Source organism: Schistocerca gregaria, chromosome 8 (genome assembly GCF_023897955.1).
Source record: "Schistocerca gregaria isolate iqSchGreg1 chromosome 8, iqSchGreg1.2, whole genome shotgun sequence".
Lineage (NCBI taxonomy): Eukaryota > Metazoa > Arthropoda > Insecta > Orthoptera > Acrididae > Schistocerca > Schistocerca gregaria.
Genome location: NC_064927.1, coordinates 48,844,471 through 48,916,559, shown reverse-complemented (window position 1 = coordinate 48,916,559; position 72,089 = coordinate 48,844,471). Strand labels below are relative to the sequence as shown.

The 72,089-nt window shown below is 51.8% G+C and overlaps 5 non-coding genes across 5 annotated transcripts; all 5 read right to left on the bottom strand.

The window, feature by feature from the left end:
- Positions 1–56,383: 56,383 nt before the first annotated feature.
- On the bottom strand, positions 56,384–56,456 carry Trnaa-ugc (transfer RNA alanine (anticodon UGC)). Its single transcript has one exon. It is a non-coding gene; the product is annotated as a tRNA-Ala (tRNA).
- Positions 56,457–57,958: 1,502 nt separating this feature from the next.
- On the bottom strand, positions 57,959–58,031 carry Trnaa-ugc (transfer RNA alanine (anticodon UGC)). The gene has a single exon. It is a non-coding gene; the product is annotated as a tRNA-Ala (tRNA).
- Positions 58,032–58,962: 931 nt separating this feature from the next.
- Positions 58,963–59,035, bottom strand: Trnaa-ugc (transfer RNA alanine (anticodon UGC)). The gene has a single exon. It is a non-coding gene; the product is annotated as a tRNA-Ala (tRNA).
- Positions 59,036–59,967: 932 nt separating this feature from the next.
- Positions 59,968–60,040, bottom strand: Trnaa-ugc (transfer RNA alanine (anticodon UGC)). Its single transcript has one exon. It is a non-coding gene; the product is annotated as a tRNA-Ala (tRNA).
- A 1,502-nt stretch (positions 60,041–61,542) lies between these two features.
- Trnaa-ugc (transfer RNA alanine (anticodon UGC)) lies at positions 61,543–61,615 on the bottom strand. The gene has a single exon. It is a non-coding gene; the product is annotated as a tRNA-Ala (tRNA).
- Between the last annotated feature and the right edge of the window lie 10,474 nt (positions 61,616–72,089).

Here is a 72,089-nt window from a genome sequence, read left to right as displayed (position 1 = left end):
AGCCTTATTTATACTTCGACGTCGCGCCAAAGCGAATGAGCACATTTCGCCTACGGCTTAGGCCGCCCACCTAGTGTCGCTGCTCGGTGTCTGCAGGCATCGAGGGGCTGCAATCTTCCTATGTTCGCACCTATGTCACCTGTCCTTGCTTGTCAGAGGCAGACTATCGCAAAACATACAACTCACTCCATGAGTTGATTGCTACGGCATCTGTTATCAGCAGTCACAACTAGCAACACCAGCAGCAGCCGACCGCACGCTAAGAATGGGAATGTGCAGTGGGATTTACGTGAACTCGGCGCAAGGCAGGTCTTTCCGACGTAGGCTTGAGAATCGTGTGGGAACACCTGTACTGTTTCTATATTAAGTGCAGGAGTGGGAGGAGGGTGCTTCCTGCGCACGAATAACAGCACGCTTGCCAATTGTGGATGCTAATCGTTCGCTTGTATCTGCCTAGACACATCTGCTGGCTGTGAATTATTCGACATGCATGCCGAGGTGCCCACGTAGGTGTATTAAAATTTCTGGAGGCGCTGGGTATCGATCCCAGTACCTCTTGCATGCTAAGCGAGCTCTCTACCATACGAGCTACGCTTCCCCCATGACGAATGGTGCTACATACAGCCATATCAACGCCACAGACCCTTGCACTCCCATTATTCCGCAGACAAACACTACTCTCTATGTATCAGTGAGGGTGTCTTTCAGGTTTCGTGCATTTTGTATCGAATCGTAGTTGGCCACAATGAAAGTGGCACGCATAACGACGAAATTAGAGTTCGGACACTTCACTGAGTAAGACGAACGTGTTGTCCGCTCTCTACACTTCAATGAGGTTAAGCCGTGATACCTAAGACAGATCTGCACTCGATGACACCTCGATAACAGCCGGTCCTCACACATACATCTTGCTCTCCTTACGTCAGTACACATCATATCAGTCTGTGACGCTGCCTTTGCAACATCTTGCGTGCCTTTAGGTTCGCCGCGACCATCACTTACCATGCACTGACCACAAAACATGGAGGTGCCGGAGCTTGAACCAGGGACCTCTCACATGCAAAGTGAACGCTCTACCAACTGAATTACGCTCCCATGCAAGACTAAGCGGCGCTATTCTCCATTCTTTGCGACTATGATGTGCACGGACACGATGGTTGGTTGGTTTGTAGCGGTGAAGGGACCAGAGTACAATGGCGTTGACACGTTCATATACACAAGAATTCCAAGTACTTCCGATGCTCTGGTATTACGAATGCAAATTCCGTCTGTTTTTACCGTCTTAAATTGAAAGGGCGGTCACAAATTGCTCCGTTTTCACTCCTTGTCGACAATCACACAGCACCTGAGATAACAAGCACATCTCGAGCCCCATTGTGCACTCCATTGTTCATGCTAACTCAGTGCCTCGCGCTTTACTACTGTGTACCACTCTTGTCGTCCAACTGCAAAACACTGGGCCACAACAAATTTCCGCGTCTCCATTGCACTGCGCACACTACGAGACGCTCCCCACACTTGGCACTCACGCATGCAGCCGACTTTCCGACTTAACACGACGCTCACGCAACGCTCACGCTAGTGACAGCCTTATTTATACTTCGACGTCGCGCCAAAGCGAATTAGCACATTTCGCCTACGGCTTAGGCCGCCCACCTAGTGTCGCTGCTCGGTGTCTGCAGGCAGCGAGGGCCTGCAAGCTTCCTATGTTCGCACCTATGTCACCTGTGCTTGCTTGTCAGAGACAGACTATCGCAAAACATACAACTCACTCCATGAGTTGATTGCTACGGCATCTGTTATCAGCAGTCACAACTAGCAACACCAGTAGCAGCCGACCGCACGCTAAGAATGGGACTGTGCAGTGGGATTTACGTGAACTCGGCGCAAGGCAGGTTTTCCGACGTAGGCTTGAGAATCGTATGGGAACACCTGTACTGTTTCTACATTAAGTGCAGGAGTGGGAGGAGGGGGCTTCCTGCGCACGAATAACAGCACGCTTGCCAATTGTGGATGCTAATCGTTCGCTTGTATCTGCCTAGACACATCTGCTGGCTGTGAATTATTTGACATGCATACCGAGGTGCGCACGTAGGTGTGTTAAAATTTCTGGAGGCGCTGGGTATCGATCCCAGTACCTCTTGCACCAGAGTAAAATGGCGCGGGCACGTTCATATACACAAGAGTTCCAAGTAATTCCGACGCTCTGGTGTTACGAATGCAAATTCCGTCTGTTTTTAACGTCTTAAATTGAAAGGGCAGTAACAAATTGCTCCGTTTTCACTCCTTGTTGACAATCACACAGCACCTGAGGTAACAAGCACATCTCGACCCCCATTGTGCACTCCATTGTTCATGCTAACTCAGTGCCTCGCGCTTTACTACTGTGTACCACTCTTGTCGTCCAACTGCAAAACACTGGGCCACAACAAGTTTCCGCGTCTCCATTGCACTGCTCACACTACGAGACGCTCCCCAAACTTGGCACTCACGCATGCAGCCGACTTTCCGACGTAACACGACGCTCACGCAACGCTCACGCTAGTGACAGCCTTATTTATACTTCGACGTCGCGCCAAAGCGAATGAGCACATTTCGCCTACAGCTTAGGCCGCCCACCTAGTGTCGCTGCTCGGTGTCTGCAGGCAGCGAGGTGCTGCAAGCTTCCTGTGTCCGCACCAATGTCACCTGTGCTTGCTTGTCAGAGACAGACTATCGAAAAACATACAACTCACTCCATGAGTCGATTGCTACGGCATCTGTTATAAGCAGTCACAACTAGCAACACCAGTAGCAGCTGACCGCACGCTAAGAATGGGAATGTGAAGTAGGATTTACGTGAACTCGGCGCAAGGCAGGTCTTTCCTACATAGGCTTGAGAATCGTATGGGAACACCTGTACTGTTTCTACATTAAATGCAGGAGTAAGAGGAGGGTGCTTCATGCGCACGAATAACAGCACGCTTGCCAATTGTGGATGCTAATGGTTCGCTTGTATCTGCCTAGACACATCTGCTGGCTGTGAATTATTCCACATGCATGCCGAAGTGCGCATGTAGGTACGTTGAAAATTCAGGAGGCGCTGGGTATCAATCCCAGTACCTCTTGCACCAGAGTAAAATGGCGCGGACACGTTCATATACACAAGAGTTCCAAGTACTTCCGATGCTCTGGTATTACGAATGCAAATTCCGTCTGTTTTTAACGTCTTAAATTAAAAGGGCAGTAACAAATTGCTCCGTTTTCACTCCTTGTTGACAATCACACAGCACCTGAGGTAACAAGCACATCTCGAGCCCCATTGTGCACTCCATTGTTCATGCTAACACAGTGCCTCGCGCTTTACTACTGAGTACCACTCTTGTCGTCCAACTACAGAACACTGGGCCACAACAAGTTTCCGAGTCTCCATTGCACTGCGCACACTACGAAACGCTCCCCAAACTTGGCACTCACCCATGCAGCCGATTTTTCCGACTTAAGACGACGGTCACGCAACGCTCACGCTAGTGACAGCCTTATTTATACTTCGACGTCGCGCCAAAGCGAATGAGCACATTTCGCCTACGGCTTAGGCCGCCCACCTAGTGTCGCTGCTCGGTGTCTGCAGGCAGCGAGGAGCTGCAAGCTTCCTGTGTCCGCACCAATGTCACCTGTGCTTGCTTGTCAGAGACAGACTATCGCAAAACATACAACTCACTCCATGAGTTGATTGCTACGGCATCTGTTATCAGCAGTCACAACTAGCAACACCAGTAGCAGCCGACCGCACGCTAAGATTGGGAATGTGCAGTGGGTTTTACGTGAACGCGTCGCAAGGCAGGTCTTTCCGACGTAGGCTTGAGAATCGTATGGGAACACCTGTACTGTTTCTACATTAAGTGCAGGAGTGGGAGGAGGGTGCTTCCTGCGCACGAATAACAGCACGCTTGCCAATTGAGGATGCTAATCGTTCGCTTGTATCTGCCTAGACACATCTGCTGGCTGTGAATTATTCGACATGCATGCCGAGGTGCGCACGTAGGTGTGTTAAAATTTCTGGAGGCGCTGGCTATCGATCCCAGTACCTCTTGCATGCTAAGCGAGCTCTCTACCATCTGAGCTACGCTTCCCCCATAACGAATGGTGCTACATACAGCCATATCAACGCCACAGACCCTTGCACTCCCATTATTCCGCAGACAAACACTACTCTCTATGTATCAGTGAAGGTGTCTTTCAGGTTTCGTGCATTTTGTATCGAATCGTAGTTGGCCACAATGAAAGTGGCACGCATAACGACGAAATTAGAGTTCGGACACCGCTCTGAGTAAGACGAACGTGTTGTTCGCTCTCTACACTTCAATGAGGTTAAGCCGTGATACCTAAGACAGATCTGCACTCGATGACACCTCGATAACAGCCGGTCCCCACACATACATCTTGCTCTCCTTACGTCAGTATACATCATATCAGTCTGTGACGCTGCCTTTGCATCATATTGCGTGCCTTTAGGTTCGCCGCGACCAACACTTACCATGCACTGACCACAAAACATGGAGGGGCCGGAGTTTTAAACCAGGGACCTCTCACATGCAAAGCGAACGCTATACCAACTGAGCTACGCTCCCATGCACGACTAAGCTGCGCGATTTTCCATTCTCTGCGACTCTGATGTGCACGGACACGATGGTTGGTTGGTTTGTAGCTGTGAAGGGACCAGAGTACAATGGCGCGGACACGTTCATATACACAAGAGTTCCAAGTAGTTCCGATGCTCTGGTATTACGAATGCAAATTCCGTCTGGTTTTACCGTCTTAAATTGAAAGGGCGGTCACAAATTGCTCGGTTTTCACTCCATGTCGACAATCACACGGCACCTGAGGTAACAAGCACATCTCGAGCCCCATTGTGCACTCCATTGTTCATGCCCACTCAGTGCCTCGCGCTTTACTACTGTGTACCACTCTTGTCGTCCAACTACAAAACACTGGGCCACAACAAGTTTCCGAGTCTCCATTGCACTGCGCACTCTACGAAACGCTCCCCAAACTTGTCACTCACCCATGCAACCGACTTTTCCGACATAACACGACGCTCACGCAACGCTCACGCTATTGACAGCCTTATTTATACTTCGACGTCGCGCCAAAGCGAATGAGCACATTTCGTCTACGGCTTAGGCCGCCCACCTAGTGTCGCTGCTCGGTGACTGCAGGCAGCGGGGGGCTGCAAGCTTCCTGTGTTCGCTCCTATATCACCTGTGCTTGCTTGTCAGAGACAGACTATCGCAAAACATACAACTCACTCCATGAGTTGATTGCTATATCATCTGTTATCAGCAGTCACAACTAGCAACACCAGTAGCAGCCGACCGCACGCTAAGAATTGAAATGTGCAGTGGGATTTACGTGAACTCGGCGCAAGGCAGGTCTTTCCGACGTAGGCTTGAGAATCGTATGGGGACAACCGTACTGTTTCTACATTAAGTGCAGGAGTGGGAGGGGGGTGCTTCCTGCGCACGAATAACAGCACGCTTGCCAATTGTGGATGCTAATCGTTCGCTTGTATCTGCCTAGACACATCTGCTGGCTGTGAATTATTCGACATGCATGCCGAGGTGCGCACGTAGGTGTGTTAAAATTTCTGGAGGCGCTGGCTATCGATCCCAGTACCTCTTGCATGCTAAGCGAGCTCTCTACCATCTGAGCTACGCTTACCCCATGACGAATGGTGCTACATACAGCCATATCAACGCCACAGACCCTTGCACTCCCATTATTCCGCAGACAAACACTACTCTCTATGTATCAGTGAGGGTGTCTTTCAGGTTTTGTGCATTTTGTATCGAATCGTAGTTGGCCACAATGAAAGTGGCACGCATAACGACGAAATTAGAGTTCGGACACCGCTCTGAGTAAGACGAACGTGTTGTCCGCTCTCTACACTTCAATGAGGTTAACCCGTGATACTTAAGACAGATCTGCACTCGATGACACCTCGATAACAGCCGGTCCCCACACATACATCTTGCTCTCCTTACGTCAGTATACGTCATATCAGTCTGGTACGCTGCCTTTGCAACATCTTGCGTGCCTTTAGGTTCGCCGCGACCAACACTTACCATGCACTGACCAGAAATCATGGAGGTGCCGGAGCTTGAACCAGGGACCTCTCACATGCAAAGTGAACGCTCTACCAACTGAGCTACGCTCCCATGCACGACTAAGCTGCGCTATTCTCCATTCTTTGCGGCTATGATGTGCACGGACACGATGGTTGGTTGGTTTGTAGCCGTGAAGGGACCAGAGTACAATGGCGAGGACACGTTCATATACACAAGAGTTCCAAGTAGTTCCGATGCTCTGGTATTACGAATGCAAATTCCGTCTGTTTTTACCGTCTTAAATTGAAAGGGCGGTCACAAATTGCTCCGTTTTCACTCCTTGTCGACAATCACACAGCACCTGAGATAACAAGCACATCTCGAGCCCCATTGTGCACTCCATCGTTCATGCCCACTCAGTGCCTCGCGCTTTACTACTGTGTACCACTCTTGTCGTCCAACTACAAAACACTGGGCCACAACAAGTTTCCGAGTCTCCATTGCACTGCGCACACTACGAAACGCTCCCCAAACTTGGCACTCACCCATGCAGCCGACTTTTCCGACTTAACACGACGCTCACGCAACACTCACACTAGTGACAGCCTTACTTATACTTCGACGTCGCGCCAAAGCGAATGAGCACATTTCGCCTACGGCTTAGGCCGCCCACCTAGTGTCGCTGCTCGGTGTCTGCAGGCAGCGAGGGGCTGCAAGCTTCCTGTGTCCGCACCAATGTCACCTGTGCTTGCTTGTCAGAGACAGACTATCGCAAAACATACAACTCACTCCATGAGTTGATTGCTACGGCATCTGTTATAAGCAGTCACAACTAGCAACACCAGTAGCAGCCGACCGCACGCTAAGAATGGGAATGTGAAGTAGGATTTACGTGAACTCGGCGCAAGGCAGGTCTTTCCTACATAGGCTTGAGAATCGTATGGGAACACCTGTACTGTTTCTACATTAAATGCAGGAGTAAGAGGAGGGTGCTTCCTGCGCACGAATAACAGCACGCTTGCCAATTGTGGATGCTAATGGTTCGCTTGTATCTGAATAGACACATCTGCTGACTGTGAATTATTCCACATGCATGCCGAAGTGCGCATGTAGGTACGTTGAAAATTCAGGAGGCGCTGGGTATCGATCCCAGTACCTCTTGCACCAGAGTAAAATGGCGCGGACACGTTCATATTCACAAGAGTTCCAAGTACTTCCGATGCTCTGGTATTACGAATGCAAATTCCGTCTGTTTTTAACGTCTTAAATTAAAAGGGCAGCAACAAATTGCTTCGTTTTCACTCCTTGTTGACAATCACACAGCACCTGAGGTAACAAGCACATCTCGAGCCCCATTGTGCACTCCATTGTTCATGCTAACACAGTGCCTCGCGCTTTACTACTGTGTACCATTCTTGTCGTCCAACTACAAAACACTGGGCCACAACAAGTTTCCGAGTCTTCATTGCACTGCGCACACTACGAAACGCTCCCCAAACTTAGCACTCACCCATGCAGCCGATTTTACCGACTTAACACGACGGTCACGCAACGCTCACGCTAGTGACAGCCTTATTTATACTTCGACGTCGCGCCAAAGCGAATGAGCACATTTCGCCTACGGCTTAGGCCGCCCACCTAGTGTCGCTGCTCGGTGTCTGCAGGCAGCGAGGGGCTGCAAGCTTCCTGTGTCCGCACCAATGTCACCTGTGCTTGCTTGTCAGAGACAGACTATCGCAAAACATACAACTCACTCCATGAGTTGATTGCTACGGCATCTGTTATCAGCAGTCACAACTAGCAACACCAGTAGCAGCCGACCGCACGCTAAGAATGGGAATGTGCAGTGGGATTTACGTGAGCTCGGTGCAAGGCAGGTCTTTCCGACGTAGGCATGAGAATCGTATGGGAACACCTGTACTGTTTCTACATTAAGTGCAGGAGTGGGAGGAGGGTGCTTCCTGCGCACGAATATCAGCACGCTTGCCAATTGTGGATGCTAATCGTTCGCTTGTATCTGCCTAGACACATCTGCTGGCTGTGAATTATTCGACATGCATGCCGAGTTGCGCACGTAGGTGTGTTTTAATTTCTGGAGGCGCTGGGTATCGATCCCAGTACCTCTTGAATGCTAAGCGAGCTCTCTACCATCTGAGCTACGCTTCCCCCATGACGAATTGTGCTACATACAGCCATATCAACGCCACAGACCCTTGCACTCCCATTATTCCGCAGACAAACACTACTCTCTATGTATCAGTGAGGGTGTCTTACAGGTTTCGTGCATTTTGTATCGAATCGTAGTTGGCCACAATGAAAGTGGCACGCATAACGACGAAATTAGAGTTCGGACACCGCTCTGAGTAAGACGAACGTGTTGTTCGCTCTCTACACTTCAATGAGGTTAAGCCGTGATACCTAAGACAGATCTGCACTCGATGACACCTCGATAACAGCCGGTCCCCACACATACATCTTGCTCTCCTTACGTCAGTATACATCATATCAGTCTGTGACGCTGCCTTTGCATCATATTGCGTGCCTTTAGGTTCGCCGCGACCAACACTTACCATGCACTGACCACAAAACATGGAGGGGCCGGAGTTTTAAACCAGGGACCTCTCACATGCAAAGCGAACGCTCTACCAACTGAGCTACGCTCCCATGCACGACTAAGCTGCGCGATTTTCCATTCTCTGCGACTCTGATGTTCACGGACACGATGGTTGGTTGGTTTGTAGCGGTGAAGGGACCAGAGTACAATGGCGCGGACACGTTCATATACACAAGAGTTCCAAGTAGTTCCGATGCTCTGGTATTACGAATGCAAATTCCGTCTGGTTTTACCGTCTTAAATTGAAAGGGCGGTCACAAATTGCTCCGTTTTCACTCCTTGTCGACAATCACACGGCACCTGAGGTAACAAGCACATCTCGAGCCCCATTGTGCACTCCATTGTTCATGCCCACTCAGTGCCTCGCGCTTTACTACTGTGTACCACTCTTGTCGTCCAACTACAAAACACTGGGCCACAACAAGTTTCCGAGTCTCCATTGCACTGCGCACACTACGAAACGCTCCCCAAACTTGTCACTCACCCATGCAACCGACTTTTCCGACATAACACGACGCTCACGCAACGCTCACGCTATTGACAGCCTTATTTATACTTCGACGTCGCGCCAAAGCGAATGAGCACATTTCGCCTAGGCTTAGGCCGCCCACCTAGTGTCGCTGCTCGGTGTCTGCAGGCAGCGGGGGGCTGCAAGCTTCCTGTGTTCGCTCCTATGTCACCTGTGCTTGCTTGTCAGAGACAGACTATCGCAAAACATACAACTCACTCCATGAGTTGATTGCTATATCATCTGTTATCAGCAGTCACAACTAGCAACACCAGTAGCAGCCGACCGCACGCTAAGAATGGAAATGTGCTGTGGGATTTACGTGAACTCGGCGCAAGGCAGGTCTTTCCGACGTAGGCTTGAGAATCGTATGGGAACACCTGTACTGTTTCTACATTAAGTGCAAGAGTGGGAGGGGGGTGCTTCCTGCGCACGAATAACAGCACGCTTGCCAATTGTGGATGCTAATCGTTCGCTTGTATCTGCCTAGACACATCTGCTGGCTGTGAATTATTCGACATGCATGCCGAGGTGCCCACGTAGGTGTGTTAAAAAATCTGGAGGCGCTGGGTATCGATCCCAGTACCTCTTGCATGGTAAGCGAGCTCTCTACCATCTGAGCTACGCTTACCCCATGACGAATGGTGCTACATACAGCCATATCAATGCCACAGACCCTTGCACTCCCATTATTCCGCAGACAAACACTACTCTCTATGTATCAGTGAGGGTGTCTTTCAGGTTTCGTGCATTTTGTATCGAATCGTAGTTGGCCACAATGAAAGTGGCACGCATAACGATGAAATTAGAGTTCGGACACCGCTCTGAGTAAGACGAACGTGTTGTCCGCTCTCTACACTTCAATGAGGTTAAGCCGTGATACCTAAGACAGATCTGCACTCGATGACACCTCGATAACAGCCGGTCCCCACACATACATCTTGCTCTCCTTACGTCAGTATACATCATATCAGTCTGGTACGCTGCCTTTGCAACATCTTGCGTGCCTTTAGGTTCGCTGCGACCAACACTTACCGTGCACTGACCAGAAATCATGGAGGTGCCGGAGCTTGAACCAGGGACCTCTCACATGCAAAGTGAACGCTCTACCAACTGAGCTACGCTCCCATGCACGACTAAGCTGCGCTATTCTCCATTCTTTGCGGCTATGATGTGCACGGACACGATGGTTGGTTGGTTTGTAGCCGTGAAGCGACCAGAGTACAATGGCGAGGACACGTTCATATACACAAGAGTTCCAAGTAGTTCCGATGCTCTGGTATTACGAATGCAAATTCCGTCTGTTTTTACCGTCTTAAATTGAAATGGCGGTCACAAATGCTCCGTTTTCACTCCTTGTCGACAATCACACAGCACCTGAGATAACAAGCACATCTCGGACACGATGGTTGGTTGGTTTGTAGCCGTGAAGGGACCAGGGTACAATGGCGAGGACACGTTCATATACACAAGAGTTCCAAGTAGTTCCGATGCTCTGGTATTACGAATGCAAATTCCGTCTGTTTTTACCGTCTTAAATTGAAATGGCGGTCACAAATGCTCCGTTTTCACTCCTTGTCGACAATCACACAGCACCTGAGATAACAAGCACATCTCGAGCCCCATTGTGCACTCCATTGTTCATGCCCATTCAGTGCCTCGCGCTTTACTACTGTGTACCACTCTTGTCGTCCAACTACAAAACACTGGGCCACAACAAGTTTCCGAGTCTCCATTGCACTGCGCACACTACGAAACGCTCCCCAAACTTGGCACTCACTCATGCAGCCGACTTTTCCGACTTAACACGACGCTCACGCAACACTCACACTAGTGACAGCCTTATTTATACTTCGACGTCGCGCCAAAGCGAATGAGCACATTTCGCCTACGGCTTAGGCCGCCCACCTAGTGTCGCTGCTCGGTGTCTGCAGGCAGCGGGGGGCTGCAAGCTTCCTGTGTTCGCACCTATGTCACCTGTGCTTGCTTGTCAGAGACAGACTATCGCAAAACATACAACTCACTCCATGAGTTGATTGCTACGGCATCTGCTATCAGCAGTCACAACTAGCAACACCAGTAGCAGCCGACCGCACGCTAAGAATGGAAATGTGCAGTGGGATTTACGTGAACTCGGCGCAAGGCAGGTCTTTCCTACGTAGGCTTGAGAATCGTATGGGAACACCTGTACTGTTTCTACATTAAGTGCAGGAGTGGGAGGTGGGTGCTTCCTGCTCCCGAATAACAGCACGCTTGCCAATTGTGGATGCTATTCGTTCGCTTGTATCTGCCTAGACACATCTGCTGGCTGTGAATTATTCGACATGCATGCCGAGGTGCGCACGTAGGAGTGTTACAATTTCTGGAGGCGCTGGGTATCGATCCCAGTACCTCTTGCATGGTAAGCGAGCTCTCTACCATCTGAGCTACGCTTCCCCCATGAGGGACGGTGCTACATACAGCCATATCAGCGCCACAGACCCTTGCACTCCCATTATTCCGAAGAAAAAACACTACTCTCTATGTATCAGTGAGGGTGTCTTTCAGGTTTCGTGCATTTTGTATCGAATCATAGTTGGCCACAATGAAAGTGGCACGCATAACGACGAAATTAGAGTTCGGACACCACTCTGAGTAAGACGATCGTGTTGTTCGCTCTCTACACTTCAATGAAGTTAAGCCGTGATACCTAAGACAGATCTGCACTCGATGACACCTCGATAACAGCCGGTCCCCACACATACATCTTGCTCTCCTTACATCAGTATACATCATATCAGTCTGTGACGCTGCCTTTGCAACATCTTGCGTGCCTTTAGGTTCGCCGCGACCAACACTTACCATGCACTGACCACAAAACATGGAGGTGCCGGAGCTTGAACCAGGGACCTCTCACATGCAAAGTGAACGCTCTACCAACTGAGCTACGCTCCCATGCCCGACTAAGCTGCGCTGTTCTCCATTCTTTGCGACTATGATGTGCACGGACACGATGGTTGGTTGGTTTGTAGCCGAGAAGGGACCAGAGTACAATGGCGTTGACACGTTCATATACACAAGAGTTCCAAGTAGTTCCGATGCTCTGGTATTACGAATGCAAATTCCGTCTGTTTTTACCGTCTTAAATTGAAAGGGCGGTCACAAATTGCTCCGTTTTCACCCCATGTCGACAATCACACAGCACCTGAGATAACAAGCACATCTCGAGCCCCATTGTGCACTCCATTGTTCATGCCCACTCAGTGCCTCGCGCTTTACTACTGTGTACCACTCTTGTCGTCCAACTACAAAACACTGGGCCACAACAAGTTTCCGAGTCTCCAATGCACTGCGCACACTACGAAACGCTCCCCAAACTTGGCACTCACCCACGCAGCCGACTTTTCCGACTTAACACGACGCTCACGCTAGTGACAGCCTTATTTATACTTCGACGTCGCGCCAAAGCGAGTGAGCACATTTCGCCTACGGCTTAGGCCGCCCACCTATTGTCGCTGCTCGGTGTCTGCAGGCAGCGGGGGGCTGCAAGCTTCCTGTGTTCGCACCTATGTCACCTGTGCTTGCTTGTCAGAGACAGACTATCGCAAAACATACAACTCACTCCATGAGTTGATTGCTACGGCATCTGTTATCAGCAGTCACAACTAGCAACACCAGTAGCAGCCGACCGCACGCTAAGAATGGGAACGTGCAGTGGGATTTACGTGAACTCGGCGCAAGGCAGGTCTTTCCGACGTAGGCTTGAGAATCGTATGGGAACACCTGTACTGTTTCTACATTAAGTGCAGGAGTGGGAGGAGGGTGCTTCCTGCGCACGAATAACAGCACGCTTGCCAATTGTGGATGCTAATCGTTCGCTTGTATCTGCCTAGACACATCTGCTGGCTGTGAATTATTCGACATGCATGCCGAGGTGCGCACGTAGGAGTGTTACAATTTCTGGAGGCGCTGGGTATCGATCCCAGTACCTCTTGCATGGTAAGCGAGCTCTCTACCATCTGAGCTACGCTTCCCCCATGAGGGACGGTGCTACATACAGCCATATCAGCGCCACAGACCCTTGCACTCCCATTATTCCGAAGACAAACACTACTCTCTATGTATCAGTGAGGGTGTCTTTCAGGTTTCGTGCATTTTGTATCGAATCGTAGTTGGCCACAATGAAAGTGGCACGCATAACGACGAAATTAGAGTTCGGACACCGCTCTGAGTAAGACGATCGTGTTGTTCGCTCTCTACACTTCAATGAAGTTAAGCCGTGATACCTAAGACAGATCTGCACTCGATGACACCTCGATAACAGCCGGTCCCCACACATACATCTTGCTCTCCTTACATCAGTATACGTCATATCAGTCTGTGACGCTGCCTTTGCAACATCTTGCGTGCCTTTAGGTTCGCCGCGACCAACACTTACCATGCACTGACCACAAAACATGGAGGTGCCGGAGCTTGAACCAGGGACCTCTCACATGCAAAGTGAACGCTCTACCAACTGAGCTACGCTCCCATGCCCGACTAAGCTGCGCTGTTCTCCATTCTTTGCGACTATGATGTGCACGGACACGATGGTTGGTTGGTTTGTAGCCGAGAAGGGACCAGAGTACAATGGCGTTGACACGTTCATATACACAAGAGTTCCAAGTAGTTCCGATGCTCTGGTATTACGAATGCAAATTCCGTCTGTTTTTACCGTCTTAAATTGAAAGGGCGGTCACAAATTGCTCCGTTTTCACCCCATGTCGACAATCACACAGCACCTGAGATAACAAGCACATCTCGAGCCCCATTGTGCACTCCATTGTTCATGCCCACTCAGTGCCTCGAACTTTACTACTGTGTACCACTCTTGTCGTCCAACTACAAAACACTGGGCCACAACAAGTTTCCGAGTCTCCATTGCACTGCGCACACTACGAAACGCTCCCCAAACTTGCCACTCACCCATGCAGCCGACTTTTCCGACTTAACACGACGCTCACGCTAGTGACAGCCTTATTTATACTTCGACGTCGCGCCAAAGCGAATGAGCACATTTCGCCTACGGCTTAGGCCGCCCACCTAGTGTCGCTGCTCGGTGTCTGCAGGCAGCGAGGGGCTGCAAGCTTCCTGTGTTCGCACCTATGTCACCTGTGCTTGCTTGTCAGAGACAGACTATCGCAAAACATACAACTCACTCCATGAGTTGATTGCTACGGCATCTGTTATCAGCAGTCACAACTAGCAACACCAGTAGCAGCCGACCGCACGCTAAGAATGGGAATGTGCAGTGGGATTTACGTGAACTCGGCGCAAGGCAGGTCTTTCCGACGTAGGCTTGAGAATCGTATGGGAACACCTGTACTGTTTCTACATTAAGTGCAGGAGTGGGAGGAGGGTGCTTCCTGCGCACGAATAACAGCACGCTTGCCAATTGTGGATGCTAATCGTTCGCTTGTATCTGCCTAGACACATCTGCTGGCTGTGAATTATTCGACATGCATGTCGAGGTGCGCACGTAGGTGTGTTACAATTTCTGGAGGCGCTGGGTATCGATGCCAGTACCTCTTGCATGCTAAGCGAGCTCTCTACCATCTGAGCTACGCTTCCCCCACGACGAATGGTGCTACATACAGCCATATTAACTCCACAGACCCTTGCACTCCCATTATTCCGAAGACAAACACTACTCTCTATGTATCAGTGAGGGTGTCTTTCAGGTTTCGTGCATTTTGTATCGAATCATAGTTGGCCACAATGAAAGTGGCACGCATAACGACGAAATTAGAGTTCGGACACCGCTCTGAGTAAGACGAACGTGTTGTCCGCTCTCTACACTTCAATGAGGTTAAGCCGTGATACCTAAGACAGATCTGCACTCGATGACACCTCGATAACAGCCGGTCCCCACACATACATCTTGCTCTCCTTACGTCAGTATACATCATATCAGTCTGTGACGCTGCCTTTGCAACATCTTGCGTGCCTTTAGGTTCGCCGCGACCAACACTTACCGTGCACTGACCACAAATCATGGAGGTGCCGGAGCTTGAACCAGGGACCTCTCACATGCAAAGTGAACGCTCTACCAACTGAGCTACGCTCCCATGCACGACTAAGCTGCGCTATTCTACATTCATTGCGACTATGATGTGCACGGACACGACGGTTGGTTGGTTTGTAGCCGTGAAGGGACCAGAGTACAATGGCGTTGACACGTTCATATACACAAGAGTTCCAAGTAGTTCCGATGCTCTGGTATTACGAATGCAAATTCCGTCTGTTGTTACCGTCTTAAATTGAAAGGGCGGTCACAAATTGCTCCGTTTTCACTCCTTGTCGACAATCACACAGCACCTGAGATAACAAGCACATCTCGAGCACCATTGTGCACTCCATTGTTCATGCCCACTCAGTGCCTCGCGCTTTACTACTGTGTACCACTCTTGTCGTCCAACTACAAAACACTGGGCCACAACAAGTTTCCGAGTCTCCATTGCACTGCGCACACTACGAAACGCTCCCCAAACTTGGCACTCACCCATGCAGCCGACTTTTCGATCCCAGCACCTCTTGCATGCTAAGCGAGCTCTCTACCATCTGAGCTACGCTTCCCCCATGACGAATGGTGCTACATACAGCCATATCAACGCCACAGACCCTTGCACTCCCATTATTCCGCAGACAAACACTACTCTCTATGTATCAGTGAGGGTGTCTTTCAGGTTTCGTGCATTTTGTATCGAATCGTAGTTGGCCACAATGAAAGTGGCACGCATAACGACGAAATTAGAGTTCGGACACCGCTCTGAGTAAGACGAACGTGTTGTCCGCTCTCTACACTTCAAAGAGGTTAAGCCGTGATACCTAAGACAGATATGTACTCGATGACACCTCGATAACAGCCGGTCCCCACACATACATCTTGCTCTCCTTACGTCAGTATACATCATATCAGTCTGTGACGCAGCCTTTGCAACATCTTGCGTGCCTTTAGGTTCGCCGCGACCAACACTTACCATGCACTGACCACAAAACATGGAGGTGCCGGAGCTTGAACCAGGGACCTCTCACATGCAAAGTGAACGCTCTACCAACTGAGCTACGCTCCCATGCACGACTAAGCTGCGCTATTCTACATTCTTTGCGACTATGATGTGCACGGACACGATGGTTGGTTGGTTTGTAGCCGTGAAGGGACCAGAGTACAATGGCGTTGACACGTTCATATACACAAGAGTTTCAAGTACTTCCGATGCTCTGGTATTACGAATGCAAATTCCGTCTGTTTTTACCGTCTTAAATTGAAAGGGCGGTCACAAATTGCTCCGTTTTCACTCCTTGTCGACAATCACACAGCACCTGAGATAACAAGCACATCTCGAGCACCATTGTGCACTCCATTGTTCATGCCCACTCAGTGCCTCGCGCTTTACTACTGTGTACCACTCTTGTCGTCCAACTACAAAACACTGGGCCACAACAAGTTTCCAAGTCTCCATTGCACTGCGCACACTACGAAACGCTCCCCAAACTTGCCACTCACCCATGCAGCCGACTTTTCCGACTTAACACGACGCTCACGCTAGTGACAGCCTTATTTATACTTCGACGTCGCGCCAAAGCGAATGAGCACATTTCGCCTACGGCTTAGGCCGCCCACCTAGTGTCGCTGCTTGGTGTCTGCAGGCAGCGAGGGGCTGCAAGCTTCCTGTGTTCGCACCTATGTCACCTGTGCTCGCTTGTCAGAGACAGACTATCGTTAAACATACAACTCACTCCATGAGTTGATTGCTACGGCATCTGTTATCAGCAGTCACAACTAGCAACACCAGTAGCAGCCGACCGCACGCTAAGAATGGGAATGTGCAGTGGGATTTACGTGAACTCGGCGCAAGGCAGGTCTTTCCGACGTAGGCTTGAGAATCGTATGGGAACACCTGAACTGTTTCTACATTAAGTGCAGGAGTGGGAGGAGGGTGCTTCCTGCGCACGAATAACAGCACGCTTGCCAATTGTGGATGCTAATCGTTGTCTTGTATATGCCTAGACACATCTGCTGGCTGTGAATTACTCCACATAAATGCCGAGGTGCGCACGTAGGTGCGTTAAAATTTCTGGAGGCGCTGGGTATCGATCCCAGTACCTCTTGCATGCTAAGCGAGCTCTCTACCATCTGAGCTACGCTTCCCCCATGACGAATGGTGCTACGTACACCCATATCAACGCCACAGACCCTTGCACTCCCATTATTCCGCAGACAAACACTACTCTCTATGTATCAGTGAGGGTGTCTTTCAGGTTTCGTGCATTTTGTATCGAATCGTAGTTGGCCACAGTGAAAGTGGCACGCATAATGACGAAATTAGAGTTCGGACACCGCTCTGAGTAAGATGAACGTGTTGTCCACTCTCTACACTTCAATGAGGTTAAGCCGTGATACCTAAGACAGATCTGCACTCGATGACACCTCGATAACAGCCGGTCCCCACACATACATCTTGCTCTCCTTACGTCAGTATACATCATATCAGTCTGTGACGCTGCCTTTGCATCATATTGCGTGCCTTTAGGTTCGCCGCGACCAACACTTACCATGCACTGACCACAAAACATGGAGGGGCCGGAGTTTTAAACCAGGGACCTCTCACATGCAAAGCGAACGCTCTACCAACTGAGCTACGCTCCCATGCACGACTAAGCTGCGCGATTTTCCATTCTCTGCGACTCTGATGTTCACGGACACGATGGTTGGTTGGTTTGTAGCGGTGAAGGGACCAGAGTACAATGGCGCGGACACGTTCATATACACAAGAGTTCCAAGTAGTTCCGATGCTCTGGTATTACGAATGCAAATTCCGTCTGGTTTTACCGTCTTAAATTGAAAGGGCGGTCACAAATTGCTCCGTTTTCACTCCTTGTCGACAATCACACGGCACCTGAGGTAACAAGCACATCTCGAGCCCCATTGTGCACTCCATTGTTCATGCCCACTCAGTGCCTCGCGCTTTACTACTGTGTACCACTCTTGTCGTCCAACTACAAAACACTGGGCCACAACAAGTTTCCGAGTCTCCATTGCACTGCGCACACTACGAAACGCTCCCCAAACTTGTCACTCACCCATGCAACCGACTTTTCCGACATAACACGACGCTCACGCAACGCTCACGCTATTGACAGCCTTATTTATACTTCGACGTCGCGCCAAAGCGAATGAGCACATTTCGCCTAGGCTTAGGCCGCCCACCTAGCGTCGCTGCTCGGTGTCTGCAGGCAGCGGGGGGCTGCAAGCTTCCTGTGTTCGCTCCTATGTCACCTGTGCTTGCTTGTCAGAGACAGACTATCGCAAAACATACAACTCACTCCATGAGTTGATTGCTATATCATCTGTTATCAGCAGTCACAACTAGCAACACCAGTAGCAGCCGACCGCACGCTAAGAATGGAAATGTGCTGTGGGATTTACGTGAAATCGGCGCAAGGCAGGTCTTTCCGACGTAGGCTTGAGAATCGTATGGGAACACCTGTACTGTTTCTACATTAAGTGCAAGAGTGGGAGGGGGGTGCTTCCTGCGCACGAATAACAGCACGCTTGCCAATTGTGGATGCTAATCGTTCGCTTGTATCTGCCTAGACACATCTGCTGGCTGTGAATTATTCGACATGCATGCCGAGGTGCCCACGTAGGTGTGTTAAAAAATCTGGAGGCGCTGGGTATCGATCCCAGTACCTCTTGCATGCTAAGCGAGCTCTCTACCATCTGAGCTACGCTTACCCCATGACGAATGGTGCTACATACAGCCATATCAATGCCACAGACCCTTGCACTCCCATTATTCCGCAGACAAACACTACTCTCTATGTATCAGTGAGGGTGTCTTTCAGGTTTCGTGCATTTTGTATCGAATCGTAGTTGGCCACAATGAAAGTGGCACGCATAACGACGAAATTAGAGTTCGGACACCGCTCTGAGTAAGACGAACGTGTTGTCCGCTCTCTACACTTCAATGAGGTTAAGCCGTGATACCTAAGACAGATCTGCACTCGATGACACCTCGATAACAGCCGGTCCCCACACATACATCTTGCTCTCCTTACGTCAGTATACATCATATCAGTCTGGTACGCTGCCTTTGCAACATCTTGCGTGCCTTTAGGTTCGCTGCGACCAACACTTACCGTGCACTGACCAGAAATCATGGAGGTGCCGGAGCTTGAACCAGGGACCTCTCACATGCAAAGTGAACGCTCTACCAACTGAGCTACGCTCCCATGCACGACTAAGCTGCGCTATTCTCCATTCTTTGCGGCTATGATGTGCACGGACACGATGGTTGGTTGGTTTGTAGCCGTGAAGCGACCAGAGTACAATGGCGAGGACACGTTCATATACACAAGAGTTCCAAGTAGTTCCGATGCTCTGGTATTACGAATGCAAATTCCGTCTGTTTTTACCGTCTTAAATTGAAATGGCGGTCACAAATGCTCCGTTTTCACTCCTTGTCGACAATCACACAGCACCTGAGATAACAAGCACATCTCGGACACGATGGTTGGTTGGTTTGTAGCCGTGAAGGGACCAGAGTACAATGGCGAGGACACGTTCATATACACAAGAGTTCCAAGTAGTTCCGATGCTCTGGTATTACGAATGCAAATTCCGTCTGTTTTTACCGTCTTAAATTGAAATGGCGGTCACAAATGCTCCGTTTTCACTCCTTGTCGACAATCACACAGCACCTGAGATAACAAGCACATCTCGAGCCCCATTGTGCACTCCATTGTTCATGCCCATTCAGTGCCTCGCGCTTTACTACTGTGTACCACTCTTGTCGTCCAACTACAAAACACTGGGCCACAACAAGTTTCCGAGTCTCCATTGCACTGCGCACACTACGAAACGCTCCCCAAACTTGGCACTCACTCATGCAGCCGACTTTTCCGACTTAACACGACGCTCACGCAACACTCACACTAGTGACAGCCTTATTTATACTTCGACGTCGCGCCAAAGCGAATGAGCACATTTCGCCTACGGCTTAGGCCGCCCACCTAGTGTCGCTGCTCGGTGTCTGCAGGCAGCGGGGGGCTGCAAGCTTCCTGTGTTCGCACCTATGTCACCTGTGCTTGCTTGTCAGAGACAGACTATCGCAAAACATACAACTCACTCCATGAGTTGATTGCTACGGCATCTGCTATCAGCAGTCACAACTAGCAACACCAGTAGCAGCCGACCGCACGCTAAGAATGGAAATGTGCAGTGGGATTTACGTGAACTCGGCGCAAGGCAGGTCTTTCCTACGTAGGCTTGAGAATCGTATGGGAACACCTGTACTGTTTCTACATTAAGTGCAGGAGTGGGAGGTGGGTGCTTCCTGCTCCCGAATAACAGCACGCTTGCCAATTGTGGATGCTATTCGTTCGCTTGTATCTGCCTAGACACATCTGCTGGCTGTGAATTATTCGACATGCATGCCGAGGTGCGCACGTAGGAGTGTTACAATTTCTGGAGGCGCTGGGTATCGATCCCAGTACCTCTTGCATGGTAAGCGAGCTCTCTACCATCTGAGCTACGCTTCCCCCATGAGGGACGGTGCTACATACAGCCATATCAGCGCCACAGACCCTTGCACTCCCATTATTCCGAAGAAAAAACACTACTCTCTATGTATCAGTGAGGGTGTCTTTCAGGTTTCGTGCATTTTGTATCGAATCATAGTTGGCCACAATGAAAGTGGCACGCATAACGACGAAATTAGTGTTCGGACACCGCTCTGAGTAAGACGATCGTGTTGTTCGCTCTCTACACTTCAATGAAGTTAAGCCGTGATACCTAAGACAGATCTGCACTCGATGACACCTCGATAACAGCCGGTCCCCACACATACATCTTGCTCTCCTTACATCAGTATACATCATATCAGTCTGTGACGCTGCCTTTGCAACATCTTGCGTGCCTTTAGGTTCGCCGCGACCAACACTTACCATGCACTGACCACAAAACATGGAGGTGCCGGAGCTTGAACCAGGGACCTCTCACATGCAAAGTGAACGCTCTACCAACTGAGCTACGCTCCCATGCCCGACTAAGCTGCGCTGTTCTCCATTCTTTGCGACTATGATGTGCACGGACACGATGGTTGGTTGGTTTGTAGCCGAGAAGGGACCAGAGTACAATGGCGTTGACACGTTCATATACACAAGAGTTCCAAGTAGTTCCGATGCTCTGGTATTACGAATGCAAATTCCGTCTGTTTTTACCGTCTTAAATTGAAAGGGCGGTCACAAATTGCTCCGTTTTCACCCCATGTCGACAATCACACAGCACCTGAGATAACAAGCACATCTCGAGCCCCATTGTGCACTCCATTGTTCATGCCCACTCAGTGCCTCGCGCTTTACTACTGTGTACCACTCTTGTCGTCCAACTACAAAACACTGGGCCACAACAAGTTTCCGAGTCTCCAATCCACTGCGCACACTACGAAACGCTCCCCAAACTTGGCACTCACCCACGCAGCCGACTTTTCCGACTTAACACGACGCTCACGCTTTTTTTTTTTTTTTTCCTTTATTGTGATTTTAATACCTGTGACAAACAGGTAGGCCGGCAGCGGACCAAGTATGCCGCTCTTCGGCCTCAGAGTATACACAGAACAGAGATGAGTGAGATATAAAAACAATCAAGACGGCGGGGTACAAACAGTAGACAAAACAGAGTTAAAACGGAGTCGGTCACGTGCGTAGCACAATGGATAAAAGCGGAGAAACACGGTGCACAAACGCAGATGGCAGATGGCCACACGTGAACCAGCGGAGCACAAACGACGAAACACAAACACACTGCAGGAGAGTCGAGGCACAAACACATGCGATGGTCTTCGGCGTAGGACGATGAAAGTAACTGATGGAAGACAGCAGAGTCGTGGCCTGCCAAGGGGAAAAGGTGTGGGGAAGAGGAGAGAGAGGGGGAGGGGAAGATGCCAGTGGAGGAGAGGGATGGAGGAGAAGGGGGAGGGTAGGGGGAGTGGAAGCCCAAGGAGAAAGGGGAGGGGAGGGAGGGAGAGAAGGGAGAGAGGGTGCCCACAGGAAAAGGAGAGGAGAGGGAAGGTAAGGCTCAAAGTTGGTAGGAGGGGTAGATGGAGGGGAGGAGGGCATCATCAGGGAGGGGGAGTTGACGGAAGCCACCGAGGGAGAGGGTGTGGAGAGTGGAAAGATGGAGAGCAGGTGGGATATAGGAATGCAGGCGCGGCAGCGGGTTGGGGTGGGAGAGGATGGGAGAGACAAGAGGGTGTGGAGGATCAAGCTTGCGGGAGGTGTAGAGGATCCGTAACCGTTCGAGGAAAAGGAGGAGGTGCGGGAAGGGAATCAGGTCATAGAGGATCCGCGTGGGGGAAGGGAGACGGATGCGATAGGCGAGGCGGAGCGCATGGCGTTCTAGGATCTGAATGGACTTGTAGAAGGTAGGAGGGGCAGAGATCCAGGCGGGATGAGCATAGCAAAGGATAGGACGGATGAGGGACTTGTAGGTGTAGAGGATGGTGGAAGGGTCCAGACCCCATGTACGGCCAGAAAGGAGCTTAAGGAGGCGGAGGCGGGAGCGTGCCTTGGCTTGGATCGTCCGGAGATGTGGGTTCCAGGAGAGGCGACGGTCGAGGGTGACACCAAGGTACTTGAGAGTAGGTGTGAGGGTGATGGGACGGCCATAAATAGTAAGATAGAAATCAAGGAGACGGAAGGAACGAGTGGTTTTGCCTACAATGATCGCCTGGGTCTTGGAAGGATTGACCTTGAGCAACCACTGGTTACACCAAGTGGTGAACCGGTCAAGATAGGATTGGAGAAGGTGCTGGGAGCGTTGCAGGGTGGGAGCGAGGGCAAGGAAGGCAGTGTCATCGGCGTACTGGAGAAGGTGTAGGGGAGGTGCAGGTGGAGGCATGTCTGCCGTGTAAAGGAGGTAGAGAAGAGGGGAAAGGACGGAACCTTGGGGCACACCGGCGGAGGGGTAGAAGGTGTAGGAATCAGTGTTGTGGATGGTGACATAGGAAGGACGGTGGGAAAGGAAGGAAGCGACCAGACGGACATAGTTGAGAGGAAGAGCAAAGGTTTGGAGCTTGAAAAGGAGACCGGAATGCCACACACGGTCATATGCGCGTTCGAGGTCGAGGGAAAGGAAGATGGCGGAACGACGGGAATTGAGTTGTTCGGAGAGGAGGTGAGTGAGGTGAAGGAGGAGGTCATCGGCTGAGAAGGACGGCCGAAAGCCACATTGGGTAGGGGGGAGGAGGCGGTGTTGGTGAAGGTGCTTGTGTAGGCGGCGGGTAAGAATGGATTCCAGGACCTTGCTGAAGACCGAGGTAAGGCTGATGGGACGGTAGGAGGAGACAGCGGAAGGCGGTTTGTCGGGCTTGAGGAACATCAGGATCCGGGAGGTTTTCCACAGGTCGGGGTAGTAGCCGGTGGACAGGACCACATTGTAGAGCCTGGCCAATGTGGAGAGGAAGGAGGCAGGAGCTTCACGGAGGTGACGGTAAGTAACACGATCGTGACCGGGAGCAGTGTTGCGTTTAGGGCGAAGTGTAGCAATGATATCTTGAGTGGTGATTGGGGTATTTAGTTCTGTGTGTGTGATGTTGTCCAAGTACTGGAAGCCAGGAGCAAGCGGGGGGACAGAGGTATCAGTTCGATCACGGACATCAGGAAAGAGGGAATAATCGAACTGGGGATCGTCAGGGATGGTAAGGATATCGGAGAGGTAGGAGGCGAAATGGTTGGCCTTACTAAGGGCATCAGGGAAGGGGTGGTCATCATGAAGGAGAGGGTAGTAGGGAGAGGGTTTAGATCCGGTAAGGCGGCGGAAGGCTGACCAGTACTTGGACGAGTTGATAGGTAAGGTGGCATTAAGACGGGTGCATGTCTGTCGCCAGTCCCGGCGTTTCTTTGCCGTGAGTAAGTTCCTGATGTGTCGCTGTAGTTGCCGGTGGCGTCGTAGTGTGTCCTGGTCACGTGTGTGAAGGAAGGCACGGTAGAGCCGGCGGGATTCACGCAGGAGAAGGACGGCCTGTGGGGGTAAGGTGGGGCGGTGCGGATGGATGGCAATGGTAGGGACGTGGGCCTCCACGGCCTCAGACAAGGTCTGCTGGAGAAAGGAGGCAGCACGGGTAACGTCATCAGGTTGGTGGTAGGTGAGGGGGTGGCTATCGACCTGGAGAGCAAGGGAGTCCCGGTAGGCATTCCAGTTGGCACGGGAGTAGTCATGGACATATTTCGGGGGAGGGTCATGGCGCGGGTCGGGACGGGGGCGACGACCGTCTGATACAGTGAGGAGGACAGGGAGATGGTCACTGCCAATGGGATCAAGGACGTCCACCGCTATGCGGCCAAGCAGGGTGGGGGAGGCTAGGACGACATCGGGAGTGGTATTGGATTCAGGGCGGGTGTGTTGGGGAATTGGAAGGACGTCGCCTTGGAGGGTGGCAAGGAACCGATGCCACCGCCGTAACTGGGCGGCAGAACGACTATGGATGTTAAGGTCGGCGGCGATCACGTAGGAGGAGAAGGTACGGTCGATGTGGGAAAGGAAGTCGAAAGGAATAGGTGCAGCGGGGCGGACATAGATGGTGGCACAGGTAAGGGTAAGGCCGGGGAAGAAGAGACTAAGGATCAAGTGTTCTGTGGGGTCAGGAAGGAGGGGTTGGAGCCGGACAGGGATCTGGCGGTGGTGGCCAATGGCAACTCCGCCACGCGCTATCTGGAGTGGATTGTCAGACCGGTGAAGGAGGTAGGGCGAGGTGTGGACGGTGTGGTGGGGCTGAAGAAAGGTTTCGTTCAGAAGGAAGGCATCCACACGGTGGGTCGTAAGGGTATGCATAAGGAGGTGCTTGTTGGTGGGAAGGGAGCGGATGTTATTGAACAGGATACGGTGCTGTCGTGCCATAATGGGAATTTAAACGAGGGTGTCGAGACGGGAGAAGGTGAAATGGGCCTGGTTGTGGGAATAGGTGGCGTAGGTGTTGAGGTGGAACACGGAACGGGCAGCGAGGGAAATCTGGTGGAGGGTGTGGGGACGCTGAAAGGGATGGACGTTCTGGAGCACTATTGTGACGAACCTGATGATGTCCTCTGCGGTGGGGGGAGGACGGAGGGAATTGCCAGGAGGGGTGGGGTCATCCAAAGGGCGGAGAGGAACAGTGAGTTCAGGAGCGGATGGAGGAGGTCGAGCCTTGCATTTCTGGGAGTAGGTAGGGTGTTGGAGGTTGCAGGTATTGCAGGAGGGAGGAGACTGAAGGTTGGGGCACTGCCGGAGGAAGTGCGCTTGCTTACAATGCGGGCAGACTGGGGCCTCGCGGCACTCTGATGTTGGGTGTGCGTTATAACGCAGACACCTCTGGCAGCGAATGGATTGTGGTGGGGAGCGGGAGGGGTCAACCTTATACCGGCGGTGGAAGAGGAGGGCACCCTCCTTAAGGAGATGGTCGATGGAGGGAGCGTGTTCGGAGAAAACTCGCATAAGGCGAGTGGGGCCCGCAGAGTTGAAAATGCGGCGAACAGCTCGCACCTCCAGGTACGGGTGGACCTTCAACTCCGCCAGCACCTCTTCCTCCGTGATCGTCGGGCTAAGCCGAGTGATCACGGCGGTGAGGGTCGGCGGGCGACGTGGGGGTTGGGGTTGACGGGGGGAGGAAGGGGAAGGAGCAGGGGCAAGGGAGGCATTAGGTCCAAATCGGGTGAGAGGAATTCGGGAGAGGATGTCGGAGTGTAGGGTAGGGCTTGGGGAGGTGATCAAGACAGAGTCCCTACGGGGGGTAAGAAGGGAGATGGGGGCTGCAGGGAAGTATTGGCGGAGGAGCAAGGTCAGGTTGCGGGCCTCCAGGAGAGAGGGATCAGGACGGGAGAGGAGATACTTGTAGGAGGGGGAGTTAGAAGAGGAAGTAGAGGGGGCTGGAGGGGAGACATCCATGGCATCTAGGGGTGGGGGAGGGGGAAGATGCTGGGACTTCTTGGGTGCAGAGGAGGCGGGGGTGCCACTGGGACGCTTAACAGCGGGGACAGGATGGGAGGAGGCGTGGGGCACTGGAGTGACGGGGAGATGACGGGAAGCGGCAGGTCCCGGTGTCGGTGCTGGTGCTGGTGCTGCTGTTGGTGCTGCTGTTGGTGCTGCTGCTGGTTGTGGCGCTGCTGCAGGTGGTGGTGCTGGCGCCGGCGATGGTGCGGCATGGGTCGTAGCCCGACGAGACACAACCCTGGCAGGGGCCGCATGAGTGGTGTGGGGGAGTGGGGGAAAGGGGTCGTGTGTGGAGGCTTGGGGAGAAGGAGCAGGGGATGGGGCGACAAAGGGAGCTGGGGTGGGAAGGGTGAGGAGGGGCGGGATATAGTAGGACGGGGGCGACTGAGCACACCAAGTAAGAGTAGTGGCAGCGAGGGAGGGCGTCGTATAGACGATGGCGGTGGTAGTGGCGGTGGTGGTGGGGGTGGTCATGATGGCAGTAAGGAAAACTGGAAACACAGAAAAGAAGAATGGGGACAGACAAGGGACAAAGTCAGGAACAGATTACAGATGACAGATGAGAGACGTCGAGGAGCGAAAGGATGAAGGCAAAGACGAAGACGAGAATAGCGACGACAACGAAAGCAGGAGAGGAAGACGAAGCACTGGGTCCTGGCGGCGGCGGCGGCGGCGGCGGCGGCGGGGGCCGGAAGCTGCGGCGGCGGCGGCGGCGGCGGCGGCGGCGGGGGCCGGAAGCTGCGGCGGCGGCGGCGGCGGCGGCGGCTGGGTCCGGCGACGACTGCTACTGCAAAACTGGCGGCACTGGAAACTGCTGCTGCTGCTGCTGCTGCTGCTGGCGGTTCCGGAACTGCGACTGCGACTGCGACTGCGACTGCGACTTCTGCGAAGCCCTAGCACTTCGATACGTAGCAGTACTCTGCAAGGTATCGAAGGGCGGAACTCTTCCGAGGTCCGCCGAAGAATGCTATGTCGCTCACGCTAGTGACAGCCTTATTTATACTTCGACGTCGCGCCAAAGCGAGTGAGCACATTTCGCCTACGGCTTAGGCCGCCCACCTATTGTCGCTGCTCGGTGTCTGCAGGCAGCGGGGGGCTGCAAGCTTCCTGTGTTCGCACCTATGTCACCTGTGCTTGCTTGTCAGAGACAGACTATCGCAAAACATACAACTCACTCCATGAGTTGATTGCTACGGCATCTGTTATCAGCAGTCACAACTAGCAACACCAGTAGCAGCCGACCGCACGCTAAGAATGGGAACGTGCAGTGGGATTTACGTGAACTCGGCGCAAGGCAGGTCTTTCCGACGTAGGCTTGAGAATCGTATGGGAACACCTGTACTGTTTCTACATTAAGTGCAGGAGTGGGAGGAGGGTGCTTCCTGCGCACGAATAACAGCACGCTTGCCAATTGTGGATGCTAATCGTTCGCTTGTATCTGCCTAGACACATCTGCTGGCTGTGAATTATTCGACATGCATGCCGAGGTGCGCACGTAGGAGTGTTACAATTTCTGGAGGCGCTGGGTATCGATCCCAGTACCTCTTGCATGGTAAGCGAGCTCTCTACCATCTGAGCTACGCTTCCCCCATGAGGGACGGTGCTACATACAGCCATATCAGCGCCACAGACCCTTGCACTCCCATTATTCCGAAGACAAACACTACTCTCTATGTATCAGTGAGGGTGTCTTTCAGGTTTCGTGCATTTTGTATCGAATCGTAGTTGGCCACAATGAAAGTGGCACGCATAACGACGAAATTAGAGTTCGGACACCGCTCTGAGTAAGACGATCGTGTTGTTCGCTCTCTACACTTCAATGAAGTTAAGCCGTGATACCTAAGACAGATCTGCACTCGATGACACCTCGATAACAGCCGGTCCCCACACATACATCTTGCTCTCCTTACATCAGTATACATCATATCAGTCTGTGACGCTGCCTTTGCAACATCTTGCGTGCCTTTAGGTTCGCCGCGACCAACACTTACCATGCACTGACCACAAAACATGGAGGTGCCGGAGCTTGAACCAGGGACCTCTCACATGCAAAGTGAACGCTCTACCAACTGAGGTACGCTCCCATGCCCGACTAAGCTGCGCTGTTCTCCATTCTTTGCGACTATGATGTGCACGGACACGATGGTTGGTTGGTTTGTAGCCGAGAAGGGACCAGAGTACAATGGCGTTGACACGTTCATATACACAAGAGTTCCAAGTAGTTCCGATGCTCTGGTATTACGAATGCAAATTCCGTCTGTTTTTACCGTCTTAAATTGAAAGGGCGGTCACAAATTGCTCCGTTTTCACCCCATGTCGACAATCACACAGCACCTGAGATAACAAGCACATCTCGAGCCCCATTGTGCACTCCATTGTTCATGCCCACTCAGTGCCTCGAACTTTACTACTGTGTACCACTCTTGTCGTCCAACTACAAAACACTGGGCCACAACAAGTTTCCGAGTCTCCATTGCACTGCGCACAATACGAAACGCTCCCCAAACTTGCCACTCACCCATGCAGCCGACTTTTCCGACTTAACACGACGCTCACGCTAGTGACAGCCTTATTTATACTTCGACGTCGCGCCAAAGCGAATGAGCACATTTCGCCTACGGCTTAGGCCGCCCACCTAGTGTCGCTGCTCGGTGTCTGCAGGCAGCGAGGGGCTGCAAGCTTCCTGTGTTCGCACCTATGTCACCTGTGCTTGCTTGTCAGAGACAGACTATCGCAAAACATACAACTCACTCCATGAGTTGATTGCTACGGCATCTGTTATCAGCAGTCACAACTAGCAACACCAGTAGCAGCCGACCGCACGCTAAGAATGGGAATGTGCAGTGGGATTTACGTGAACTCGGCGCAAGGCAGGTCTTTCCGACGTAGGCTTGAGAATCGTATGGGAACACCTGTACTGTTTCTACATTAAGTGCAGGAGTGGGAGGAGGGTGCTTCCTGCGCACGAATAACAGCACGCTTGCCAATTGTGGATGCTAATCGTTCGCTTGTATCTGCCTAGACACATCTGCTGGCTGTGAATTATTCGACATGCATGTCGAGGTGCGCACGTAGGTGTGTTACAATTTCTGGAGGCGCTGGGTATCGATGCCAGTACCTCTTGCATGCTAAGCGAGCTCTCTACCATCTGAGCTACGCTTCCCCCACGACGAATGGTGCTACATACAGCCATATTAACTCCACAGACCCTTGCACTCCCATTATTCCGAAGACAAACACTACTCTCTATGTATCAGTGAGGGTGTCTTTCAGGTTTCGTGCATTTTGTATCGAATCGTAGTTGGCCACAATGAAAGTGGCACGCATAACGACGAAATTAGAGTTCGGACACCGCTCTGAGTAAGACGAACGTGTTGTCCGCTCTCTACACTTCAATGAGGTTAAGCCGTGATACCTAAGACAGATCTGCACTCGATGACACCTCGATAACAGCCGGTCCCCACACATACATCTTGCTCTCCTTACGTCAGTATACATCATATCAGTCTGTGACGCTGCCTTTGCAACATCTTGCGTGCCTTTAGGTTCGCCGCGACCAACACTTACCATGCACTGACCACAAATCATGGAGGTGCCGGAGCTTGAACCAGGGACCTCTCACATGCAAAGTGAACGCTCTACCAACTGAGCTACGCTCCCATGCACGACTAAGCTGCGCTATTCTACATTCATTGCGACTATGATGTGCACGGACACGATGGTTTGTTGGTTTGTAGCCGTGAAGGGACCAGAGTACAATGGCGTTGACACGTTCATATACACAAGAGTTCCAAGTAGTTCCGATGCTCTGGTATTACGAATGCAAATTCCGTCTGTTGTTACCGTCTTAAATTGAAAGGGCGGTCACAAATTGCTCCGTTTTCACTCCTTGTCGACAATCACACAGCACCTGAGATAACAAGCACATCTCGAGCACCATTGTGCACTCCATTGTTCATGCCCACTCAGTGCCTCGCGCTTTACTACTGTGTACCACTCTTGTCGTCCAACTACAAAACACTGGGCCACAACAAGTTTCCGAGTCTCCATTGCACTGCGCACACTACGAAACGCTCCCCAAACTTGGCACTCACCCATGCAGCCGACTTTTCGATCCCAGCACCTCTTGCATGCTAAGCGAGCTCTCTACCATCTGAGCTACGCTTCCCCCATGACGAATGGTGCTACATACAGCCATATCAACGCCACAGACCCTTGCACTCCCATTATTCCGCAGACAAACACTACTCTCTATGTATCAGTGAGGGTGTCTTTCAGGTTTCGTGCATTTTGTATCGAATCGTAGTTGGCCACAATGAAAGTGGCACGCATAACTACGAAATTAGAGTTCGGACACCGCTCTGAGTAAGACGAACGTGTTGTCCGCTCTCTACACTTCAAAGAGGTTAAGCCGTGATACCTAAGACAGATATGTACTCGATGACACCTCGATAACAGCCGGTCCCCACACATACATCTTGCTCTCCTTACGTCAGTATACATCATATCAGTCTGTGACGCAGCCTTTGCAACATCTTGCGTGCCTTTAGGTTCGCCGCGACCAACACTTACCATGCACTGACCACAAAACATGGAGGTGCCGGAGCTTGAACCAGGGACCTCTCACATGCAAAGTGAACGCTCTACCAACTGAGCTACGCTCCCATGCACGACTAAGCTGCGCTATTCTACATTCTTTGCGACTATGATGTGCACGGACACGATGGTTGGTTGGTTTGTAGCCGTGAAGGGACCAGAGTACAATGGCGTTGACACGTTCATATACACAAGAGTTTCAAGTACTTCCGATGCTCTGGTATTACGAATGCAAATTCCGTCTGTTTTTACCGTCTTAAATTGAAAGGGCGGTCACAAATTGCTCCGTTTTCACTCCTTGTCGACAATCACACAGCACCTGAGATAACAAGCACATCTCGAGCACCATTGTGCACTCCATTGTTCATGCCCACTCAGTGCCTCGCGCTTTACTACTGTGTACCACTCTTGTCGTCCAACTACAAAACACTGGGCCACAACAAGTTTCCAAGTCTCCATTGCACTGCGCACACTACGAAACGCTCCCCAAACTTGGCACTCACCCATGCAGCCGACTTTTCCGACTTAACACGACGCTCACGCTAGTGACAGCCTTATTTATACTTCGACGTCGCGCCAAAGCGAATGAGCACATTTCGCCTACGGCTTAGGCCGCCCACCTAGTGTCGCTGCTCGGTGTCTGCAGGCAGCGAGGGGCTGCAAGCTTCCTGTGTTCGCACCTATGTCACCTGTGCTCGCTTGTCAGAGACAGACTATCGTTAAACATACAACTCACTCCATGAGTTGATTGCTACGGCATCTGTTATCAGCAGTCACAACTAGCAACACCAGTAGCAGCCGACCGCACGCTAAGAATGGGAACGTGCAGTGGGATTTACGTGAACTCGGCGCAAGGCAGGTCTTTCCGACGTAGGCTTGAGAATCGTATGGGAACACCTGTACTGTTTCTACATTAAGTGCAGGAGTGGGAGGAGGGTGCTTCCTGCGCACGAATAACAGCACGCTTGCCAATTGTGGATGCTAATCGTTCGCTTGTATCTGCCTAGACACATCTGCTGGCTGTGAATTATTCGACATGCATGCCGAGGTGCGCACGTAGGAGTGTTACAATTTCTGGAGGCGCTGGGTATCGATCCCAGTACCTCTTGCATGGTAAGCGAGCTCTCTACCATCTGAGCTACGCTTCCCCCATGAGGGACGGTGCTACATACAGCCATATCAGCGCCACAGACCCTTGCACTCCAATTATTCCGAAGACAAACACTACTCTCTATGTATCAGTGAGGGTGTCTTTCAGGTTTCGTGCATTTTGTATCGAATCGTAGTTGGCCACAATGAAAGTGGCACGCATAACGACGAAATTAGAGTTCGGACACCGCTCTGAGTAAGACGATCGTGTTGTTCGCTCTCTACACTTCAATGAAGTTAAGCCGTGATACCTAAGACAGATCTGCACTCGATGACACCTCGATAACAGCCGGTCCCCACACATACATCTTGCTCTCCTTACGTCAGTATACATCATATCAGTCTGTGACGCTGCCTTTGCAACATCTTGCGTGCCTTTAGGTTCGCCGCGACCAACACTTACCATGCACTGACCACAAAACATGGAGGTGCCGGAGCTTGAACCAGGGACCTCTCACATGCAAAGTGAACGCTCTACCAACTGAGGTACGCTCCCATGCCCGACTAAGCTGCGCTGTTCTCCATTCTTTGCGACTATGATGTGCACGGACACGATGGTTGGTTGGTTTGTAGCCGAGAAGGGACCAGAGTACAATGGCGTTGACACGTTCATATACACAAGAGTTCCAAGTACTTCCGATGCTCTGGTATTACGAATGCAAATTCCGTCTGTTTTTACCGTCTTAAATTGAAAGGGCGGTCACAAATTGCTCCGTTTTCACCCCATGTCGACAATCACACAGCACCTGAGATAACAAGCACATCTCGAGCCCCATTGTGCACTCCATTGTTCATGCCCACTCAGTGCCTCGAACTTTACTACTGTGTACCACTCTTGTCGTCCAACTACAAAACACTGGGCCACAACAAGTTTCCGAGTCTCCATTGCACTGCGCACAATACGAAACGCTCCCCAAACTTGCCACTCACCCATGCAGCCGACTTTTCCGACTTAACACGACGCTCACGCTAGTGACAGCCTTATTTATACTTCGACGTCGCGCCAAAGCGAATGAGCACATTTCGCCTACGGCTTAGGCCGCCCACCTAGTGTCGCTGCTCGGTGTCTGCAGGCAGCGAGGGGCTGCAAGCTTCCTGTGTTCGCACCTATGTCACCTGTGCTTGCTTGTCAGAGACAGACTATCGCAAAACATACAACTCACTCCATGAGTTGATTGCTACGGCATCTGTTATCAGCAGTCACAACTAGCAACACCAGTAGCAGCCGACCGCACGCTAAGAATGGGAATGTGCAGTGGGATTTACGTGAACTCGGCGCAAGGCAGGTCTTTCCGACGTAGGCTTGAGAATCGTATGGGAACACCTGTACTGTTTCTACATTAAGTGCAGGAGTGGGAGGAGGGTGCTTCCTGCGCACGAATAACAGCACGCTTGCCAATTGTGGATGCTAATCGTTCGCTTGTATCTGCCTAGACACATCTGCTGGCTGTGAATTATTCGACATGCATGTCGAGGTGCGCACGTAGGTGTGTTACAATTTCTGGAGGCGCTGGGTATCGATGCCAGTACCTCTTGCATGCTAAGCGAGCTCTCTACCATCTGAGCTACGCTTCCCCCACGACGAATGGTGCTACATACAGCCATATTAACTCCACAGACCCTTGCACTCCCATTATTCCGAAGACAAACACTACTCTCTATGTATCAGTGAGGGTGTCTTTCAGGTTTCGTGCATTTTGTATCGAATCGTAGTTGGCCACAATGAAAGTGGCACGCATAACGACGAAATTAGAGTTCGGACACCGCTCTGAGTAAGACGAACGTGTTGTCCGCTCTCTACACTTCAATGAGGTTAAGCCGTGATACCTAAGACAGATCTGCACTCGATGACACCTCGATAACAGCCGGTCCCCACACATACATCTTGCTCTCCTTACGTCAGTATACATCATATCAGTCTGTGACGCTGCCTTTGCAACATCTTGCGTGCCTTTAGGTTCGCCGCGACCAACACTTACCATGCACTGACCACAAATCATGGAGGTGCCGGAGCTTGAACCAGGGACCTCTCACATGCAAAGTGAACGCTCTACCAACTGAGCTACGCTCCCATGCACGACTAAGCTGCGCTATTCTACATTCATTGCGACTATGATGTGCACGGACACGACGGTTGGTTGGTTTGTAGCCGTGAAGGGACCAGAGTACAATGGCGTTGACACGTTCATATACACAAGAGTTCCAAGTAGTTCCGATGCTCTGGTATTACGAATGCAAATTCCGTCTGTTGTTACCGTCTTAAATTGAAAGGGCGGTCACAAATTGCTCCGTTTTCACTCCTTGTCGACAATCACACAGCACCTGAGATAACAAGCACATCTCGAGCACCATTGTGCACTCCATTGTTCATGCCCACTCAGTGCCTCGCGCTTTACTACTGTGTACCACTCTTGTCGTCCAACTACAAAACACTGGGCCACAACAAGTTTCCGAGTCTCCATTGCACTGCGCACACTACGAAACGCTCCCCAAACTTGGCACTCTCCCATGCAGCCGACTTTTCCGACTTAACACGACGCTCACGCTAGTGACAGCCTTATTTATACTTCGACGTCGCGCCAAAGCGAATGAGCACATTTCGCCTACGGCTTAGGCCGCCCACCTAGTGTCGCTGCTCGGTGTCTGCAGGCAGCGAGGGGCTGCAAGCTTCCTGTGTTCGCACCTATGTCACCTGTGCTCGCTTGTCAGAGACAGACTATCGTTAAACATACAACTCACTCCATGAGTTGATTGCTACGGCATCTGTTATCAGCAGTCACAACTAGCAACACCAGTAGCAGCCGACCGCACGCTAAGAATGGGAATGTGCAGTGGGATTTACGTGAACTCGGCGCAAGGCAGGTCTTTCCGACGTAGGCTTGAGAATCGTATGGGAACACCTGAACTGTTTCTACATTAAGTGCAGGAGTGGGAGGAGGGTGCTTCCTGCGCACGAATAACAGCACGCTTGCCAATTGTGGATGCTAATCGTTCTCTTGTATATGCCTAGACACATCTGCTGGCTGTGAATTACTCCACATAAATGCCGAGGTGCGCACGTAGGTGCGTTAAAATTTCTGGAGGCGCTGGGTATCGATCCCAGTACCTCTTGCATGCTAAGCGAGCTCTCTACCATCTGAGCTACGCTTACCCCATGACGAATGGTGCTACGTACACCCATATCAACGCCACAGACCCTTGCACTCCCATAATTCCGCAGACAAACACTACTCTCTATGTATCAGTGAGGGTGTCTTTCAGGTTTCGTGCATTTTGTATCGAATCGTAGTTGGCCACAGTGAAAGTGGCACGCATAATGACGAAATTAGAGTTCGGACACCGCTCTGAGTAAGATGAACGTGTTGTCCACTCTCTACACTTCAATGAGGTTAAGCCGTGATACCTAAGACAGATCTGCACTCGATGACACCTCGATAACAGCCGGCAACCACACATACATCTTGCTCTCCTTACGTCAGTATACATCATATCAGTCTGTGACGCTGCCTTTGCAACATATTGCGTGCCTTTAGGTTCGCCGCGACCAACACGTACCATGCACTGACCACAAAACATGGAGGTGCCGGAGCTTGAACCAGGGACCTCTCACATGCAAAGTGATCGCTCTACCAACTGAGCTACGCTCCCATGCACGACTAAGCTGCGCTATTCTCCATTCTTTGCGACTATGATGTGCACGGACACGATGGTTGGTTGGTTTGTAGCGGTGAAGGGACCAGAGTACAATGGCGCGGACACGTTCATATACACAAGAGTTCCAAGTAGTTCCGATGCTCTGGTATTACGAATGCAAATTCCGTCTGTTTTTACCGTCTTAAATTGAAAGGGCGGTCTCAAATTGCTCCGTTTTCACTCTTTGTCGACAATCACACAGCACCTGAGGTATCAAGCACATCTCGAGCCCCATTGTGCCCTCCATTGTTCATGCCCACTCAGTGCCTCGCGCTTTACTACTGTGTACCACTCTTGTCGTCCAACTACAAAACACTGGGCCACAACAAGTTTCCTAGTCTCCATTGCACTGCGCACACTACGAAACGCTCCCCAAACTTGGCACTCACCCATGCAGCCGACTTTTCCGACTTAACACGACGCTCACGCTTTTTTTTTTTTTTTTTTTTTTCCTTTATTGTGATTTTAATACCTGTGACAAACAGGTAGGCCGGCAGCGGACCAAGTATGCCGCTCTTCGGCCTCAGAGTATACACAGAACAGAGATGAGTGAGATATAAAAACAATCAAGACGGCGGGGTACAAACAGTAGACAAAACAGAGTTAAAACGGAGTCGGTCACGTGCGTAGCACAATGGATAAAAGCGGAGAAACACGGTGCACAAACGCAGATGGCAGATGGCCACACGTGAACCAGCGGAGCACAAACGACGAAACACAAACACACTGCAGGAGAGTCGAGGCACAAACACATGCGATGGTCTTCGGCGTAGGACGATGAAAGTAACTGATGGAAGACAGCAGAGTCGTGGCCTGCCAAGGGGAAAAGGTGTGGGGAAGAGGAGAGAGAGGGGGAGGGGAAGATGCCAGTGGAGGAGAGGGATGGAGGAGAAGGGGGAGGGTAGGGGGAGTGGAAGCCCAAGGAGAAAGGGGAGGGGAGGGAGGGAGAGAAGGGAGAGAGGGTGCCTACAGGAAAAGGAGAGGAGAGGGAAGGTAAGGCTCAAAGTTGGTAGGAGGGGTAGATGGAGGGGAGGAGGGCATCATCAGGGAGGGGGAGTTGACGGAAGCCACCGAGGGAGAGGGTGTGGAGGGTGTAAAGATGGAGAGCAGGTGGGATATAGGAATGCAGGCGCGGCAGCGGGTTGGGGTGGGAGAGGATGGGAGAGACAAGAGGATGTGGAGGATCAAGCTTGCGGGAGGTGTAGAGGATCCGTAACCGTTCGAGGAAAAGGAGGAGGTGCGGGAAGGGAATCAGGTCATAGAGGATCCGCGTGGGGGAAGGGAGACGGATGCGATAGGCGAGGCGGAGCGCATGGCGTTCTAGGATCTGAATGGACTTGTAGAAGGTAGGAGGGGCAGAGATCCAGGCGGGATGAGCATAGCAAAGGATAGGACGGATGAGGGACTTGTAGGTGTAGAGGATGGTGGAAGGGTCCAGACCCCATGTACGGCCAGAAAGGAGCTTAAGGAGGCGGAGGCGGGAGCGTGCCTTGGCTTGGATCGTCCGGAGATGTGGGTTCCAGGAGAGGCGACGGTCGAGGGTGACACCAAGGTACTTGAGAGTAGGTGTGAGGGTGATGGGACGGCCATAAATAGTAAGATAGAAATCAAGGAGACGGAAGGAACGAGTGGTTTTGCCTACAATGATCGCCTGGGTCTTGGAAGGATTGACCTTGAGCAACCACTGGTTACACCAAGTGGTGAACCGGTCAAGATAGGATTGGAGAAGGTGCTGGGAGCGTTGCAGGGTGGGAGCGAGGGCAAGGAAGGCAGTGTCATCGGCGTACTGGAGAAGGTGTAGGGGAGGTGCAGGTGAAGGCATGTCTGCCGTGTAAAGGAGGTAGAGAAGAGGGGAAAGGACGGAACCTTGGGGCACACCGGCGGAGGGGTAGAAGGTGTAGGAATCAGTGTTGTGGATGGTGACATAGGAAGGACGGTGGGAAAGGAAGGAAGCGACCAGACGGACATAGTTGAGAGGAAGAGCAAAGGTTTGGAGCTTGAAAAGGAGACCGGAATGCCACACACGGTCATATGCGCGTTCGAGGTCGAGGGAAAGGAAGATGGCGGAACGACGGGAATTGAGTTGTTCGGAGAGGAGGTGAGTGAGGTGAAGGAGGAGGTCATCGGCTGAGAAGGACGGCCGAAAGCCACATTGGGTAGGGGGGAGGAGGCGGTGTTGGTGAAGGTGCTTGTGTAGGCGGCGGGTAAGAATGGATTCCAGGACCTTGCTGAAGACCGAGGTAAGGCTGATGGGACGGTAGGAGGAGACAGCGGAAGGCGGTTTGTCGGGCTTGAGGAACATCAGGATCCGGGAGGTTTTCCACAGGTCGGGGTAGTAGCCGGTGGACAGGACCACATTGTAGAGCCTGGCCAATGTGGAGAGGAAGGAGGCAGGAGCTTCACGGAGGTGACGGTAAGTAACACGATCGTGACCGGGAGCAGTGTTGCGTTTAGGGCGAAGTGTAGCAATGATATCTTGAGTGGTGATTGGGGTATTTAGTTCTGTGTGTGTGATGTTGTCCAAGTACTGGAAGCCAGGAGCAAGCGGGGGGACAGAGGTATCAGTTCGATCACGGACATCAGGAAAGAGGGAATAATCGAACTGGGGATCGTCAGGGATGGTAAGGATATCGGAGAGGTAGGAGGCGAAATGGTTGGCCTTACTAAGGGCATCAGGGAAGGGGTGGTCATCATGAAGGAGAGGGTAGTAGGGAGAGGGTTTAGATCCGGTAAGGCGGCGGAAGGCTGACCAGTACTTGGACGAGTTGATAGGTAAGGTGGCATTAAGACGGGTGCATGTCTGTCGCCAGTCCCGGCGTTTCTTTGCCGTGAGTAAGTTCCTGATGTGTCGCTGTAGTTGCCGGTGGCGTCGTAGTGTGTCCTGGTCACGTGTGTGAAGGAAGGCGCGGTAGAGCCGGCGGGATTCACGCAGGAGAAGGACGGCCTGTGGGGGTAAGGTGGGGCGGTGCGGATGGATGGCAATGGTAGGGACGTGGGCCTCCACGGCCTCAGACAAGGTCTGCTGGAGAAAGGAGGCAGCACGGGTAACGTCATCAGGTTGGTGGTAGGTGAGGGGGTGGCTATCGACCTGGAGAGCAAGGGAGTCCCGGTAGGCATTCCAGTTGGCACGGGAGTAGTCATGGACATATTTCGGGGGAGGGTCATGGCGCGGGTCGGGACGGGGGCGACGACCGTCTGATACAGTGAGGAGGACAGGGAGATGGTCACTGCCAATGGGATCAAGGACGTCCACCGCTATGCGGCCAAGCAGGGTGGGGGAGGCTAGGACGACATCGGGAGTGGTATTGGATTCAGGGCGGGTGTGTTGGGGAATTGGAAGGACGTCGCCTTGGAGGGTGGCAAGGAACCGATGCCACCGCCGTAACTGGGCGGCAGAACGACTATGGATGTTAAGGTCGGCGGCGATCACGTAGGAGGAGAAGGTACGGTCGATGTAGGAAAGGAAGTCGAAAGGAATAGGTGCAGCGGGGCGGACATAGATGGTGGCACAGGTAAGGGTAAGGCCGGGGAAGAAGAGACTAAGGATCAAGTGTTCTGTGGGGTCAGGAAGGAGGGGTTGGAGCCGGACAGGGATCTGGCGGTGGTGGCCAATGGCAACTCCGCCACGCGCTATCTGGAGTGGATTGTCAGACCGGTGAAGGAGGTAGGGCGAGGTGTGGACGGTGTGGTGGGGCTGAAGAAAGGTTTCGTTCAGAAGGAAGGCATCCACACGGTGGGTCGTAAGGGTATGCATGAGGAGGTGCTTGTTGGTGGGAAGGGAGCGGATGTTATTGAACAGGATACGGTGCTGTCGTGCCATAATGGGAATTTAAACGAGGGTGTCGAGACGGGAGAAGGTGAAATGGGCCTGGTTGTGGGAATAGGTGGCGTAGGTGTTGAGGTGGAACACGGAACGGGCAGCGAGGGAAATCTGGTGGAGGGTGTGGGGACGCTGAAAGGGATGGACGTTCTGGAGCACTATTGTGACGAACCTGATGATGTCCTCTGCGGTGGGGGGAGGACGGAGGGAATTGCCAGGAGGGGTGGGGTCATCCAAAGGGCGGAGAGGAACAGTGAGTTCAGGAGCGGATGGAGGAGGTCGAGCCTTGCATTTCTGGGAGTAGGTAGGGTGTTGGAGGTTGCAGGTATTGCAGGAGGGAGGAGACTGAAGGTTGGGGCACTGCCGGAGGAAGTGCGCTTGCTTACAATGCGGGCAGACTGGGGCCTCGCGGCACTCTGATGTTGGGTGTGCGTTATAACGCAGACACCTCTGGCAGCGAATGGATTGTGGTGGGGAGCGGGAGGGGTCAACCTTATACCGGCGGTGGAAGAGGAGGGCACCCTCCTTAAGGAGATGGTCGATGGAGGGAGCGTGTTCGGAGAAAACTCGCATAAGGCGAGTGGGGCCCGCAGAGTTGAAAATGCGGCGAACAGCTCGCACCTCCAGGTACGGGTGGGCCTTCAACTCCGCCAGCACCTCTTCCTCCGTGATCGTCGGGCTAAGCCGAGTGATCACGGCGGTGAGGGTCGGCGGGCGACGTGGGGGTTGGGGTTGACGGGGGGAGGAAGGGGAAGGAGCAGGGGCAAGGGAGGCATTAGGTCCAAATCGGGTGAGAGGAATTCGGGAGAGGATGTCGGAGTGTAGGGTAGGGCTTGGGGAGGTGATCAAGACAGAGTCCCTACGGGGGGTAAGAAGGGAGATGGGGGCTGCAGGGAAGTATTGGCGGAGGAGCAAGGTCAGGTTGCGGGCCTCCAGGAGAGAGGGATCAGGACGGGAGAGGAGATACTTGTAGGAGGGGGAGTTAGAAGAGGAAGTAGAGGGGGCTGGAGGGGAGACATCCATGGCATCTAGGGGTGGGGGAGGGGGAAGATGCTGGGACTTCTTGGGTGCAGAGGAGGCGGGGGTGCCACTGGGACGCTTAACAGCGGGGACAGGATGGGAGGAGGCGTGGGGCACAGGAGTGACGGGGAGATGACGGGAAGCGGCAGGTCCCGGTGTCGGTGCTGGTGCTGGTGCTGCTGTTGGTGCTGCTGTGGGTGCTGCTGCTGGTTGTGGCGCTGCTGCAGGTGGTGGTGCTGGCGCCGGCGATGGTGCGGCATGGGTCGTAGCCCGACGGGACACAACCCTGGCAGGGGCCGCATGAGTGGTGTGGGGGAGTGGGGGAAAGGGGTCGTGTGTGGAGGCTTGGGGAGAAGGAGCAGGGGATGGGGCGACAAAGGGAGCTGGGGTGGGAAGGGTGAGGAGGGGCGGGATATAGTAGGACGGGGGCGACTGAGCACACCAAGTAAGAGTAGTGGCAGCGAGGGAGGGCGTCGTATAGACGATGGCGGTGGTAGTGGCGGTGGTGGTGGGGGTGGTCATGATGGCAGTAAGGAAAACTGGAAACACAGAAAAGAAGAATGGGGACAGACAAGGGACAAAGTCAGGAACAGATTACAGATGACAGATGAGAGACGTCGAGGAGCGAAAGGATGAAGGCAAAGACGAAGACGAGAATAGCGACGACAACGAAAGCAGGAGAGGAAGACGAAGCACTGGGTCCTGGCGGCGGCGGCGGCGGCGGCGGCGGCGGGGGCCGGAAGCTGCGGCGGCGGCGGCGGCGGCGGCGGCGGCGGGGGCCGGAAGCTGCGGCGGCGGCGGCGGCGGCGGCGGCTGGGTCCGGAAGCTGCGGCTGGGTCCGGCGACGACTGCTACTGCAAAACTGGCGGCACTGGAAACTGCTGCTGCTGCTGCTGCTGCTGCTGCTGCTGGCGGTTCCGGAACTGCGACTGCGACTGCGACTGCGACTGCGACTGCGACTTCTGCGAAGCCCTAGCACTTCGATACGTAGCAGTACTCTGCAAGGTATCGAAGGGCGGAACTCTTCCGAGGTCCGCCGAAGAATGCTGGACGCTCACGCTAGTGACAGCCTTATTTATACTTCGACGTCGCGCCAAAGCGAATGAGCACATTTCGCCTACGGCTTAGGTCGCCCACCTAGTGTCGCTGCTCGGTGTCTGCAGGCAGCGAGGGGCTGCAAGCTTCCTGTGTTCGTACCTATGCCACCTGTGCTTGCTTGTCAGAGACAGACTATCGCAAAACATACAGATCACTCCATGAGTTGATTGCTACGGCATCTGTTATCAGCAGTCACAACTAGCAACACCAGTAGCAGCCGACCGCACGCTAAGAATGGGAATGTGCAGTGGGATTTACGTGAACTCGGCGCAAGGCAGGTCTTTCCGACGTAGGCTTGAGAATCGTATGGGAACACCTGTACTGTTTCTACATTAAGTGCAGGAGTGGGAGGAGGGTGCTTCCTGCGCACGAATAACAGCACGCTTGCCAATTGTGGATGCTAATCGTTCGCTTGTATCTGCCTAGACACATCTGCTGGTTCAGATCTTCGGCGTAACTCGAGAGGGTTGCGCCCTTCGATATTATTGTCGTTAATATCGGAGTGCTAGGTGTTTCAGTGATCGCTGCAGCTGCCGTTGTCCCGAGCCTTTGCCGCCGTTGGTCCCAGCCGCCGCTGCCGCCGCCGCCGGTTCCCACCGCCGCCGCCGCCGCCGCCGCCGGTCCCCCGCCGACGTCGGTTGCCGCCATCGTATCCGGTTCCTGCCGCTGCTGCTGTTGCCGACCGCCGCCGCCGCCGCCGCCGCCGCCGCCGCCGCCGCCGCTCCCTGCCCGTCTTTCGTTCTGTCGTCTCTGCTTACGTCTTCCCCTTCCTCTTCGTCAGTCTCTTGTCCTTGTCCTTTGACTGTCCCCTATTATTTTTCCTCTTTTCCCCTCTCCCACTTATCCTCTCACCATGACAACCCCCACAACTACCGCCACTACCACTGCAATCGTGTACACGTCCCCCTCACTTGCTGCCACCACCATCACGTGGTGTGCTCAATTCCGCCTCCCCCATATATTCCCCCCCTTCTCACTCTTCCCACCCCCGCTCCTTTTGTTGCTCCCTCCCCTGTTCCTACCCCTCATGCCTCACGTGACCCATTCCCTCCCCTCCCACATGTGACTCATGCCACCCCCGCCAGGGTTGTTGCCCGTCGGGCCACCACCCACGCCACACCATCATCATCGTCATCACCATCACCATCACCATCGCCCTCGCCATCGCCAGTGCCAACCACTGCCACTGCATCTTCTGTGGCGCCAGCTCCAGCCCCAGCGCCAGCACCAGCACCACCACCAGTGCCTGCACCGCCGGTGGGACCTGCCATCTCCCGCCATCTCCCAGTCGTCCCCATCCCCCACACCTCTTCCCGTCCCTCTCCCGCTGTGAAACGTCCCAGCGGCACCCCAGCCTCTTCTGCTCCCAAGAAGTCGCAGACTCTCCCCCCTCCAACCCCCCAGGATGCCATGGATACCACCTCACCTTCCCTATCTACTCCCTCCTCTACCTCCCCCTCCTACAGGTACCTCCTTTCTCACCCTGATCCCTCTCTCCTGGAGGCCCGCAATCTTACCCCTCTCCTCCGCCAGCACTTCCCCGGAGCCCCGATCTCCCTTCTCACCCCCCGTCGGCACACCGTCCTGTTCACATCCCCCAGCCCCACCCTCCACTCCCACATCCTCTCCCGCATTCCCCTCACCCGGTTTGGTCCCCATGCCTCCCTTGCCCCTGCTCCCTCCCCCTCCTCATCCCGACAACCCCAGCCGCCCCGTCGCCCACCGACCCTCACTGCCGTGATCAATCGGCTTAGCCCGATGATCACGGAGGAGGAGGTGTTGGCGGAGCTGAAGGCCCATCCCTATCTAGAGGTTCGAGCTGTCCGCCGGATTCACAATCCAGCCGGCCCCACCCGCCTCATGCGGGTGTTCTCCGAGCATGCTCCCTCCATAGACCTCCTCCTCAAGGAGGGTGCCCTCCTTTTCAACCGCCGTTATAAGGTCGACCCCTCCCGCTCCCCTCCACAGTCCATCCGCTGCCAGAGGTGCTTGCGCTATAATGCACATCCTACATCTGAGTGCCGCGAGGCCCCCGTCTGCCCACACTGCAAAGAAGCACACTTCCTCCGGCAGTGCCCCAACCTTCAGTCCCCCCCCTCCTGTAACACCTGTAACCTCCAACACCCAACCTACTCCCAAAAGTGCAAGGCCCGACCCCCTCCCTCCGCTCCTGAACTCACTGTCCCTGTCCGCCCCTTGGATGCCCCCACCCCTCCCGGCAATTCCCTCCGTCCCCCCCCCACAGCTGAGGACATCATCCGCTTTGTAACCATTGTTCTTCAGAACATCCACCCCTTTCAGCGCCCCCACACCCTCCAGCAGATATCCCTTGCCGCCCGTTCCGTCTTCCAGCTCAACACTTACGCCACCTACTCCCATAACCAGGCCCATTTTACCTTCTCCCGTCTCGACACCCTCGTCTAAATTCCCACTATGGCGCGACAGCAACGTATCCTGTTTAACAACATCCGTTCCCTTCCTGTCAACAAGAATCTCCTTATGCATACCCTCACCACCCTCCGCGTGGATGCCTTCCTCCTAAACGAAACATTTCTCCAGCCCCACCATACTGTCCATACCTCGCCCTACCTCCCTCACCGCTCTGACAACCCCCTCCCGATAGCGCGTGGCGGAGTTACCATTGGCCACCATCGCCAGATCCCTGTTCGGCTCCAACCCCTCCTTCCCAACCCCACGAAACACCTGATCCTTAGTCTATTCTTCCCCGGCCTCACCGTTACCTGCACCACCATCTATGGTCGCCCCTCTGCCCCTATTCCTTTTGACTTCCTTTCCCACATCGACCCTACCTTCTCCTCCTACGTAATTGCCGCAGATCTCAATATCCATAGTCGCTCCGCCACCCAGTTACGGCGGTGGCATCGGTTCCTCGCCACCATCCAAGGAGATGTCCTTCCTCTTCCCCAACACACCCGCCCTGAATCCAATACCACACCCGATGTCGTCCTAGCCTCCCCCAACCTCCTTGGCCGCATAGCGGTGGACGTCCTCGACCCTATTGGCAGTGACCATCTCCCTGTCCTTCTTACCATATCAGACGGTCGTCGCCCCCGTCCCGATCCTCGCCTTGACCCTCCCCCCAAGTATGTCCATGATTACTCCCGTGCCGACTGGAATGCATACCGGGATACCCTTACTACCCGAGTCGATAGCCACCCCCTCACCTACCACCGCCCACATGACATAACCCATGCCGCATCCTTTCTCCAGCAGACCTTGTCTGAGGCCGTGGAGGCCCACATCCCTACCGTCGCCATCCACCCGCACCGTCCCACTTTATCCCCACAGGCCGTCCTCCTCCTTCGAGAATCCCGTCGTCTCTACCGTGCCTTCCTCCACACGCGTGACCGGGACACACTACAACGCCACCGGCAACTCCAGAGACACATCCGGAACTTGCTCGCGGCTAAGAAACGCCGGGACTGGCGACAGACATGCACCCGTCTTAATGCCACCCTACCTATTAACTCGTCCAAATACTGGTCAGCCTTCCGCCGCCTTACTGGATCAAAACCCCCCCCTTACTATCCTCTCCTTCATAATGACAATCCCTTTCCTGACAACCTTAGTAAGGCCAACCATTTTGCCTCCTACCTCACCGATGTCTTTACCATCCCTGACGATCCCCAGTTCGATTATTCCCTCTTCCCCGATGTCCGCGATCGAACTGACACCTCTATCCCTCCACTAGCTCCTGGCTTCCAGTACTTGGACAACATTACACACACTGAACTCAATAACCCTATAACTACTCAAGACATCATCGATATACTCCGCACCAAACGCAACACTGTTCCTGGTCATGACCGTGTTACTTACCATCACCTCCGTGAAGCTCCCGCCCCCTTCCTCTCCACCCTGGCCAGGCTGTACAATGTGGTCTTGTCCACCGGCTTCTACCCCGACCTGTGGAAAACCTCCCGGATCCTGATGTTCCTCAAACCCGATAAACCACCTTCCGCTGTCTCCTCCTACCGTCCTATAAGCCTTACCTCGGTCTTCAGCAAGGTCCTGGAATCCATTCTAACCCACCGCATCCACCAGCATCTCCACCGGCACCGCTTCCTTCCCTCCACCCAATGTGGCTTTCGACCATCCTTCTCTGCCGATGACCTTCTCCTTCACCTCACCCACCTCCTCTCCGAACAACTCAACTCCTGTCGCTCTTCCATATTCCTCTCCCTTGACCTTGAACGCGCCTATGACCGTGTGTGGCATTCTGGTCTCCTCTTCAAGCTCCAAACCTTTGCTCTTCCTATTAACTACGTCCGTCTGATCGCCTCCTTCATTTCCCACCGCCCTTCCTATGTCACTATCCACAACACTGATTCCTACACCTTCTACCCCTCTGCCGGTGTGCCCCAAGGTTCCGTCCTTTCCCCTCTTCTTTACCTTCTTTATACGGCGGACATGCCTCCACCTGCACCCCCCCTTCACCTTCTCCAGTACGCCGATGACACCGCCTTCCTTGCCCTTGCCCCCACCGTGCAACGCTCCCAACACCTTCTCCAATCCCATCTTGACCGGTTCACCTCTTGGTGTAACCAGTGGTTACTCAAGGTCAATCCTTCCAAGACCCAGGCAATCATCGTAGGCAAAACCACCCCTTCCTTCCGTCTCCTTGATTTCTATCTTACCATTTATGGCCGTCCTATTAAACTCACACCCACCCTCAAGTACCTTGGCGTCACCCTTGACCGTCGCCTCTCCTGGACCCCTCATCTCCGGACAATCCAAGCCAAGGCACGCTCCCGACTCCACCTCCTGAAGCTCCTTTCTGGCCGCACATGGGGTCTGGACCCCTCCACCGTCCTCCACACCTATAAATCTCTCATCCGCCCTATCCTCTGTTATGCCCATCCCGCCTGGATCTCTGCCCCGCCTACCTTTTACAAATCCCTTCAAATCCTTGAACGGCATGCACTCCGCCTCGCCTATCGCATCCGCCTCCCTTACCCCACGCGGCTCCTCTATGACCTCATCCCCTTCCCACACCTCCTCCTCTTCCTCCAACAGATACGGATCCTCTACACCTCCCTCAACCTTGATCCTCCCCACCCGCTTATCTCTTCCATCCTCTCCCACCCCAACCCACTGCCGTGCCTGTACTCCTGTATCCCACCTGCTCTCCATCTTCACACTCTCCACACCCTCTCCCAAGGTGGCTTCCGCCGACTCCCCCTCCCGGATGATGCCCTCCTCCCCTCCATCTACCCCTCCTACCAACTGAGCCTTGCCTTCCCCTCTCCTCTCATTTTCCTGTGGGCACCCTCTCTCCCTTCTCTCCCTCCCTCTCTCCCTCCTTCCATCCTTACCTCCCCTCCCCCTCTCCGTGGGCTTCCACCCCCCTCTTTTCGTTTTCTCCCCTCCTCCTCCCTGGCATCCTATCTCCCCCTCCCTCCTTCCCTCCCCCTGTTTTTTCCCTTGGCGGGCCCCCAGCTTTTCGGTGTGGACAGTGCCCCTGCAAGCGCCGAAGCCCATCTCCGCAGTGTCCGTGTCTTTCGTCCCGTCTGTGCCTCGAGTGTTTCTTCGTTTTCTGCTCCACCGTTCACCTGTGCTAGTGTTCTCTGTTCCGTGCTGTGCTGCCCGTTTTTTTTTTTTTTAAACTGAAACAGTGCTGCGTCGGTGAACGACTTCAATTCTTTTTATTCTCTGTTGTCTTCTGATTTTTGTCCTCCATGTCTGTGATTTGAGATTATGTCTTCCTGTTTTTATCTCTTGTATGTTTCTTGTGGCCGAAGAGCGGCATATTAGGCCGCTGCCGGCCTACCTTTGTAGGTATAAAATGACAATAAAGGAAAAAAAAATCTGCTGGTTGTGAATTACTCCACATAAATGCCGAGGTGCGCACGTAGGTGTGTTAAAATTTCTGGAGGCGCTGGGTGTCGATCCCAGTACCTCTTGCATGCTAAGCGAGCTCTCTACCATCTTTTTTTTTCCTTTTTTTTTTTCTTTCGTCCTCTGAGGATGGAACTTACCACCCTTGGTTTACTACACCAGTGCTCTACCACTTTTTTTTTCTTCTTTTAGAACTGGAAAAACACGAGCGTGACAGCATTAGAACCTGTAATCTTCAGATCCGAAGTCCGACGCCTTGTCCTTTTATTTTTTTTTTTTTTTTTTTTTTTTTTTTTTTTTTTGGCGACGGCTTCTCACGCCAAGTACATAACTATAAACTGATGAGACAAGGTTAATCCCTTTATCTTGGAGAAACTAATGTACCCCTTCTTTGGGCTTATTGATAATGTGAAAAAAGAATGAAGTCTTCAGTAGGTAGAAACAGAAGTTACGTTCAGTTTGTTTCCTTCTTCATCGCTGTTTTTTGTTGTCACACTTAAAGCAAATAGGCTTCCTTGACAAAGAAACGTCAGAGGGCATTCCGAAACTGCCTCTTCTCTCTGAAAATGCTTAAAAAACAAACCATATTCGGTGAGAAGCAACTATTTATAATGGCTTCTTGAAAAATAAATTAATAAACGTTGAACTCAAAGAACGGCAATTCCGGTAAGAACTAAAATAACTTTTTTTTTTCCACGATTGTAAAGTAAGTTAGTAGTGGTGAACACTCTCTTACGTTTGTCTTCTGTGTCCGCAGATATTTCTTGTTAATTCTTTTACATCAAGGTCTTGATTAAAGAATTTGCGTATGTTTCTTTATATTTACTAGTCTTCAGTAACATGTGATGCTCAGTTAGCAGATAGATCCAAAAATCCTCTTGGCTTTTCTCTTCCTTCGTGAAGAGGTAATGTACCGTTGCCGCTTTCAGCCAATTGACTGCGTTGCGTTTCGTGTTAGGAAAGGGTACATCATCCGGTGTCAAAAAGTCCGCAGGTGTTATAGCGTTAGGTGACGTTCGAAGGATGAGTGCCAGCTTTCGTCGGACATTCAGCCATATACTTTAACCTTGTCACACACGAAACGATGTTCTTCGTTATCAATTAAACTACACGTTGCACACAAAGGCGAATCCGCTAAGTGGATCGTATGAAGTTTCGAGTTTGTTGCAACTTTCCTATTTACAACAAAGTACCATGTTGCTTTCAGATGAGTAGCTAAGTTACGGTTATGAATATTTGCCCATATCACTTTCCAGTTAGAACATGGATAGTTTTGTTCTCTTTTGTTGTTCTTCTTTTCTTCCATCAATTTGCCATATATTTCTTTTACGTTTGTCATGTCTTTTTCCGGAATTCTTGAATGTAGGTAGCTATATTCTATTAAAAACCATCGTAAATGGTAAAGTCCGCTCGGTATGTGCTGCACATTAATGGGTGGAGAGAGGTCATCTGGAGCTATTTCAGATATCAAGTGCGTGGCGATACAGCTGCCGGATTGTCTCCATTGTTGAAACGTATTGGAGATGTACAGAGCCTGCGACTTTTTAGTAACATTCGTTAAGTTTAAGCCGCCATTATTAGTGGCGAGCGTCAGAGTGTCATACTGGATTTTAAATATGTGGCCACGGCTCACAAAATAGCCTATTGCTGACATAATTTGTTTGGCGATGCCGGCGGGTATTGGCAGTATCTGGGCGACATAATTGACTTTGGAAGTAATAGAGACGTTCGCTAAAGACACTCTCTGAATGTCATTTAATTGTCGAATACTATGTGTCCGTACACTAGCTCGTATGGTAGTTAGTACTTGTCTATAGTTGGCCGCAATAGTTTGACGTATATTTTTTCGGAAATCAATGCCGAGACACTTCAAGGCTGTTAGCTCACGTAACTGACCGTGTGTGCGCATGCCAATGCCACGTCCGATATTGAATATGCCGGACTTGGTTTTGTTTAACCTCGCGGCTGACGCTCGTTCGTATTTTTCTATTATGTGCATTGCCGTCTCGACTTCCGCTACATTCATAACGAGAAACCCAACATCGTCCGCATAAGCTTTACATATTATTTTGTTTCCTCGTATTTGCAATCCTTGTAACCGCTGAGTCAAGGTAGCGAGCAAAGGTTCGATGGCCATGGCAAAAAGTGCCATGGACAACGGACAACCTTGCCTGACGGAACATGCGATCTCGACTGGCCGGCTAGGCTGTCCATTTATGATGATTCTGGAGGAGTTATTCGTTACCAAACGTCGTATGAGGTCAACGAATCTCGGCGGAAAACCCATTGCACCTATCGTTTTCAGGAGGTAGGAGTGGCTGATCCTGTCGAAGGCTTTATCGAAATCTAACGACACGATGGCACATTTTAGTCGACATACTTCTGCTATTGAAATTATGTCGCGGTAGTCTGACAGCGTCTGCCGAATTTTCCTACCCTTGCCCACGCTAGACTGATATGGGCCGGTGACGCTGGCCATTACATTTTTAAGTCTGTGGGCTAAGAGCCGCGAAAAAATTTTATAGTCACTGTTCAGCAGAGTGATTGGTCTCAAATTTCCAATTTTCTTGCCAGCCGATTTTTTTGCGATTAACACTATCATACCTTCGCAAAAATCTTTCGGTATCTCCTTATTGAGGTTCAGAAGTTCATTACAGATGCATGTAATTCTATGTTTTATATGTTCCCAGAAGACTTGATAAAGTTCTGCTGGTATGCCGTCAGCTCCAGGGGATTTATTTTTTGCACTTTGATAGACAGCATAGTGTACATCGTCTTCGGTCGCCTCCGCTATTAGAGCTTCCGCGTACGCGTTACCAACGCGTCCTTGCAGGTGGGTCAGTAAATCGTCCTGTGCTTTTTCGTCTACCTCTTTATCTGAAAACAAGTTGTCGAAATGGGTTAGTATTTCTGCTTTTATGTCGTTGTGCATTGTCAAGGTGGTTCCATTATCAGTTTTAAGCTCCGTCAGTATTTTGCGGAATCCTCGTTTCGTTTCACGAATCACATGATATACCGAAGTGGCTTCTTTTTGCGCCACAGTCTCTGCTCTTGACCTTATTTGGTATCCTTCAAGCTGTTGTCGCCTTAATGTCAGTATTTTTGCCTGGATTTTTTTAATTCTCCCATGGTTCCCAATAGCTGTAGCACCTTGCAGGTAGAGTTCTCGGAGACAATGAAAGTAAAATTCTATCGTTCTTTTCCGCCAAAAGCTCTTCTCCCGGGAGTAGTTGATGAAACATCTCCGGATCTGAGGTTTGGCGCATTTGAGCCACCAATCCAAAGTCGAGTGGTAAGAGATGAGTTTGGTCTCGCAGGCTCTCCAAGTGGTGAGAAAGGCTTCTCGACAGGCAGGATCATTAAGTGTGAAACATTAAGTTTCCATGGCCCTTTATATCGACAGGTTCCTTGTCGTTCCAAATTTAATGTACATATATATGCAGCGTGGTCTGAAAAAACGGTTGGCCAAACTTCAGACTGCAGGATGCGGTGTTTCAGATTGGGCGAGACATATATTCGATCCAACCGGCTCCCTGAATGATTAGTGAGGTGGGTAAAGCCGGGTGCCGCGCCGTGCTTTTGCTCCCACGAATCAGTTAAACGGAGGTCGGTGACGATACGTTCCAGGTCCGGCGATTTGTTGTAGTTCGGAGTTTGGTCTTTGGCATGTATGACACTGTTAAAGTCGCCTCCAAGGATGGTATGGGTGCAGTGTACACCAAACAAAGGAATAATTCCCTCCTTAAAAAACTGTGCTCGTTGGCACCGATTGGTAGAACCAGATGGGGCATAGACATTAATAATCCTGGTGTTATAAAGCGTGCCGGCAATGCCTCTACCGTTAGGCAGTTTTGTTACGTCTGTAATGACGACGCCCTCTTTGAAAAGAAATGCGGTACCCAAATCACATCCAATTCCAGGATTGACTATAGCATTATACCCCTGTATGAAGTCAAGTTTGATGTTTGTTACTTCTTGTAAAAACAAAATGTCCACATCAGCTGCATACAGGAAATCTTTTAAATTTTGTAAATTAAATGGGCTACAAATTTTATTGATGTTCAGCGTAGCGATCTTATAGGCCTGCAACGGAACTACGTTAGCCAAGACGGGAGTGTAATTAGGAAAAACTCTGGCAACATATCATTTCGAAAAAACATTAAGAGATCTGACCCGAGAGACATGTGGACACAAGTCAGTAAAACCGTTCAGACTAGAAATATTCATGACTTGGGAAGGGATCGGTCGGCTTCTCCGTGTCTGGGACAGTATCCGTCGCGGCGATGACATTCAAGACGACGTCATCTCGTGGTGTGGCCATCGTGGTGACTGTAACGGTTCCTGTGGTGTCCATAATTGCGTCCTCCTTTGTAGTGTCGTCGACATCGTCTGCCCACGGATTCGACAGCCCTGTCATCGGTTCGTCATTAAGTGGTGCACTATATTCAGGTGTTTGCTGGTGATTTTTATCTTCGGTTCGGGTAATTGCTACGTCATCGGAGGGCAAACTGGCAGAACCTGAGGTACTATCCAAGGACACAGGGTCTTCGTTAGATGACTGCTGATTGCACTGCAAGTTCTCAGATGCAGATTGACGTATTTTGCCCCCTATTTGCTTCGCCTGTTCACGCAGTTGTGGTGCAGTCTGCTCTGCACCTTGACGCGCGATCTTCCGTTTTTTAGATTTCTTGGGAGATGCGTCTCGTGGTGGACTTTGGACGGTACCTGGAGAAGCCTCAGGTTGCAAAGTAGCACTACCCGAAGTGACTGACGCCAGGTCTGATTTCATTGCAATTGACGGGCTGTGGTCAGTGCCTAAGGCAGCTGCAGGATTCGGAGGAGCACCACTAGAAACGGCTGGTTGCGAGTCCGTTTTCTGTGCACCTGATACGCTTTTGATACCTCCTAAAGAAGCTCCAGGATGCAGAGGAGCACTACCCGAAGCGACTGAGGTCGCGTCCGTATCCATTGCCTCATTGGGCGATTCCACGGCGACAAGGGCAGGAGCAGATATGTCTTCGCAGGAGGGTTGAGTGTCTACAGATGCTACACCTGAGTCGGTCGGTTGGTCGGTCGCTTGTGGGTCGGTATTCGTAGTAACTTCGGGGGGCGCAGTGGCACTTGCAAAACCGCGCGCTACGGCGACATATGTCACGGGCAGCGTTGACATAGCAGGGGGCCTGACGGCATCGCCGGCGGGCAGTTGCGCCACTCGCCTTTGAACACATTCTGCACGAACGTGGCCTGGTAAATTGCAGACAGCACACGTTTTCGGTTGGTCATCATACATCACAACAGCTCTATATCCGCAGACGTTTATAAACGACGGAATGTGGTTCTGCAATTCGACTTTTAATTGGCGCACACCATTCAAAACAGGGAATTTGTATGCAGCAGACCACCGTTCGGCAATATTACTCAAAACTTTCCCGTATGGAGCAATAACAGCATTTATCTGGTCACTTGTAATTTCAAAGGGAAGTTCAAAGACTCGCAGGGTCCGAATACCTAGACCAGCATGGGCAACGGTAACCTCCCCAACATTTCCGTCAGCATGTTTAAATTTCAGAATGCCACCACAAGATCGAACTATCCTTTCACACAATTGTGGACTGGCAAGTTTCACGAAAACCACACTGTTCATAATCGAGAAATGTATGCCGATAATATCATCAAGTCCTATTTTAACATCATCCTCTAACCACTGTTCAACATCAAATGACCTCGGTCGGACAAAGTTGCGATCAAACGTGAATTTCAAAGTATCTTTTCGTTGCGGTTGCGACATCTCTTAATTCTTTTTCATGTCTACACAAATACTATAGACAGCGACGCGTTGCAGCAAGAGCAGAGACTTACCACGCGGAGCTAACTCAGCACAGCACACACCACGGCATGTCCGACCTCCAGCGCAGCCGCTGGCTGAATGACCATCTGAGCTACGCTTCCCCCATGACGAATGTTGCTACATACAGCCATATCAACCCAACAGACCCTTGCACTCCCACTATTCCGCAGACAAACACTACTCTCTATGTATCAGTGAGGGTGTCTTTCAGGTTTCGTGCATTTTGTATCGAATCGTAGTTGGCCACAATGAAAGTGGCACGCATAACGACGAAATTAGAGTTCGCACACCACTCTGAGTAAGACGAACGTGTTGTCCGCTCTCTACACTTCAATGAGGTTAAGCCGTGATACCTAAGACAGATCTGCACTCGATGACACCTCGATAACAGCCGGTCCCCACACATACATCTTGCTCTCCTTACGTCAGTATACATCATATCAGTCTGTGACGCTGCCTTTGCAACATATTGCGTGCCTTTAGGTTCGCCGAGACCAACACTTACCATGCACTGACCACAAAACATGGAGGCGCCAGAGCTTGAACCAGGGACCTCTCACACGCAAAGCGAACGCTCTACCAACTGACCTACGCTCCCACGCACGACTAAGCTGCGCTGTTCTCCATTCTTTGCGACTCTGATGTGCACGGTCACGAAGGTTGGTTGGTTTGTAGCGGTGAAGGGACCAGAGTACAATGGCGTTGACACGTTCATATACACAAGTGTTCCAAGTAGTTCCGATGCTCTGGTATTACGAATGCAAATTCCGTCTGTTTTTACCGTCTTAAATTGAAAAGGCGGTCACAAATTGCTCCGTTTTCACTCTTTGTCGACAATCACACAGCACCTGAGGTAACAAGCACATCTCGAGCCCCATTGTGCACTCCATTGTTCATGCCCACTCAGTGCCTCGCGCATTACTACTGTGTACCACTCTTGTCGTCCAACTACAAAACACTGGGCCACAACAAGTTTCCGAGTCTCCATTGCACTGCGCACACTACGAAACGCTCCCCAAACTTGGCACTCACCCATGCAGCCGACTTTACCGACTTAACACGACGCTCACGCTAGTGACAGCCTTATTTACACTTCGACGTCGCGCCAAAGCGAATGAGCACATTTCGCCTACGGCTTAGGCCGCCCACCTAGTGTCGCTGCTCGGTGTCTGCAGGCAGCGAGGGGCTTCAAGCTTCCTATGTTCGCACCTATGTCACCTGTGCTTGCTTGTCTGAGACAGACTATCGTTAAACATACAACTCACTCCATGAGTTGATTGCTACGGCATCTGTTATCAGCAGTCACAACTAGCAACACCAGTAGCAGCCGACCGCACGCTAAGAATGGCAATGTGCACTGGGATTTACGTGAACTCGGCGCAAGGCTGGTCTTTCCGACGTAGGCTTGAGAATCGTATGGGAACACCTGTACTGTTTCTACATTAAGTGCAGGAGTGGGAGGAGGGTGCTTCCTGCGCACGAATAACAGCACGCTTGCCAATTGTGGATGCTAATCGTTCGCTTGTATCTGCCTAGACACATCTGCTGGCTGTGAATTATTCGACATGCATGCCGAGGTGCGCACGTAGGTGTGTTAAAATTTCTGGAGGCGCTGGGTATCTATCCCAGTACCTCTTGCATGCTAAGCGAGATCTCTACCATATGAGCTACGCTTCCCCCATGACGAATGGTGCTACATACAGCCATATCAACAACACAGCCCCTTTCACCCCATTATTCCGCAGACAAACACTACTCTCTATGTATCAGTGAGGGTGTCTTTCAGGTTTCGTGCATTTTGTATCGAATCGTAGTTGGCCACAATGAAAGTGGCACGCATAACGACGAAATTAGAGTTCGGACACCACTCTGAGTAAGACGAACGTGTTGTCCGCTCTCTACACTTCAATGAGGTTAAGCCGTGATACCTAAGACAGATCTGCACTCGATGACACCTCGATAACAGCCGGCAACCACACATACATCTTGCTCTCCTTACGTCAGTATACATCATATCAGTCTGTGACGCTGCCTTTGCAACATATTGCGTGCCTTTAGGTTCGCCGCGACCAACACTTACCATGCACTGACCACAAAACATGGAGGCGCCGGAGCTTGAACCAGGGACCTCTCACATGCAAAGCGCACGCTCTACCAACTGAGCTACGCTCCCATGCGCGACTAAGCTGCGCTATTTTCCATTCTTTGTGACTCTGATGTGCACGGACACGATGGTTGGTTGGTTTGTAGCGGTGAAGGGACCAGAGTAAAATGGCGCGGACACGTTCATATACACAAGAGTTCCAAGTAGTACCGATGCTCTGGTATTACGAATGCAAATTCCGTCTGGTTTTACAGTCTTAAATTGAAAGGGCGGTCACAAATTGCTCCGTTTTCACTCCTTGTCGACAATCACACGGCACCTGAGGTAACAAGCACATCTCGAGCCCCATTGTGCACTCCATTGTTCATGCCCACTTAGTGCCTCCAGCTTTACTACTGTGTACCACTCTTGTCTTCCAACTACAAAACACTGGGCCACAACAAGTTTCCGAGTCTCCATTGCACTGCGCACACTACGAAACGCTCCCCAAACTTGGCACTCACCCATGCAGCCGACATTTCGATCCCAGCACCTCTTGCATGCTAAGCGAGCTCTCTACCATCTGAGCTACGCTTCCCCCATGACGAATGGTGCTACGTACACCCATATCAACGTCACAGACCCTTGCACTCCCATTATTCCGCAGACAAACACTACTCTCTATGTATCAGTGAGGGTGTCTTTCAGGTTTCGTGCATTTTGTATCGAATCGTAGTTGGCCACAATGAAAGTGGCACGCTTAACGAAGAAATTATAGTTCGGACACCGCTCTGAGTAAGACGAACGTGTTGTTCGCTCTCTACACTTCAATGAGGTTATGCCGTGATACCTAAGACAGATCCGCACTCGATGACACCTCGATAACAGCCGGTCCCCACACATACATCTTGCTCTCCTTACGTCAGTATACATCATATCAGTCTGTGACGCTGCCTTTGCAACATATTGCGTGCCTTTAGGTTCGCCGCGACCAACACTTACCATGCACTGACCACAAAACATGGAGGCGCCGGAGCTTGAACCAGGGACCTCTCACATGCAAAGCGAACGCTCTACCAACTGAGCTACGCTCCCATACACGAGTAAGCTGCGCTATTTTCCATTCTTTGTGACTCTGATGTGCACGGACACGACGGTTGGTTGGTTTGTAGCGGTGAAGGGACCAGAGTACAATGGCGCGGACACGTTCATATACACAAGAGTTCCAAGTAGTTCCGATGCTCTGGTATTACGAATGCAAATTCCGTCTGGTTTTACCGTCTTAAATTGAAAGGGCGGTCACAAATTGCTCCGTTTTCACTCCTTGTCGACAATCACACGGCACCTGAGGTAACAAGCACATCTCGAGCCCCATTGTGCACTCCATTCTTCATGCCCACTTAGTGCCTCGCGCTTTACTACTGTGTACCACTCTTGTCGTCCAACTACAAAACACTGGGCCACAACAAGTTTCCGAGACTCCATTGCACTGCGCACACTACGAAACGCTCCCCAAACTTGGCACTCACCCATGCAGCCGACTTTTCCGACTTAACACGACGCTCAAGCTAGTGACAGCCTTATTTATACTTCGCCGTCGCGCCAAAGCGAATGAGCACATTTCGCCTACGGCTTAGGCCGCCCACCTAGTGTCGCTGCTCGGTGTCTGCAGGCAGCGAGGGGCTGAAAGATTCCTGTGTTCGCACCTATGTCACCTGTGCTTGCTTGTCAGAGACAGACTATCGCAAAACATACAACTCACTCCATGAGTTGATTGCTACGGCATCTGTTATCAGCAGTCACAACTAGCAACACCAGTAGCAGCCGACCGCACGCTAAGAATGGGAATGTGCAGTGGGATTTACGTGAACTCGGCGCAAGGCAGGTCTTTCCGACGTAGGCTTGAGAATCGTATGGGAACACCTGTACTGTTTCTACATTAAGTGCAGGAGTGGGAGGAGGGTGCTTCCTGCGCACGAATAACAGCACGCTTGCCAATTGTGGATGCTAATCGTTCGCTTGTATCTGCCTAGACACATCTGCTGGCTGTGAATTATTCGACATGCATGCCGAGGTGCGCACGTAGGTGTGTTAAAATTTCTGGAGGCGCTGGGTATCTATCCCAGTACCTCTTGCATGCTAAGCGAGATCTCTACCATATGAGCTACGCTTCCCCCATGACGAATGGTGCTACATGCAGCCATATCAACACCACAGCCCCTTTCACCCCATTATTCCGCAGACAAACACTACTCTCTATGTATCAGTGAGGGTGTCTTTCAGGTTTCGTGCATTTTGTATCGAATCGTAGTTGGTCACAATGAAAGTGGCACGCATAACGACGAAATTAGAGTTCGGACACCACTCTGAGTAAGACGAACGTGTTGTCCGCTCTCTACACTTCAATGAGGTTAAGCCGTGATACCTAAGACAGATCTGCACTCGATGACACCTCGATAACAGCCGGCAACCACACATACATCTTGCTCTCCTTACGTCAGTATACATCATACCAGTCTGTGACGCTGCCTTTGCAACATATTGCGTGCCTTTAGGTTCGCCGAGACCAACACTTACCATGCACTGACCACAAAACATGGAGGCGCCGGAGCTTGAACCAGGGACCTCTCACATGCAAAGCGAACGCTCTACCAACTGAGCTACGCTCCCATGCACGACTAAGCTGCGCTATTTTCCATTCTTTGTGACTCTGATGTGCACGGACTCGATGGTTGGTTGGTTTGTAGCGGTGAAGGGACCAGAGTAAAATGGCGCGGACACGTTCATATACACAAGAGTTCCAAGTAGTTCCGATGCTCTGGTATTACGAATGCAAATTCCGTCTGGTTTTACAGTCTTAAATTGAAAGGGCGGTCACAAATTGCTCCGTTTTCACTCCTTGTCGACAATCACACGGCACCTGAGGTAACAAGCACATCTCGAGCCCCATTGTGCACTCCATTGTTCATGCCCACTTAGTGCCTCCAGCTTTACTACTGTGTACCACTCTTGTCTTCCAACTACAAAACACTGGGACACAACAAGTTTCCGAGACTCCATTGCTTACGCACACTACGAAACGCTCCCCAAACTTGGCACTCACCCATGCAGCCGACATTTCGATCCCAGCACCTCTTGCATGCTAAGCGAGCTCTCTACCATCTGAGCTACGCTTCCCCCATGACGAAAAGTGCTACGTACACCCATATCAACGTCACAGACCCTTGCACTCCCATTATTCCGCAGACAAACACTACTCTCTATGTATCAGTGAGGGTGTCTTTCAGGTTTCGTGTATTTTGTATCGAATCGTAGTTGGCCACAATGAAAGTGGCACGCTTAACGAAGAAATTAGAGTTCGGACACCGCTCTGAGTAAGACGAACGTGTTGTTCGCTCTCTACACTTCAATGAGGTTATGCCGTGATACCTAAGACAGATCCGCACTCGATGACACCTCGATAACAGCCGGTCCCCACACATACATCTTGCTCTCCTTACGTCAGTATACATCATATCAGTCTGTGACGCTGCCTTTGCAACATATTGCGTGCCTTTAGGTTCGCCGCGACCAACACTTACCATGCACTGACCACAAAACATGGAGGCGCCGGAGCTTGAACCAGGGACCTCTCACATGCAAAGCGAACGCTCTACCAACTGAGCTACGCTCCCATACACGAGTAAGCTGCGCTATTTTCCATTCTTTGTGACTCTAATGTGCACGGACACGACGGTTGGTTGGTTTGTAGCGGTGAAGGGACCAGAGTACAATGGCGCGGACACGTTCATATACACAAGAGTTCCAAGTAGTTCCGATGCTCTGGTATTACGAATGCAAATTCCGTCTGGTTTTACAGTCTTAAATTGAAAGGGCTGTCACAAATTGCTCCGTTTTCACTCCTTGTCGACAATCACACGGCACCTGAGGTAACAAGCACATCTCGAGCCCCATTGTGCACTCCATTGTTCATGCCCACTTAGTGCCTCCAGCTTTACTACTGTGTACCACTCTTGTCTTCCAACTACAAAACACTGGGCCACAACAAGTTTCCGAGACTCCATTGCACTGCGCACACTACGAAACGCTCCCCAAACTTGGCACTCACCCATGCAGCCGACATTTCGATCCCAGCACCTCTTGCATGCTAAGCGAGCTCTCTACCATCTGAGCTACGCTTCCCCCATGACGAATGGTGCTACGTACACCCATATCAACGTCACAGACCCTTGCACTCCCATTATTCCGCAGACAAACACTACTCTCTATGTATCAGTGAGGGTGTCTTTCAGGTTTCGTGCATTTTGTATCGAATCGTAGTTGGCCACAATGAAAGTGGCACGCTTAACGAAGAAATTAGAGTTCGGACACCGCTCTGAGTAAGACGAACGTGTTGTTCGCTCTCTACACTTCAATGAGGTTATGCCGTGATACCTAAGACAGATCCGCACTCGATGACACCTCGATAACAGCCGGTCCCCACACATACATCTTGCTCTCCTTACGTCAGTATACATCATATCAGTCTGTGACGCTGCCTTTGCAACATATTGCGTGCCTTTAGGTTCGCCGCGACCAACACTTACCATGCACTGACCACAAAACATGGAGGCGCCGGAGCTTGAACCAGGGACCTCTCACATGCAAAGCGAACGCTCTACCAACTGAGCTACGCTCCCATACACGAGTAAGCTGCGCTATTTTCCATTCTTTGTGACTCTGATGTGCACGGACACGACGGTTGGTTGGTTTGTAGCGGTGAAGGGACCAGAGTACAATGGCGCGGACACGTTCATATACACAAGAGTTCCAAGTAGTTCCGATGCTCTGGTATTACGAATGCAAATTCTGTCTGTTTTTAACGTCTTAAATTGAAAGGGCGGTCACAAATTGCTCCGTTTTCACTCCTTGTCGACAATCACACGGCACCTGAGGTAACAAGCACATCTCGAGCCCCATTGTGCACTCCATTGTCCATGCCCACTTAGTGCCTCGCGCTTTACTACTGTGTACCATTCTTGTCGTCCAACTACAAAACACTGGGCCACAACAAGTTTACGAGACTCCATTGCACTGCGCACACTACGAAACGCTCCCCAAACTTGGCACTCACCCATGCAGCCGACTTTTCCGACTTAACACGACGCTCAAGCTAGTGACAGCCTTATTTATACTTCGACGTCGCGCCAAAGCGAATGAGCACATTTCGCCTACGGCTTAGGCCGCCCACCTAGTGTCGCTGCTCGGTGTCTGCAGGCAGCGAGGGGCTGAAAGCTTCCTGTGTTCGCACCTATGTCACCTGTGCTTGCTTGTCAGAGACAGACTATCGCAAAACATACAACTCACTCCATGAGTTGATTGCTACGGCATCTGTTATCAGCAGTCACAACTAGCAACACCAGTAGCAGCCGACCGCACGCTAAGAATGGCAATGTGCACTGGGATTTACGTGAACTCGGCGCAAGGCAGGTCTTTCCGACGTAGGCTTGAGAATCGTATGGGAACACCTGTACTGTTTCTACATTAAGTGCAGGAGTGGGAGGAGGGTACCTCCTGCGCACGAATAACAGCACGCTTGCCAATTGTGGATGCTAATCGTTCGCTTGTATCTGCCTAGACACATCTGCTGGCTGTGAATTATTCGACATGCATGCCGAGGTGCGCACGTAGGTGTGTTAAAATTTCTGGAGGCGCTGGGTATCTATCCCAGTACCTCTTGCATGCTAAGCGAGATCTCTACCATATGAGCTACGCTTCCCCCATGACGAATGGTGCTACATACAGCCATATCAACACCACAGCCCCTTTCACCCCATTATTCCGCAGACAAACACTACTCTCTATGTATCAGTGAGGGTGTCTTTCAGGTTTCGTGCATTTTGTATCGAATCGTAGTTGGCCACAATGAAAGTGGCACGCATAACGACGAAATTAGAGTTCGGACACCGCTCTGAGTAAGACGAACGTGTTGTCCGCTCTCTACACTTCAATGAGGTTAAGCCGTGATACCTAAGACAGATCTGCACTCGATGACACCTCGATAACAGCCGGCAACCACACATACATCTTGCTCTCCTTCCGTCAGTATACATCATATCAGTCTGTGACGCTGCCTTTGCAACATATTGCGTGCCTTTAGGTTCGCCGAGACCAACACTTACCATGCACTGACCACAAAACATGGAGGCGCCGGAGCTTGAACCAGGGACCTCTCACATGCAAAGCGAACGCTCTACCAACTGAGCTACGCTCCCTTGCACGACTAAGCTGCGCTATTTTCCATTCTTTGTGACTCTGATGTGCACGGACACGATGGTTGGTTGGTTTGTAGCGGTGAAGGGACCAGAGTAAAATGGCACGGACACGTTCATATACACAAGAGTTCCAAGTAGTTCCGATGCTCTGGTATTACGAATGCAAATTCCGTCTGGTTTTACCGTCTTAAATTGAAAGGGCGGTCACAAATTGCTCCGTTTTCACTCCTTGTCGACAATCACACGGCACCTGAGGTAACAAGCACATCTCGAGCCCCATTGTGCACTCCATTGTTCATGCCCACTCAGTGCCTCGCGCTTTACTACTGTGTACCACTCTGGTCGTCCAACTACAAAACACTGGGCCACAACAAGTTTCCGAGTCTCCATTGCACTGCGCACACTACGAAACGCTCCCCAAACTTGGCACTCACCCATGCAGCCGACTTTTCCGACTTAACACGACGCTCAAGCTAGTGACAGCCTTATTTATACTTCGACGTCGCGCCAAAGCGAATGAGCACATTTCGCCTACGGCTTAGGCCGCCCACCTAGTGTCGCTGCTCGGTGTCTGCAGGCAGCGAGGGGCTGAAAGCTTCCTGTGTTCGCACCTATGTCACCTGTGCTTGCTTGTCAGAGACAGACTATCGCAAAACATACAACTCACTCCATGAGTTGATTGCTACGGCATCTGTTATCAGCAGTCACAACTAGCAACACCAGTAGCAGCCGACCACACGCTAAGAATGGCAATGTGCACTGGGATTTACGTGAACTCGGCGCAAGGCAGGTCTTTCCGACGTAGGCTTGAGAATCGTATGGGAACACCTGTACTGTTTCTACATTAAGTGCAGGAGTGGGGGGAGGGTGCTTCCTGCGCACGAATAACAGCACGCTTGCCAATTGTGGATGCTAATCGTTCGCTTGTATCTGCCTAGACACATCTGCTGGCTGTGAATTATTCGACATGCATGCCGAGGTGCGCACGTAGGTGTGTTAAAATTTCTGGAGGCGCTGGGTATCTATCCCAGTACCTCTTGCATGCTAAGCGAGATCTCTACCATATGAGCTACGCTTCCCCCATGACGAATGGTGCTACATACAGCCATATCAACACCACAGCCCCTTTCACCCCATTATTCCGCAGACAAACACTACTCTCTATGTATCAGTGAGGGTGTCTTTCAGGTTTCGTGCATTTTGTATCGAATCGTAGTTGGCCACAATGAAAGTGGCACGCATAACGACGAAATTAGAGTTCGGACACCGCTCTGAGTAAGACGAACGTGTTGTCCGCTCTCTACACTTCAATGAGGTTAAGCCGTGATTCCTAAGACAGATCTGCACTCGATGACACCTCGATAACAGCCGGCAACCACACATACATCTTGCTCTCCTTACGTCAGTATACATCATATCAGTCTGTGACGCTGCCTTTGCAACATATTGCGTGCCTTTAGGTTCGCCGCGACCAACACTTACCATGCACTGACCACAAAACATGGAGGGGCCGGAGTTTGACCAGGGACCTCTCACATGCAAAGCGAACGCTCTACCAACTGAGCTACGCTCCCATGCACGACTAAGCTGCGCTATTTTCCATTCTTTGCGACTCTGATGTGCACGGACACGATGGTTGGTTGGTTTGTAGCGGTGAAGGGACCAGAGTACAATGGCGCGGACACGTTCATATACACAAGAGTTCCAAGTAGTTCCGATGCTCTGGTATTACGAATGCAAATTCCGTCTGGTTTTACCGTCTTAAATTGAAAGGGCGGTCACAAATTGCTCCGTTTTCACTCCTTGTCGACAATCACACGGCACCTGAGGTAACAAGCACATCTCGAGCCCCATTGTGCACTCCATTGTTCATGCCCACTTAGTGCCTCGCGCTTTACTACTGTGTACCACTCTTGTTGTCCAACTACAAAACACTGGGCCACAACAAGTTTCCGAGTCTCCATTGCACTGCGCACACTACGAAACGATCCCCAAACTTGGCACTCACTCATGCAGCCGACCTTTCCGACTAAACACGACGCTCACGCTAGTGACAGCCTTAATTATACTTCGACGTCGCGCCAAAGCGAATGAGCACATTTCGCCTACGGCTTAGGCCGCCCACCTAGTGTCGCTGCTCGGTGTCTGCAGGCAGCGAGGGGCTGCAAGCTTCCTGTGTTCGCACCTATGTCACCTGTGCTTGCTTGTCAGAGACAGACTATCGCAAAACATACAACTCATTCCATGAGTTGATTGCTACGGCATCTGTTATCAGCAGTCACAACTAGCAACACCAGTAGCAGCCGACCGCACGCTAAGAATGGCAATGTGCACTGGGATTTACGTGAACTCGGCGCAAGGCAGGTCTTTCCGACGTAGGCTTGAGAATCGTATGGGAACACCTGTACTGTTTCTACATTAAGTGCAGGAGTGGGAGGAGGGTGCTTCCTGCGCACGAATAACAGCACGCTTGCCAATTGTGGATGCTAATCGTTCGCTTGTATCTGCCTCGACACATCTGCTGGCTGTGAATTATTCGACATGCATGCCGAGGTGCGCACGTAGGTGTGTTAAAATTTCTGGAGGCGCTGGGTATCTATCCCAGTACCTCTTGCATGCTAAGCGAGATCTCTACCATATGAGCTACGCTTCCCCCATGACGAATGGTGCTACATACAGCCATATCAACACCACAGCCCCTTTCACTCCCATTATTCCGCAGACAAACACTACTCTCTATGTATCAGTGAGGGTGTCTTTCAGGTTTCGTGCATTTTGTATCGAATCGCAGTTGGCCACAATGAAAGTGGCACGCATAACGACGAAATTAGAGTTCGGACACCGCTCTGAGTAAGACGAACGTGTTGTCCGCTATCTACACTTCAATGAGGTTAAGCCGTGATACCTAAGACAGATCTGCACTCGATGACACCTCGATAACAGCCGGTCCCCACACATACATCTTGCTCTCCTTACGTCAGTATACATCATATCAGTCTGTGACGCTGCCTTTGCAACATATTGCGTGCCTTTAGGTTCGCCGCGACCAACACTTACCATGCACTGACCACAAAACATGGAGGGGACGGAGTTTGACCAGGGACCTCTCACATGCAAAGCGAACGCTCTACCAACTGAGCTACGCTCCCATGCACGACTAAGCTGCGCTATTTTCCATTCTTTGCGACTCTGATGTGCACGGACACGATGGTTGGTTGGTTTGTAGCGGTGAAGGGACCAGAGTACAATGGCGCGGACACGTTCATATACACAAGAGTTCCAAGTAGTTCCGATGCTCTGGTATTACGAATGCAAATTCCGTCTGGTTTTACCGTCTTAAATTGAAAGGGCGTCACAAATTGCTCCGTTTTCACTCCTTGTCGACAATCACACGGCACCTGAGGTAACAAGCACATCTCGAGCCCCATTGTGCACTCCATTGTTCATGCCCACTTAGTGCCTCGCGCTTTACTACTGTGTACCACTCTTGTTGTCCAACTACAAAACACTGGGCCACAACAAGTTTCCGAGTCTCCATTGCACTGCGCACACTACGAAACGCTCCCCAAACTTGGCACTCACTCATGCAGCCGACCTTTCCGACTAAACACGACGCTCACGCTAGTGACAGCCTTATTTATACTTCGACGTCGCGCCAAAGCGAATGAGCACATTTCGCCTACGGCTTACGCCGCCCACCTAGTGTCGCTGCTCGGTGTCTGCAGGCAGCGAGGGGCTGCAAGCTTCCTGTGTTCGCACCTATGTCACCTGTGCTTGCTTGTCAGAGACAGACTATCGCAAAACATACAACTCACTCCATGAGTTGATTGCTACGGCATCTGTTATCAGCAGTCACAACTAGCAACACCAGTAGCAGCCGACCGCACGCTAAGAATGGGAATGTGCAGTGGGATTTACGTGAACTCGGCGCAAGGCAGGTCTTTCCGACGTAGGCTTGAGAATCGTATGGGAACACCTGTACTGTTTCTACATTAAGTGCAGGAGTGGGAGGAGGGTGCTTCCTGCGCACGAATAACAGCACGCTTGCCAATTGTGGATGCTAATCGTTCGCTTGTATCTGCCTAGACACATCTGCTGGCTGTGAATTATTCGACATGCATGCCGAGGTGCGCACGTAGGTGTGTTAAAATTTCTGGAGGCGCTGGGTATCTATCCCAGTACCTCTTGCATGCTAAGCGAGATCTCTACCATATGAGCTACGCTTCCCCCATGACGAACGGTGCTACATACAGCCATATCAACACCACAGCCCCTTTCACTCCCATTATTCCGCAGACAAACACTACTCTCTATGTATCAGTGAGGGTGTCTTTCAGGTTTCGTGCATTTTGTATCGAATCGTAGTTGGCCACAATGAAAGTGGCACGCATAACGACGAAATTAGAGTTCGGACACCGCTCTGAGTAAGACGAAAATGTTGTCCGCTCTCTACACTTCATTGAGGTTAAGCCGTGATACCTAAGACAGATCTGCACTCGATGACACCTCGATAACGGCCGGCAACCACACATATATCTTGCTCTCCTTACGTCAGTATACATCATATCAGTCTGTGACGCTGCCTTTGCAACATATTGCGTGCCTTTAGGTTCGCCGCGACCAACACTTACCATGCACTGACCACAAAACATGGAGGGGCCGGAGTTTGACAAGGGACCTCTCACATGCAAAGCGAACGCTCTACCAACTGAGCTACGCTCCCATGCACGACTAAGCTGCGCTATTTTCCATTCTTTGCGACTCTGTTGTGCACGGACACGATGGTTGGTTGGTTTGTAGCGGTGAAGGGACCGGAGTACAATGGCGCGGACACGTTCATATACACAAGAGTTCCAAGTAGTTCCGATGCTCTGGTATTACGAATGCAAATTCCGTCTTGTTTTACCGTCTTAAATTGAAAGGGCGGTCACAAATTGCTCCGTTTTCACTCCTTGTCGACAATCACACGGCACCTGAGGTAACAAGCACATCTCGAGCCCCATTGTGCACTCCATTGTTCATGCCCAATTAGTGCCTCGCGCTTTACTACTGTGTACCACACTTGTTGTCCAACTACAAAACACTGGGCCACAACAAGTTTCCGAGTCTCCATTGCACTGCGCACACTACGAAACGCTCCCCAAACTTGGCACTCACCCATGCAGCCGACCTTTCCGACTTAACACGACGCTCACGCAACGCTCACGCTAGTGACAGCCTTATTTAAACTTCGACGTCGCGCCAAAGCGAATGAGCACATTTCGCCTACGGCTTAGGCCGCCCACCTAGTGTCGCTGCTCGGTGTCTGCAGGCAGCGAGGGGCTGCAAGCTTCCTGTGTTCGCACCTATGTCACCTGTGCTTGCTTGTCAGAGACAGACTATCGCAAAACATACAACTCACTCCATGAGTTGATTGCTACGGCATCTGTTATCAGCAGTCACAACTAGCAACACCAGTAGCAGCCGACCGCACGCTAAGAATGGGAATGTGCAGTGGGATTTACGTGAACTCGGCGCAAGGCAGGTCTTTCCGACGTAGGCTTGAGAATCGTATGGGAACACCTGTACTGTTTCTACATTAAGTGCAGGAGTGGGAGGAGGGTGCTTCCTGCGCACGAATAACAGCACGCTTGCCAATTGTGGATGCTAATCGTTCGCTTGTATCTGCCTAGACACATCTGCTGGCTGTGAATTATTCGACATGCATGCCGAGGTGCGCACGTAGGTGTGTTAAAATTTCTGGAGGCGCTGGTTATCTATCCCAGTACCTCTTGCATGCTAAGCGAGATCTCTACCATATGAGCTACGCTTCCCCCATGACGAATGGTGCTACATACAGCCATATCAACACCACAGCCCCTTTCACTCCCATTATTCCGCAGACAAACACTACTCTCTATGTATCAGTGAGGGTGTCTTTCAGGTTTCGTGCATTTTGTATCGAATCGTAGTTGGCCACAATGAAAGTGGCACGCATAACGACGAAATTAGAGTTCGGACACCGCTCTGAGTAAGACGAACGTGTTGTCCGCTATCTACACTTCAATGAGGTTAAGCCGTGATACCTAAGACAGATCTGCACTCGATGACACCTCGATAACAGCCGGCAACCACACATACATCTTGCTCTCCTTACGTCAGTATACATCATATCAGTCTGTGACGCTGCCTTTGCAACATTTTGCGTGCCTTTAGGTTCGCCGCGACCAACACTTACCATGCACTGACCACAAAACATGGAGGGGCCGGAGTTTGACCAGGGACCTCTCACATGCAAAGCGAACGCTCTACCAACTGAGCTACGCTCCCATGCACGACTAAGCTGCGCTATTTTCCATTCTTTGCGACTCTGATGTGCACGGACACGATGGTTGGTTGGTTTGTAGCGGTGAAGGGACCGGAGTACAATGGCGCGGACACGTTCATATACACAAGAGTTCCAAGTAGTTCCGATGCTCTGGTATTACGAATGCAAATTCCGTCTGGTTTTACCGTCTTAAATTGAAAGGGCGGTCACAAATTGCTCCGTTTTCACTCCTTGTCGACAATCACACGGCACCTGAGGTAACAAGCACATCTCGAGCCCCATTGTGCACTCCATTGTTCATGCCCACTTAGTGCCTCGCGCTTTACTACTGTGTACCACTCTTGTTGTCCAACTACAAAACACTGGGCCACAACAAGTTTCCGAGTCTCCATTGCACTGCGCACACTACGAAACGCACCCCAAACTTGGCACTCACCCATGCAGCCGACCTTTCCGACTTAACACGACGCTCACGCAACGCTCACGCTTTTTTTTTTTTTTTTTTTCCTTTATTGTGATTTTAATACCTGTGACAAACAGGTAGGCCGGCAGCGGACCAAGTATGCCGCTCTTCGGCCTCAGAGTATACACAGAACAGAGATGAGGGAGATATAAAAACAATCAAGACGGCGGGGTACAAACAGTAGACAAAACAGAGTTAAAACGGAGTCGGTCACGTGCGTAGCACAATGGATAAAAGCGGAGAAACACGGTGCACAAACGCAGATGGCAGATGGCCACACGTGAACCAGCGGAGCACAAACGACGAAACACAAACACACTGCAGGAGAGTCGAGGCACAAACACATGCGATGGTCTTCGGCGTAGGACGATGAAAGTAACTGATGGAAGACAGCAGAGTCGTGGCCTGCCAAGGGGAAAAGGTGTGGGGAAGAGGAGAGAGAGGGGGAGGGGAAGATGCCAGTGGAGGAGAGGGATGGAGGAGAAGGGGGAGGGTAGGGGGAGTGGAAGCCCAAGGAGAAAGGGGAGGGGAGGGAGGGAGAGAAGGGAGAGAGGGTGCCCACAGGAAAAGGAGAGGAGAGGGAAGGTAAGGCTCAAAGTTGGTAGGAGGGGTAGATGGAGGGGAGGAGGGCATCATCAGGGAGGGGGAGTTGACGGAAGCCACCGAGGGAGAGGGTGTGGAGGGTGTAAAGATGGAGAGCAGGTGGGATATAGGAATGCAGGCGCGGCAGCGGGTTGGGGTGGGAGAGGATGGGAGAGACAAGAGGGTGTGGAGGATCAAGCTTGCGGGAGGTGTAGAGGATCCGTAACCGTTCGAGGAAAAGGAGGAGGTGCGGGAAGGGAATCAGGTCATAGAGGATCCGCGTGGGGGAAGGGAGACGGATGCGATAGGCGAGGCGGAGCGCATGGCGTTCTAGGATCTGAATGGACTTGTAGAAGGTAGGAGGGGCAGAGATCCAGGCGGGATGAGCATAGCAAAGGATAGGACGGATGAGGGACTTGTAGGTGTAGAGGATGGTGGAAGGGTCCAGACCCCATGTACGGCCAGAAAGGAGCTTAAGGAGGCGGAGGCGGGAGCGTGCCTTGGCTTGGATCGTCCGGAGATGTGGGTTCCAGGAGAGGCGACGGTCGAGGGTGACACCAAGGTACTTGAGAGTAGGTGTGAGGGTGATGGGACGGCCATAAATAGTAAGATAGAAATCAAGGAGACGGAAGGAACGAGTGGTTTTGCCTACAATGATCGCCTGGGTCTTGGAAGGATTGACCTTGAGCAACCACTGGTTACACCAAGTGGTGAACCGGTCAAGATAGGATTGGAGAAGGTGCTGGGAGCGTTGCAGGGTGGGAGCGAGGGCAAGGAAGGCAGTGTCATCGGCGTACTGGAGAAGGTGTAGGGGAGGTGCAGGTGGAGGCATGTCTGCCGTGTAAAGGAGGTAGAGAAGAGGGGAAAGGACGGAACCTTGGGGCACACCGGCGGAGGGGTAGAAGGTGTAGGAATCAGTGTTGTGGATGGTGACATAGGAAGGACGGTGGGAAAGGAAGGAAGCGACCAGACGGACATAGTTGAGAGGAAGAGCAAAGGTTTGGAGCTTGAAAAGGAGACCGGAATGCCACACACGGTCATAGGCGCGTTCGAGGTCGAGGGAAAGGAAGATGGCGGAACGACGGGAATTGAGTTGTTCGGAGAGGAGGTGAGTGAGGTGAAGGAGGAGGTCATCGGCTGAGAAGGACGGCCGAAAGCCACATTGGGTAGGGGGGAGGAGGCGGTGTTGGTGAAGGTGCTTGTGTAGGCGGCGGGTAAGAATGGATTCCAGGACCTTGCTGAAGACCGAGGTAAGGCTGATGGGACGGTAGGAGGAGACAGCGGAAGGCGGTTTGTCGGGCTTGAGGAACATCAGGATCCGGGAGGTTTTCCACAGGTCGGGGTAGTAGCCGGTGGACAGGACCACATTGTAGAGCCTGGCCAATGTGGAGAGGAAGGAGGCAGGAGCTTCACGGAGGTGACGGTAAGTAACACGATCATGACCGGGAGCAGTGTTGCGTTTAGGGCGAAGTGTAGCAATGATATCTTGAGTGGTGATTGGGGTATTTAGTTCTGTGTGTGTGATGTTGTCCAAGTACTGGAAGCCAGGAGCAAGCGGGGGGACAGAGGTATCAGTTCGATCACGGACATCAGGAAAGAGGGAATAATCGAACTGGGGATCGTCAGGGATGGTAAGGATATCGGAGAGGTAGGAGGCGAAATGGTTGGCCTTACTAAGGGCATCAGGGAAGGGGTGGTCATCATGAAGGAGAGGGTAGTAGGGAGAGGGTTTAGATCCGGTAAGGCGGCGGAAGGCTGACCAGTACTTGGACGAGTTGATAGGGAAGGTGGCATTAAGACGGGTGCATGTCTGTCGCCAGTCCCGGCGTTTCTTTGCCGTGAGTAAGTTCCTGATGTGTCGCTGTAGTTGCCGGTGGCGTCGTAGTGTGTCCTGGTCACGTGTGTGAAGGAAGGCACGGTAGAGCCGGCGGGATTCACGCAGGAGAAGGACGGCCTGTGGGGGTAAGGTGGGGCGGTGCGGATGGATGGCAATGGTAGGGACGTGGGCCTCCACGGCCTCAGACAAGGTCTGCTGGAGAAAGGAGGCAGCACGGGTAACGTCATCAGGTTGGTGGTAGGTGAGGGGGTGGCTATCGACCTGGAGAGCAAGGGAGTCCCGGTAGGCATTCCAGTTGGCACGGGAGTAGTCATGGACATATTTCGGGGGAGGGTCATGGCGCGGGTCGGGACGGGGGCGACGACCGTCTGATACAGTGAGGAGGACAGGGAGATGGTCACTGCCAATGGGATCAAGGACGTCCACCGCTATGCGGCCAAGCAGGGTGGGGGAGGCTAGGACGACATCGGGAGTGGTATTGGATTCAGGGCGGGTGTGTTGGGGAATTGGAAGGACGTCGCCTTGGAGGGTGGCAAGGAACCGATGCCACCGCCGTAACTGGGCGGCAGAACGACTATGGATGTTAAGGTCGGCGGCGATCACGTAGGAGGAGAAGGTACGGTCGATGTGGGAAAGGAAGTCGAAAGGAATAGGTGCAGCGGGGCGGACATAGATGGTGGCACAGGTAAGGGTAAGGCCGGGGAAGAAGAGACTAAGGATCAAGTGTTCTGTGGGGTCAGGAAGGAGGGGTTGGAGCCGGACAGGGATCTGGCGGTGGTGGCCAATGGCAACTCCGCCACGCGCTATCTGGAGTGGATTGTCAGACCGGTGAAGGAGGTAGGGCGAGGTGTGGACGGTGTGGTGGGGCTGAAGAAAGGTTTCGTTCAGAAGGAAGGCATCCACACGGTGGGTCGTAAGGGTATGCATAAGGAGGTGCTTGTTGGTGGGAAGGGAGCGGATGTTATTGAACAGGATACGGTGCTGTCGTGCCATAATGGGAATTTAAACGAGGGTGTCGAGACGGGAGAAGGTGAAATGGGCCTGGTTGTGGGAATAGGTGGCGTAGGTGTTGAGGTGGAACACGGAACGGGCAGCGAGGGAAATCTGGTGGAGGGTGTGGGGACGCTGAAAGGGATGGACGTTCTGGAGCACTATTGTGACGAACCTGATGATGTCCTCTGCGGTGGGGGGAGGACGGAGGGAATTGCCAGGAGGGGTGGGGTCATCCAAAGGGCGGAGAGGAACAGTGAGTTCAGGAGCGGATGGAGGAGGTCGAGCCTTGCAT